General features: G+C 29.1%; 1 protein-coding gene across 1 annotated transcript; it reads left to right on the forward strand.

Moving 5' to 3' along the window:
- Positions 1-25,977: 25,977 nt before the first annotated feature.
- On the forward strand, positions 25,978-60,690 carry LOC122505754 (eukaryotic translation initiation factor 3 subunit A). Its single transcript, XM_043617567.1, has 5 exons — positions 25,978-26,214; positions 56,602-56,900; positions 57,061-57,243; positions 58,235-58,720; positions 59,596-60,690. Exons 1-5 carry the CDS (start codon positions 26,209-26,211, stop codon positions 59,765-59,767), a joined length of 1,146 nt encoding a protein of 381 aa, XP_043473502.1. The 5' UTR covers positions 25,978-26,208; the 3' UTR covers positions 59,768-60,690.
- The last annotated feature ends 2,044 nt before the right edge of the window (positions 60,691-62,734 follow it).

Here is a 62,734-nt window from a genome sequence, read left to right on the forward strand (position 1 = left end):
AAAATTTGGTAAAAACGAAAATAAAAATTTATTTCTTCCAAATTTAACAATTCTAATCATCTGAAATTTTCCAGAGTTCTAGTAGGGACTGAACTCTACTTAATCCTGAAGAATAGAGAATTTTATTTCAATTTTTTAGTAGTAGCACCCTCACCCGAACGCCATCAGACAATCAAAATTTGGTAAAAACTAAAATAAAAATTTATTTATTACAAATTTAACAATTCTAATCATTTGAAATTTTCCAGAGTTCTAGTAGGGACTGAACCCTACTCAATCTTGAAGAATAGAGACTTTTATTTCATTTTTTAAGTAGTAGCAGGTCCACCCGTACGCCATCAGACAATCAAAATTTGGTAAAAACGAAAATAAAAATTTATTTCTTACAAATTTAACAATTCTAAGCATCTGAAATTTTCCAGAGTTCAAGTAGGGACTGAGCCCTACTCAATCTTGAAGAATAGAGAATTTTATTTCAATTTTTAAGTAGTAGCACCATCACCCGAACGCCATCAGACAATCAAAATTTGGTAAAAACGAAAATAAAAATTTATTTCTTCCAAATTTAACAATTCTAATCATCTGAAATTTTCCAGAGTTCTAGTAGGGACTGAACTCTACTTAATCCTGAAGAATAGAGAATTTTATTTCAATTTTTTAGTAGTAGCACCCTCACCCGAACGCCATCAGACAATCAAAATTTGGTAAAAACGAAAATAAAAATTTATTTCTTACAAATTTAACAATTCTAAGCATCTGAAATTTTCCAGAGTTCAAGTAGGGACTGAGCCCTACTCAATCTTGAAGAATAAAGAATTTTATTTCAATTTTTAAGTAGTAGCACCATCACCCGAACGCCATCAGACAATCAAAATTTGGTAAAAACGAAAATGAAAATTTATTTCTTCCAAATTAAGTAATTCTAATCATCTGAAAATCACCAGAATTCAAGTAGGGACTGAGCCCTACTCAATCCTGAAGAATAGAGAATTATATTTCAATTTTTTAGTAGTAGCACCCTCACCCGAACGCCATCAGACAATCAAAATTTGGTAAAAACTAAAATAAAAATTTATTTCTTACTAATTTAACGATTCTAATCATCTGAAATTTTCCAGAGTTCTAGTAGGGACTGATTTCTACTCAATCCTAAAAATTAGAGAATTTTATTTCAAATTTTTAGTAGTAGCACCCTCACCCGAACGCCATCAGACAATCAAAATTTGGTAAAAACGAAAATAAAAATTTTTTTCTTACATATTTAACAATTCTAATCATCTGAAATTTTCCAGACTTCAAATAGGGACTGAGCCCTACTCAATCCTGAAGAATAGAGAATTTTATTTCAATTTTTCAGTAGTAGCACCCTCACCCGAACGCCATCAGACAATCAAAATTTGGTAAAAACGAAAATAAAAATTTATTTCTTACAAATTTAACAATTCTAATCATCTAAAATTTTCCAGAGTTTAAGTAGGGACTGAGCACTACTCAATCTTGAAGAATAGAGAATTTTATTTCAATTTTTATGTAGTAGCACCATCACCCGAACGCCATCAGACAATCAAAATTTGGTAAAAACGAAAATAAAAATTTATTTCTTCAAAATTTATTAATTCTAATCATCTGAAAATCACTAAAATTCAAGCAGGGAATGAGCACTACTCAATCTTGAAGAATAGAGAATTTTATTTCAATTTTTAAGTAGTAGCACCATCACCCGAACGCCATCAGACAATCAAAATTTGGTAAAAACGAAAATAAAAATTTATTTCATACAAATTTAACAATTCTAATCATCTGAAAATCACCAGAATTCAAGTTGGGACTGAGCCCTACTCAATCTTGAAGAATAGAGAATTTTATTTCAATTTTTAAGTAGTAGCACCATCACCCGAACGCCATCAGACAATCCAAATTTGGTAAAAACGAAAATAAAAATTTATTTCTTACAAATTTAACAATTCTAATCATCTGAAATTTTCCAGAGTTCTAGTAGGGACTGAACCATACTCAATCTTGAAGAATAGAGAATTTTATTTCAATTTTTAATTAGTAGCACTATCACCCGAACGCCATCAGACAATCCAAATTTGGTAAAAACGAAAATAAAAATTTATTTCATACAAATTTAACAATTCTAATCATCTGAAAATCACCAGAATTCAAGTAGGGACTGAGCCCTACTCAATCTTGAAGAATAGAGAATTTTATTTCAATTTTTAAGTAGTAGCACCATCACCCGAACGCCATCAGACAATCCAAATTTGGTAAAAACGAAAATAAAAATTTATTTCTTACAAATTTAACAATTCTAATCATCTGAAATTTTCCAGAGTTCTAGTAGGGACTGAACCATACTTAATCTTGAAGAATAGAGAATTTTATTTCAATTTTTAATTAGTAGCACCATCACCCGAACGCCATCAGAGAATCCAAATTTGGTAAAAACGAAAATAAAAATTTATTTCTTACAAATTTAACAATTCTAATCATCTAAAATTTTCCAGAGTTGAAGTAGGGACTGAGCACTACTCAATCTTGAAGAATAGAGAATTTTATTTCAATTTTTATGTAGTAGCACCATCACCCGAACGCCATCAGACAATCAAAATTTGGTAAAAACGAAAATAAAAATTTATTTCTTCAAAATTTATTAATTCTAATCATCTGAAAATCACTAAAATTCAAGCAGGGAATGAGCACTACTCAATCTTGAAGAATAGAGAATTTTATTTCAATTTTTAAGTAGTAGCACCATCACCCGAACGCCATCAGACAATCAAAATTTGATAAAAACGAAAATAAAAATTTATTTCATACAAATTTAACAATTCTAATCATCTGAAAATCACCAGAATTCAAGTTGGGACTGAGCCCTACTCAATCTTGAAGAATAGAGAATTTTATTTCAATTTTTAAGTAGTAGCACCATCACCCGAACGCCATCAGACAATTAAAATTTGGTAAAAACGAAAATAAAAATTTATTTCTTCCAAATTTAACAATTCTAATCATCTGAAATTTTCCAGAGTTGAAGTAGGGACTGAGCACTACTCAATCTTGAAGAATAGAGAATTTTATTTCAATTTTTAAGTAGTAGCACCATCACCCGAACGCCATCACACAATCAAAATTTATTAAAAACGAAAATAAAAATTTATTTCTTACAAATTTAACAATTCTAATCATCTGAAATTTTCCAGAGTTCTAGTAGGGACTGAACCCTACTCAAACCTGAAGAATAGAGAATTTTATTTCAATTTTTAAGTAGAAGCAGGTCCACCCGTACGCCATCAGACAATCAAAATTTGGTAAAAACGAAAATAAAAATTTATTTCTTCAAAATTTAGTAATTCTAATCATCTGAAAATCACCAAAATTTAAGCAGGGAATGAGCACTACTTAATCTTGAAGAATAGAGAATTTTATTTTAATTTTTAAGTAGTAGCACCCTCACCCTTAAAGTAATAATCTAGAATTATAATTTGATTCGATTTTGGATTATAAAATGTATTATCGTGAATAGGTACGAGAAATAATTCTAAAACCTTAAAAGGTTGTAAATAGATTATAAAGGGTATTAATCAGATTATATTCAGTATGATCTTATTTTCTATATTCCTAATTGTATAATCCATTTTTCTTTGTGTACAATTCTTCTTAAGAAATCAATTATTTTCACAATTAATACATGTTTATGGGAATTCAATTATTTAAAAAAATATGGATAAAATTCTTCGTCAGAATATAATTATTTTCAATTTTTTAATGAAATGTCTCAATGGAATGTAATTGTTTTCAAAAAGATTAAAAAAATTCTGAGAAATTCAATATTTTAAAAAAATTTGAATAAAATTCTTCCCATGAATTCAATTCTTTTAAAAAATAAAGTTTTTTAGCAGAAATTCAATTATTTAAAAAAAATTTAATAAAATTTTTGGTCAGATTACAATTATTTTCAATTTTTTATTGAAATTTCTCGTTAGAATTTAATTATTGTCAACAAGTTTCAAAAAATTTGAATAAAATTCTTCTCAAGAATTCAATTCTTTTCAAAAATATAATTTTTCGCAGGAATTCAATTATTTTTTAAAAAAATTTAATTTAATTCTTCGTCAGATTAAAATTATTTTCAATTTTGTAATGAAATATCTCAATGGAATTTAATTATTTTTAAAAAGTTTTAAAAAATTGTGAGAAATTCAATTATTCAAAAAAAATTTGAATAAAATTTTTCCCAAAAATTCAATTCTTTTCAAAAATAAAATTTTTCGCAGGAATTCAATTATTTAAAAAAAATTTTTTTAAAATCCTTCGTCAGATTACAATTATTTTCAATTCCTTAATAAAATTTCTCTATGGAATTTAATTATTTTCAAAAAGTTAAAAAAAATTCTGAGAAATTTAATTATTATTTAAAAAAATGTGAATAAAATTCTTCTCAAGAAATTAATTATTTCTGTAAATAATATTATTTTTCTTCGGAATTCAATTATTTTTACAAATAAAATTCTTCACAGGAATTTAATTCTTTTAAAAAAATTTTTAATAAAATTCGTTAAAAAATTCAATTATTTTCATAAATAACAAAACTTATCGTAGAATTTCAATTATTTTTTATACAATTTTAAATCAAACGATAGAAAATTGCATTTATTTTTAAAATTATTTTTAAAATTCAACGAAAAAATTTAATAAAATTCTTCATAAAAATTCAACTATAAGAAATATATTTAATTATTTAATAAATTATTTTTTCTTGTATTTAAATAATGAATTTCTCATAGAATTTTCTATTAAAAATTGATTGAAAAATGAATTTCAGGTAAAATTTTTAATTATAATTAAATATTAAAAGCATTACAGCCTAAATTTTTAGAAATAATTAAATTTTGAAGAGGGTTCAAATTAAAATCTTTGAAAATTTAAATTTATAGTTACAATATTTTTATGATATAAATTATAAAGTAATGACTTTATCACTCTGTCATCTTAAATTTATTACAAAACATAGATTTCTTCATGTTTTATAAAAAAAATTCTCAGAAGTTATTGAATTTCAGAAAGCTTTGAATTTGAAAATCTTAAATCCTATAGAAAAATTTTAATGATTAAATATTTATTTAAAGAAGCGAAGTTATTGATGAAATCGAATAATTTTACAATTAAAGAAATTCGTAAATAAATGTAATAGAACATTTTTTGGAGTATCTAATAATTTTTGGAGTGAAGCAGAATATTCTTCAGGGTCAGGGAAAAAGTAAAAATCAGTCAGGAAAAAGTCTGAAAATCAGGGAAAACTCAGAGAAAAACAGAATTAAATTTTTTTGTCAACCTTGCCCTCGCTTTATATTTATTTTATCGAACCCTATCCGAAGAGCTGGGGCAATTAACAATCGTTACAACTGTTCATTCAGCCATCGTGAATTTGACGAATTGTGTTATTTACAATTATTGAGGCATTTATTTACAGATACAGACATAAGATGTTTGTATGTTTTCCTAACTGATCGTTCAGACAACGTTAATTTGACTATCGGCACCCAAATGAATTTATCTCTAATAAGTTGCTTCTTAATATTTCTTGGGTAAAATTAAAAACATTGTGCAATTCATTTTTTTTAATTTTAAAGTCTTTTGAACCTTTATTAAAAAGTGTTTGACCCCTATTGCACCTGAGTTGCCGTGCAAGGTTTTACTGTACATAAAGTGTCAAGTATGTGGGTAAAGGTTTATGTACTCTTTTTATTCAGTTCATCTTTAAGGACCGTCTAGACGCAAGAGAAAAGGTTAAAAAGGGTGAACATAGAGCGAGAAATCAAAGCCCCATCGACCAGGTGAACTTTTCTATAGGTATGCGCATACATGTGTTAGAAGCATTTCATGTACAAGGCATCTCAATGTACCAACCACTCAGTTTGCGAACAGGCTAAAACTCAGTCAATCCTGAAATTGAGACTTCAAAGGAAACCAGTTCGCTCGACTGATAAATCCTTGAACTTTGTAAAAGGATCTTAAATTTTCCGACTATAGCGCGTCTCTATTCGCTTATGACTTTACTACTCCAACCCTTGCTGAGCCACTTTGAAAAATCATTTTCTTCATAATAATACAAAGGGTGAGAAAAATCCAAGCTGAATAAAAAAGTTTTCCACCAACTTTTATTCTATTGCTGGCACATCTTCTGTCATTTTATGTTCTTCATAAAATTTATTACATTTCTTTGATAGAAAATTTAAAAAAAAGAAGTTTTCCATTAACTGCATACGCAAATAACACAAAACTTTAGGTGACATTACAAAATTTTTAACTTTTTATCGTTTTGCGAATTAAACAAAAAGACATAAATTTCTGACTGTTTTATAAAGAATGATGATAGGCAAACAAGACATTGGCTTTTTGCTTAGTTGTATTTATTCAAAGCGAAGCCAGGGGGCTTGTGAGCTGACAACTTAGCCAAAGTAACTTTTCCCAGTATTCTGGAAACTTCAATTAACTCTGAAATCCCACTAATTATGATAAATGTTCTTTTCGGACTATACACGAACATCGTGCGCAATGTGGAGAAAAAAAAACTTTAAAACCCTTTACTGCTTGAAATTCAGAACAAGAAAATTTTTTTCATAATTATCAAAAAAAAAAAAAAAAAAATTAAATACAAAATAAAAGAACTGATCTTTAATTTTCATTTTTTACTTGATTTGAAAACCCTATCAACGGTAAATAATTATTATATAAAGTTAATGAATATTGCTGCACTTTTGTTCAATTTTGAAAAACTTTCTAAAATCAATATCTATTATAGATAATTTTGGTACCATTGATTATTAATATTTGTTTCCGTGCATCAAAATTGGGTTTCAGAAATGTTGAGAAGGTGAACAAATAGCGCACTTTCATGAAGTTTCTGGGTAATCATGAAATGTTGGCAAATACTAATCTCACGCTCAATTACTTAAATATGAATTTGATATTTAACATCTAACTTTATGGGGCGTTTGTAATCACCGCTGTTAGATATAAAAATAAATAATTAATTAAATATGTTTGAGAAATAGAACATCAGAAGTAATTAACAATTACTTAAAAGTACATACATGTCTAGAGTTCTAATTTAAAAATATAAATTTTTTTCATCAAATACTTTATGAGTGATTAAGGTGACGGTTTTGAGAAAACATGAAGCCCGATGATCAGCATGCCGTAAGTATAGTTTACTTTCAACTGCAAAAATGAAATTGATTTACAATTAGCATAAGATATGATAGTTCCTAATCGAAGCGTTTAAAAAAATCGTTTTGTCTAGATGAGATAATCGATGTTTCGTGTTTTACATTCACAGCTAAAATAATATTCACGCCATCTCTACTACTTTTAAAACCTATAGAGATGTTAGAACAGATAAAGAAACCTGAAATACAAGGCCTAATTCGACTTTAAGAACAGTTTTCTGCATCCAAATTCTGGTATCTTGACCCTTGTCTTCCTCGCCGTCCACTTTTAGGAAATTAGTCGAGGAATTAAACTCCCTTGGTACAAAATCCAAACAAAAGAAACAAAAGAACAAAAATGTGGACCAAGGCGGTTATTCATCGACAATACTCCTGAATGATGACAAAAATTCCGGAATTATAATAAAGTTAATAATATTCAGGGTATTATTATGGGTGGTAACAATTTTTGGGTTGGGTACAAGAAAAAGGTAACAATTTCAAAACTAATTCAAGCTAATTTGGGTGACATAGTAGTTTCCGGTTGGTAGGAGATAGCGAATTCGGGGGAAACATTGCGAACGCGGCAACTCTCGAAGAATTCTCCTTCATACATACGAAGACGAACGTCGTTTTTATCTTTTAGTGAACATTATGAAAACTTATTTTGAAATTAATATTATTGTTAATTATAAAAATTGTACAACGTCATAACCTTTAGTTTATAATTAGGACTACAATTAGTTTATGTTTAATTTTCAGACACTGCCTTTCATCAGCAATGTTTCTGTGTCGATGCAAAATGCAATTGGCGATTAACGAACTTTAGTTAAACACTTTAAACTACCTAACACTCTCTCAGGTCAATCGCCTAAGTGTGGTTATATTCCATTTGAGAGAGCAGACTATCAAGTTAGATTTCATATACCTCGCGTTTAGTTATACAGTTAAGTTGACGTTGGAAACTAGCTCGTTAAGTTTATTAAAAACTGTCACCGACTTGGCAATTGATATTGGTTCGACAATTAATATTTTGATGAAGAAATTAGCACAACCTTTGCGACTTTACTAATTATCAACTTAATCATTAAAAAATGTGATAACCAACATTTATTTATAGATTATTATTTAGATAAAATAATAATTATTATTATTAAAATAATTATGATTTAAATCTGGTATACCTACTTCAAACAAGCATTCATTAATTGCCTAAAAGAATATTGCGTTAAAATTTCACAGTTAACCCTTTACCATCTTCACTTCTGCAAGTTTTCTCTGTTACTGAGGGTTTTATTGGCTTTTTTTTGTGCGCAGAGTTTCCTTTGAAATTCTCTACTGTAAAATGAATATCTCTCCCAACGGACGGGCGACTAGATTAAAATAGTAATCGTAAAGATTAATCCAGTAATTTACCAAAACCTTATCACAAGATTCAACGCAAGAGTAGAATACGAGTCACCAAGCTAATTAATAAGAAAACTTCATCTCTTTATTACCAAACCACTTTGCACTTCGACCAAGTCACTTTCTTACATTTGTATGCCTTAATATTTTTAAAAGCATTTACTTAATAGTTATTAATTATTATATAAAAATTATTGTCTGAAAAAAATAAAACTTCTTTAGTAATGTTTTTAACAAGAAAAATTGTTAATTACTTTAAACTAATATAATAGAATTTTTGAATGAATAAAAAACGAGAAAATTAATAGGATTTGCATACAATTTGGTCGGAAATCATATATGACATTCGTTTTTCAATTAGAGTATTTTCTCTTTGACACAAATTTAAATGAATATTAATTTCAGTAAAAAATGACATCACTACCATGAATCTACACGGTCGTGAATGAAATTGAATTTCTGATGAAGAAAATCCATGGAAATTTAATAACTAATTTCTTTTCTGATGAGTTTTACACGCAAAAGTTTTTGTTTGTTTATTTTGTCTCTTTATTAGTGCAGTAACAATACTCCATACTCTTTTTGCATTGGGACTTTTGGGAATTCTGCTAACAGGTACTTTTCATTCATCACTCCCAATATAAATTATTCAGTTAATTTTAAAACAAAATAAGTTGTTTAATTGTGAGATGAGGGAGTTTTGGGAAACATCAGAGTTGGGAGAGATAATAAGAAATTATGATAATTCATTAAATATGAAAGATTGTGTTTGGATCGAGATATGGAGGACAGATGTAAATCTAAAAGTTTAATTATGCTGCAACATCTAGAGGTGCAATCAATTAAAATTTTTTATTTTAATATTAGATTCAAAATTATATTTTGTCGGAATTGTGAGATGTTGGGCTAAACCATGATAAGTAGTCCCTCTCTCGTTTTGTTATCAGATATTTGTTATATTTTAATTTAGCTAATTTTATCAGATCATCCAAAAACAATCAAATAAGAGATCTCATTGTTCCACGACAATCAACTTCCTTTTGTTGACATCACCTACGGTACAATTTGTCAAGTAGTCCTACTCATGTTTCGTTATCATGTTTTTGTCCCATTTTAATTTAGCTGATTTTACTGGATCATCGGTGAAGCCTTGTATCTGCTTCACAACAGCACTTGCGATTCCAGATCAGGATAGGAACCATCAGTTCCAACAGCTGTACTAATCTTTATCCAATAAATAGATTTGCGAATTTATCACTCGGTAAATGAATAGAGAATGGGAGATGTTTATCAATCTTTCCAAGTCAGGTAGTGTACTTACTAATAATTGTTAGTACAAAAACTTTATCTTCTGTTTACTAACAATTGTGAGTACAAAAATTTTTTACTGGTCCAAAACTATTGCTAGAACAATTCCAATTAAAATCTAGGTCATCAAAATTAATTTAATTCACAATTCATCAAAAGTAACCATAGCCGATAATCAGCAGAAGATGAAAAATTATCTTTTGAGCAACTGTATCTTCTGTTTACTAACAATAGTGAGTACAAAAATTGTTTTCTGCTCCCAAACTATTGCTAGAACAATTACAATTAATATCTGGGTCATCAAAATTAATTTAATTCACAATTCATCAAAAGTAACCACAGCCAAACATCAGCAGAAGATGAAAAATTATTTTTAGCGAACTTTATCCTCTGTTAACTAACCATTGTTAGTACAAAAATTGTTTACTGGTCCAAAATTATTGCTAGAACAGTTACAATTAATATATGGGTCATCAAAATTAATTTAATTCACAGTTCATAAAAAGTAACCACAGCCAAACATCAGCAGAAGATGAAAAATTATTTTTAGCGAACTTTATCCTCTGTTAACTAACCATTGTTAGTACAAAAATTGTTTACTGGTCCAAAATTATTGCTAGAACCATTCCAATTAATATCTGGGTCCTCAAAATTATTTTAATTCATAATTCATAAAATGTAACCGCAGCCAATAATCCGCAGAAGATGAAAAATTATTTGTTGAGCGAACTTTATCTTCTGTTTACTAACAATTGTGAGTTTAAAAATTGTTTGCTGGTCCCAAACCTTTGCTAGAATAATTCCAATTAATATTTAGGTCATCAAAATTAATTTAATTCACAATTCATAAAATGTAACCACAGCCGATAATCAGCAGAAGATGAAAATTATTATTTGAGAAACTTTATCTTCTGTTTACTAACAATTGTGAGTTTAAAAATTGTTTGCTGATCCCAAACCATTGCTAGAACAATTCCAATTAATATTTAGGTCATCAAAATTAATTTAATTCACAATTCATAAAAAGTAACCACAACCGATAATCAGCAGAAGATGAAAAATTATTTTTGAGTGAACTTTATCTTCTGTTTACTAATAATTGTTAGTACAAAAATTTTTTACTGGTCCCAAACTATTGCTAGAACAATTCCAATTAATATTTAGGTCATCAAAATTAATTTAATTCACAATTCATAAAAAGTAACCACAGCCGATAATCAGCAGAAAATGAAAAATTGTTTGCTGGTCCCAAACTATTGCTAGAACAATTCCAATTAATATTTAGGTCATCAAGATTAATTTAATTCACAATTCATAAAAAGTAACCACAACCGATAATCAGCAGAAGATGAAAAATTATTTTTGAGTGAACTTTATCTTCTGTTTACTAATAATTGTTAGTACAAAAATTTTTTACTGGTCCCAAACTATTGCTAGAACAATTCCAATTAATATTTAGGTCATCAAAATTAATTTAATTCACAATTCATAAAAAGTAACCACAGCCGATAATCAGCAGAAAATGAAAAATTGTTTGCTGGTCCCAAACTATTGCTAGAACAATTCCAATTAATATTTAGGTCATCAAGATTAATTTAATTCACAATTCATAAAAAGTAACCACAACCGATAATCAGCAAAAGATGAAAAATTATGTTTTGAGCGAACTTTATCTTCTGTTTACTAACAATTGTGAGTTTAAAAATTGTTTTCTGGTTAACATGAGAATTAATTATTCTAGACCTAAAATTGTCATAATGTTGGAATTTATGAATAAATTTTAATTTTTTAAATGTAAGGTAGAAAAAAAAGTTAAAATTCAGAGAAGGGTAATGTTTTTCCGTGGTTATCGTGCAAGTACATGTGTATAGTTAACATTGCAGTGCAGAAAATCTTTTACATTTTCATTGAGAAGTCAAATTGTGAAAAGACATATGTACAGAGCGGATGTATGCCTTTCAAAACTCGAAGAACGTAAAATATGAAAGGAGAGAAAGAACGAATGGAAAACATGTACCGTATGCATGAAATCACAATTCAGTCCTTGGAAAATTTTCTCTTCAAATTCAAATAGGATTCGAAAAAGGAATCCTCCGCGAACGTTTATATTAACATAAAATAATATTTTACACCAAAAGGGAAAAAAGTTTGCAGATAGAATCATAGAGAAAAAGTGAAATAATAATGTTTATTTCAATGGATTTAAATGGCTGTCTATTGTCTCAATATATTTCCGAGGGTACATTATTATTTTTGTATACGGATAATAATTTATTTTTATTTTCGTTGTTAATTAAAAGATTGTATGTTAAAAAATATTTATTGTTCTTTACAAATATTAAATTTAAAACTTCTTTCGATATAATGTAACAGATGGTTAGAAACTTTTTTCAACTTCAATAAAAAAAAAATATATGATACATTATACTTCAAAAACTGATCTTCTATTTTCACCATTTTTCTTGTTTCCTTCTTTTTCCATTCGATACTTTATACTTTCTAAGAATGTGAAAACAACTATTCTAAAATTTAAAATTTCCCACACGAAACAGAAGCTGGAAAAGTTTTAAGTTACTTTAAGGAACATTTCACACTTTTCTGTGGACTACTTTTTCCTTAATATTACTTCTGTGGTCGTAACAGTTACCGTTTTGATGTCCTTGGAAAATCGTCTAAGCGAGTGGTCGCGATATGAGGATCTTAAGTGTATTCGCAATAAAACTATAGTGTCACAGTAAAGCTTAAATTTACTGCGAAAAAATCTTTTTTAAGATTATATGCATATAAAAGGATTGTTAAATTTTTAATCAGTGATGCTAAAAATTCCTAGTTAGAAAGTTTTTTTAAATAATTTAAAAATTTAAACACAGTCGTAAAACTTATTTAATGCACAACATTGTAAAATGTTTCCTACTTATAATTAAAAAGACAAAATCAACATTGGAGTAAATTTCAGTTTTTTAAATTTAACAGCAGATTTTAATTTGATGCTAAAGGGCTATAATAATAAACCGCGTTGTGAAAAATAATGCAGTGCTACCTTAGACTATTAGGTTCGCCAACATGCGTTTTATGAAGTCGTATATCACATAATTACTCAGAAGCACGTATTTCATAAAGCAATTTGTTATCCCCCTGAGACTAAAAACAACACAGCTTGTAATCTTGTAAATACTTATAAATAAGGCGATTTTCGACATTAAATTACTACACAACTTTCTAGCAATTCAAAATTTAATGTTAAATATCAAAACATTAATATTTTATTAATACTTTAAATTAGAAATTAAACTTTTGTCTGGGAAATTTCTGTAACATATAATTTATGCTAGAAAAAAGATAACTAGCGTTATACAAAAAAAAATAATAATGTACAAAAAATATATAGTTAAACATTCATAATAAATGAATTGAGCAAAGAATTATTCCGTGAAGCAAGAGAGTTCAAAGTTTCTGTTAAAAAAAAATTCCTACTTAGTTCCGACAGATTCATTTCTTCCTGCCCATTTTGATGTACTGAAATTACTCAAGTTTGAAAGTTTACTGACCTGTTGGAAAATTTATTGAAGATCCTTGGCAATTTACCTAAAAGCTACTCTAGTAATAGTTTTACATTTATTTTTGAAAGATTTATTTTACATTCGTAATGTGCTGACAACAATTTTTTTTAATAAATCATAAAACAGGTCAATCTTTTTAGGCTACGTTTTGCTGATAATAAAAGGGATAAAATTAATTAATTAAATTGAAGAAATTAATTTTTTTTTGTTTTCCTTAATTGATTGTAACTGTAGTCGGAAAAAGTTTTTAACATTTTAGTTATATCAAAGAAAGAGAGTGATAAACTTGAAAAAGAAATACGGAAAAAGAATGAGAGGAGAGAACACGTGCTGAAATCGCGAGAGAGGATGTAAGTACAATCAGGAAGACAAAGGCCATTGTCTGGAGCTTAGTGTATACAGATGGAGGGTCGAGGAGTTGCTCCCAATCTCATGTATCCACAAATGTCTGTCGCGGACTGTGGAGTGCTCAACGAAATGGGTCAGGATTTCGTTCTTACATTTCTCGTCTTTTCTTATCCGAATCTTATCTGCAGGATTAAAGTAATAAAGCATCCGAATCGTCACCAAAATTTTTCTTTTCACACAAACCTTATATGATATTTATCATTATAGCAGACTTTATCCTGATATCAACATAGCAATTTGTTAAAATTAATATTCATAATATCTAAAAAGAAATGTATGATAATTTAGGAACAAGGGAATTATGCATAAGCTTACAGTATTACTGCTTGAAGTGGTATTTAAGAAATTTTCTAAAATAATTGCAGATTTAATTTGGCAGATGCTTATATTTCTCAACGACTCTTCAGTGTTGGAAAATAATACACTGGAGAACAATATTGTAATATTAAAGTGAAAACTCAACTCAAAAGTAGTAGAGATGGATTGGTTAATGAGCCTTATGGAAATGTCGAGTTTTTATAGAACGCATCAAACGGTATGTTTTTTTTCGTTCACTTGAATTGGAACATTCTTCCCTCCCAAGCAGGGGTCGATTCTGTAACTTTTCCACTTCCCACTCTCACTTCACACTCCCACTTTCCACCTTTCACTTTCCACTCTCACTTTCCACTTGCACTTTACCCTCTCACTTTCCACTCGCACTTCACACTTCCACTTTCCACACTAACTTTCCATTCACACTTCACACTCCCACTTTCCACTCTCATTTTTCACTTCACACATTCCACTCCCACTTCACACTCCCACAATTCACTATCACTTCCCACCGTTCACTTTTCACTGCTCACATTCACTTTTCACCTTCTACTCCCACTTTCACTTCCCACTTCCTACTTTTACTTTACACCTTCACTTTCCACTGCCCACATTCACTTTCCGCCTTATACTTACACTTTCCACTTACCACTCTCACTTCCCACCTTCCACTACCACTTTGCACTCTCACTTCTCACCTTCCACTCCCACTCTTACTTCCCACATTTGCTTCTCACTTTTCCCTCCTAATGGTGGGATAGTGAAAATTAGGAATGAGAAGTGAGAGTGTAAAGTGGAAGTGGTAGGTGAAAGTGAGAATGGTAAGTGGAAAGTGGGAGTGTGAAGTGAGAGTGGAAGGTGAGAAGTAGGAACTTGTCATTTAAAAAAGAAACTTTCAAATGAGAATTAAATTAATTTCCCTTCCGGGGTCGATTCTGTAACTTTCCCACTCCCACTCCCACCTTCCACTTTCCAGTCTTACTTCCCACACCCACTTCTCACTTCTATTTCCCACTTTTACTTCTCACCTTCCACTTTTCACACCCACTTTCTACTCCTACCTTCCACGTCCTTCCTTCCATTTTCACTTTCTACTTTCTACTCCAACCTTACACTTTCACTTCCTACTTTCTACTCCTACCTTCCACTTCCCACTCCTACTTTCCACATTCTGTAACTTTTCCACTCTCACTTCCCACACCCAGTTTGACTTCCCACATTCCGCTTTCAACTCTCATTTACCACATTCCACTTTCACTTTCTATTTTTAACTCTCACACCCTACTCTCACTTTACACTCCAATTTTACACTTTCACGTCCCACTTTCAGTCTCACACACCACTTCCACTTTTAAATGAAAATACCTGATTAACGATTAAGAGTGCAAAGTAGAAAGTGAGAGAAGTAAGTGTGAGTGTAAAGAAGGTGTGGAAGATAGAGCGTATAAGTGAAAAGAAGATGTAAAAAATAGAAGTTAGGAAGTAAAAGTGGAAGATAATAAGTGAGAGTGGGAAGTGCAAAAATACATAATGTGGGAAGTAGGAGTAGAAAGTGGAAGGTAGGAGTAGAAAGTAGGTGTAACAAGTAGAAGGTGGGAAGTAAAAGTGGGAAGTAGAAGTGAGAGTGGGAAGTGAAAGTCAAAAGTGAGAAGTGGGAGTGAGAGTGGAAGGTAGGAAGTGGGTAGTGAGAGTGAAAAGTAAAAGGTGGGAAGTGGGTGTGGGAGTAAAAGGTGGGAGGTAAAGTGGGAAATAGAATTGAGAGTGAGAAGTGGGAGTAGGAAGTGAGAGTGAACTGAGAGTGGAAAGTGGGAATAAGTAGTGAGAGTGGAAGGTGGGAAGTGAGAGTAGAAAGTGGAAGGCGGGAAGTGAGAGTGGAAAATGAGAGTGGAAGGTGGGAAGCGGGAAAGTTACAGAATCGACCCCTGGTCTCTTAATGCCAGCAATCGAAGTCTATCAAAACACAATCTGGGATACCTTGAATTTCTTATGAACGAAATTTATTATAAATGCAGTTCAGTGTTAACGCAATATTTATTTCATAAAGGGAGAGTAAAAAATAGTATCCAGGTGACATATAGCCCTACTTCCCGTCGAGGAAAAAGAGCGTTATTTACTTTAAAATCAAAACGCAACATATATATACTAAACATAAATAAATTAAAAAAGTAAAACGACTGAAAAATTAAAACAATATTTAACCTACAATGTAATTTATAATTAAATTTTGAATTAATCAATTTCCATGATTAATAGATATCTCCCTATTCATGGGCTTTAAAACTTGTTTCGCATACGGTACGAAGCGACAATAGGACATGATAATTTGCACGTTTCGATGAGCGGATTGACATGCAGACTGCAGTAATAGTAGTGGGTGCAATATATTATCCAACTTAGCTTGATTAACGTCTCGAAATGCTATGCGTTATTGCAGCGTTGAACGCATTCTGCAGCTCTGGGGCTCTAATGGTTTCAACCCAACCCACTCTCTTCTTTACCTTGCTTGTAATTTCAGTGCAGTGTCTGTCATCGACCCTAACAAACCTCATTGCCTTCGTGTCCTTGCGGACAACATGAATATGACGTCTGTTTATTGCATATTTCATCGTAACTTGAAATTCACCATACGCAGTTGAAATTTAATATTATTTTCCTCATAAATTAACTTCCCTTGAAAGCAAGCTTAGTCAAAAATATATTAATTTTATCTATTTACTTAAAGCAACTAAGTATAACCCTGACAAATAAAAGCGATACTTAAGTAAAACAAGTGTTAACAATGTAAAAAATAATATTTAGCCAATTATTATTGAAGTTACTTTGAAAGTTTTAACTTATTTAAATTATTTTAACAATTCTTTGATGCTTGGAAATTTAATTAAGATATCATTAATTTTATTTGAACAGTGGATTTTTATTTTAAAACAAAAACCACAATTTTATAAGTGCGGAAACAAAGGTAATTTAAGAGGATTCCCCGAGCGGAGTTCTGAAAGAAACCATATTAAAGGAGAAAATGCCTTAGAGAGAATTAATAGAGGACAAGCCTTTGGTCTCTAAGGCACAATGCTAAGACGAACCAAGTTCTTGTTATCCAATTATCGTTTAGGAAACCACTGATGAGACATAGTGCATTGCAAAGATAATTGTAAGATACAATGTAAATTTTATCTTACTCAGAATATGTAAAACTGCTTTATCCATAATATGTAAAATTAAATTTTTTTACTTTAATATTAAATTTAAATTAAATTTTGTTTGAAATGTGAGATGTTGGGTTGACCCACGACAATCAACTGCCTTTTTTTTGACATGACCCACGATACAATTTGGCAAGTAGTTCCTCTCTCGTTTCTTCATTATGTATTTGTCCCATTTTAATTTACCTAATTGTCTTGTTCATGGAAATTGGCATGTATAAACCACCCTTATCAAGGAAACTAAAAATATCTTTGGTATTATATGTGAACACCTTGTCTTTTTGATATAAAAACCTCGAATTTGTCGCCTTTAAGTCAGTCAAGATCCGCCACTGAAATTATACTCGTCGTCTTTGTAAAAGTTCTACAAGTGCTGTTAAGCGTTTTTTAAACAACGAAGAGCCAACCCTCATCCAACGTTTAACTAACGCTCAGGAAGCGTTACCTAACGCTCAGACAACCTTCATCCAACGATTAGGAAGCGTTAACCAATGCTCAAACAACCCTCATCCAAAGCTCAGGGGGCTTTCAATCAACGATTACCTAACCTTGAGGAAGGTCGTGTCAACGGTCAACCAGCAGTGGGCCAACATCACCAATCAAATAGTTTTCTTGCATCCGGAAATCAATTGTCCTAAAATCTACACAAGGAATAAACTCTGTGGAAACCAATAGGACGGACCAAGTTCGAGTTGTCAATTCCAAAGATTCTTGTCAAGGTTCATTTTGTACTTGAGATAATAAAGTGTCAACATTCAGTTTTTAAGCTGTTATTTAATGGAGCCTGTTCCCTTAGTTCGAAACCGTCGGTTTCGTAAATAAATAAAATAATAAGTTCTGATCTCCTTCCGGGACATAACACAAATAAGAGAACATTTAATGATACCGATTATTAGAGGCTGCTGTCGGCTGAAAATTGTAATACGTTATAAATCCACCTTTTAGAGTAAAAGAAAAGTTCGTTACACAATAAAACTGTTTGCTGTATCTCGAATCTTGGAATAATTAAACAAATTGTAAATTAAAAGCAGGTTTTATTATTATCAAAGTTAAAATAGTCTTCTTACAATAGAATCATTTTTATTGGAAAATGGTAAAGGATATTAAATAAATATTTGCTTTTGTCAATATCGAGAATGAAACTGCTGAAGTGACATTTTATTTGCTAAGGGTAAAATAAGAATAGTCGATAGATATTTGATTGCATATTGCACTCACATTGACATCGAATTCGAAACGAACTCTCGACAGACTGACGTTTTACAGTTTATTAAATACATTTTTCAAAACCTAGGAGGAGGTTCGCATGTATAGAATAGATTCTCATAAATCAAATGAAAATATTTCTGAGTATTGTAAGAAATATTTTTCTTGTCTCACTGATAAATAAAATATAAAAAAAGATTTTTTCAGCATAGCAAGAAAGTGAAATAAAATAAGTACAATTCTCTTAGAGGGTAATTATATTTACAAACAATTGTTCCTTAGTGAATATTTCAAGTTTTTAAATAAATATTTTCTCAACGTTTATTTATTCTTTTAATTTTTCTTTTTATTCTCTTCCTTACTTTTCCTCAAGGAAACCGCGGGAATATTTGTCTTTTAAGTTTTATTAAAGACGTTATTCGTTACAACACCAGTGACAGAAAAAGAATGTGTGACATGTTTTATATTTGAAAAAAAAAGAAATGATAACCATTTGTCGTCGAAAAAATATGTGCACTGTACATAACTTTTCTCCCGCACATATTATATACAACTCTATGTACTAAAATGAGAAGTTTCGATTTGATGACACTAGTTTCTTGGGAAACTTTTGCAATTTATGGAAATATTAGTACAATAATTTCTGTGAAATGCGTGTGTTACACTTGAATATATTAACATAATTAATAAACGGAAGTTCGTGAAGTGCAAGTCTACTTGGATTTTTTTTTTCATCTCAAAAGTAAGAATGGCTTGTAGAAAAAAAAATGGGTATTGACCAATCCTCCCACCGGATAATGACAAGCAAAAGTTTTACCGTTACAATGCACATATCTTTAAGACTGACAACATTGTGTGAGATGCACCTAGACCGATAACGATATACAAAGAAAATAATATTTTCGCAGCATTGAACACGAAGGAAAATTGCAAACTTAATGTACTTCGAATTACAACATTCATTCTCACTTAACCAAAAGATTTTTCTTAAAATTATCCTGACGATACTAGAAATATATTTATTTTTAATGACACGTATTATGAAATTAATTGCAACCAATCGAAGAATGTTAAATGTAAAAATGGATGAACACAAATCATCAAACATTAAATTTTTGTATATTTAAGCTTTTTTAAATTAGTAGGTTAAGCTACATTTACCTAAGTTTTTAACAACAATTGACGCAAACTGGTAGTGAATCTAACAAAGGATGAATAAAAAAAATCAATTGAATCACAGATACTATTAGCTTCTCTACTTAGTCTAATTATTAAGGGGTTACACCACCCTGAACGCATGAAAATCGGATGGATTTTTAGGAATTTTTTTGACGAAACTATTTGAGGTGGGAATTTTTCCCATTTATTGCTAATTTAATACATATCTTAAGCTTTATAAAGCATTAAATAAAAAATTGTTTTTAATTAAAAACGGCGGAGATATAAGCATTGGCGTGGATCAGTTTTTCCGGAGCACTCCTATAGCATTCTCAATAGTTATTCCAAGATCAACTACACAGGTCACCCTATCTATCTCATCATTATTAATTTCATATCTACAATTAAGCATAGTTTTAATTTTTGAAAAAGAAATTACTGAAAATTTTCTTGTGTTGAGTGTCATATTATTAACTGAACGTTGGATAGTCGACTTTGTTTTGTATTTTTAATAATTACAAAAATTTCTCCAAATTCATACAAAAGTCGAATGAAAATTTAAACTCTATGAATTATGCAATTAAATTAAATAGTCATTATATAAAAATACTAAAAAATTGAGAGCAATTCTGATAGTCCCAATTTCGGTAGCATGATGCATTACCCAAAAGTATATTATGCACTTCCTTTAAACTTCCGTACGTACACAATATTAAGAGGGAAATAAATAATTATAAAATGTTTTGTTGAATATTTTATTTTTGAATATTGTGATAAGTATATCCGGTTTTATTTATATTTATTATAATAAAGCGTAATATCTAACCTAAAAAATCATAGTCGCGTGTGATCTAATTTACACTGTCCTAAAATTACAATAATATACTTATGTCATAAGAAATGTACTTTTCATATGGTAATTGATAATTTGCCTAAAAAGAATTCAATAACTTTCCTTAACTTCCGGTGAGACGATAATTTGTCTCGTTACGATGTTCTCATGATCATGGCAAACGAAAGGCGTGTTTACGTAGCCACTGGACGGTGTGGAATTTATTCCTAGCCGCGTGAACCGTGACTCCTCTTTTTATATTGAACAGGGCCGTGTTCATTTTTAGTCGCTACTTTCAATAAAAAAGTGTAGAAATGTTAATGAATTTCTTTGATAATTAATTTATTTTCCCTCTTTTGAAATTCTTCCCTTAATTTCATTTTTATATTCTTTATCTTTAATTAAGTAATTTTAAACTTTTATAATAAAATATTTCATTTTCACAATTTCGTTTTTAAAGAATTTAATATTTTTGAGAAACATTCAATTATTAATTTACTTTGCTTATTAGGGGAAAATAAATTTTATTTAAGTATATAAAATATCTTCTTCTTTATTAATTCTATGTTTATTAATTTTTATGTGAAGCATTTCAAAAAAACAACGTTTATTAAAATTTGGTTCACGCTCTGTAGTCAAAGCGCGTCAAATTTCAAAATGGCGGATTCAATATGGCGGAAAAATTAAAAAACAATAGCATTTGCTTAAAACTTGTTACTCGGGGGTTTTTGGGGTCGCTGATTACGAATATGAAGTCAGATTTAAAAAATTCAAAATGGCGGATCCAATATGGCGAACGGAAAAATAAAAAATAAATTTAATTAAAATTAATTTTGTTTTTTGCATTGTATAAAACACAAAAATGTTTTCCTAAAGTTTCGAATTCATTTAAAAAAAATATCGAAAGGCGAATATAGCTTTAAGTCGAACCTGAAGCATAACTTGCTATGCAGGAGGAAAAAATTCTTCGCAGACTGCAACAGTGTGACATATTGGACTTTGGCGAGTCGTTGGAGGATTTATAGTGTGACTCTGGAATCGATAATGCTGAGTGGGTTTAAAAAAAGTTTTTTATCAAGGTCTTATATTCTTTTGGAAAAACTTAAAAAGGCGTTTATCTAAAAAAACGCTATTTTCAAAGTCGCTGAACGTGATATCTCAAAAAATAGCGATTCGAACTTTCTGAAATTTCAGTTTAAAAAAAAACTGAAATTTTAGAAAGTTCGAATCGTTATTTTTTGAGATATCATGTTTTTTTGGGGGGAGATTTAGAATATGGGATTTTATTGCATAATTTGTGTTTTATTTGCTTTTGTCATTATTTCGTCAAATATTCATTTTATTAGTTTATTGCACAAGGAAAATTATTTCTTATTTTCCTTGTGTCAAATATAAAAAAGATGAATTGTTATTTAAAAACTAGGTCATATGTTTAAATTAGGGAAATGTAATGTTAAAAATTTTACGTACACACCTGATTGACATGGAGAACACCCTTTTTCTATATCAAAGCTTTCTGCTTCCTGTCTATAGTCTCATTCAGTTAGTCGCACGTTTATAAATTTTGTTAATATTATTCAACACTATATCCGTAAATGTCGGAAATTTTTCTCCATGTCACGAAATGACGAAAGGCAATTTTTAAAATAATGTACTATTTAAAATTGTTCAATCTCTTTATTTGAAAACTTAGGATAAGTTAGAATTTTCAAAAAAAGATTTTTCTTGAATTTTTTAGCATTTTATGAAAGTCTCGAAAATTTTCGCTGAATATTTAAATAAAATAGAAAAAACCTCGTTACATTTTTAGATTTCAGCCAATAACAGCTACTATTCTCAAAAATTACAATCAAATTCAAAAAATATTCGAAATTCAATTATTTTCAATATCTAGTACTTTCATAAAATTTCGCAAAAGAATTCAATTATTTAAAAAAATATTTATAAAATTCTTCAAAAATTCAATTATTTTCATAAACAATAAAATTTTCACAGGAATTCAATTAGTTTAGAATAACATTTTCAAAAGAATTTAAAAATTTCACAATAATCCAATTACTTTCACTAATAATAACGTTTTTCATGGAAATTCAATTATTTAAAAAAAATTTTGATAAAATTCTAAGCAGAAATTCAATTATTTTCATAAATAATAAATCTCATTGAAGAATTTCAATTACTTTTAATACCAACTATTTTATATTAATTAACAGAAAAATTCAATTATTTTTACAAATTAAATTTTCCACAAGAATTCAATTATTTAAAATAAAATTTTCATAATATTTATTATATTTTGAAAAAATTAATTATTTTAAACAATGTTTATTAAATTCTTACGAAGAATTTAATTATTTTCAAAAATAACAAAATTTTTCAAAGAAATTCAATTCTTTTTAAACATTTTAATAAAATTTTTCGCAATAATTCAATTATTTTCATAAATAATAAAATTCTCCTTAGGAATTCAATTATTTTTAAATATTTTATTAAAATTGTTATTTTAAATATAGGTACAAATTAAATTAAATTATTTCGAAACAATTCAATTATTCTTTTAGATTTTAGAGTTCAATTATTTACATAAAAATTTCTTCGACAGAATTAAATTATGTCGATAAATAACAAAATTATTCCCGAAAATTCAATTATTTTGAGGCATTTTAATAAGATTCTTTGCAAAATTCAATTATTTTGAGGCATTTTAAAACAATTTTTTGCAAAATTCAATTATTTTCATAAATAATAATGTTCATCACAAGAATTTAATTATTTTTAAAAGTAATAAATTTCTTCTTGGAAATTTAATTATTTTAAAAAATTCTAACAAAATTGTTCGCAAGAATTCAATTATTTTCATGAATAATAAAATGCTTTTTAGAAATTCAATTATTATTTTCAAAAAAATTTAATAAAATACCACACACCTACATTCAATTATTGTCAAAAATTTTAATATAATTCTTTGTAAAATTTAGTTATTTTTAAAAACTTTTCAAAATTCAATTATTTTCAATATCTTGTATTTTAATAAAATATCGAAAAAGAATTCAATTATTTAAAATTTTTTTATAAAATTCTTCCAAAATACTATTATTTTAATAAATAATAAAATGTCCACAGGAATTCATTTAATTTTGAATAGCATTTTCAAAAAAATTTTCAAATTTTACAATAATTCAATTACTTTCACTAATAATAGGAACATTTTTCATGGAAATTCAATTATTTAAAAATTTTTTTAAAGAAATTATAAGGAAGAATTCCATTATTTTTAATACTATTTTTAAATTAATTAATAGAAAATTCAATTATTTTCACAAATGCAATTTTCCACAAGAATTCAATTATATAAAATAAAATTTTTATATTATTTATTATATTTCGAAAAAATTAAGTATTTAGAACATGTAGAAATCCTTTTCAAATCATTCTAATAAAATTTTTTGCAATAATTTAATTATTTTCATTAATAATAAAATTTTTCTCAGGAATATAATTATTTTTGAAAGTTTTAATTAACTTTTTATAAAATTCTTTGCAAAATTTAATTTTTTTCATAAATAGCAATATATTCATCTTAAAATTCAATTATTTTAAAATTATTTAAAAAAATTCTAATAAAATTTTTCGCAATAATTCAATTATTTTTATGCTAATAATTTTCAGGCATTTTCATTATCTAAAAATGCTTTTTAGAAATTCAATTATTGGCAAAAATTTTAATAGAATTCTTTGTAAAATTTAATTATTTTTAAAAACTTTTCGCAATTCAATTCTTGAATAATAAAAATTTCTCAGGAATTTAATTATTCAAATTAGAATTTGCATAAAATTATTCGAAAGAAATCAATTATTTAAAAAATTTTATAAAATTCTTCGCATGAATTAAATTATTTTTACAAATATTTAAATTCTTTATAATGAATAATTAAATTCGTTGCATGAATTCAATTTATTAGCAGGATAAGAAAAAAGTAAATATTTTTAATGAAAATTAGGAAAAAGTCAGGAAAATAAATAGAATGGAATTTTTGTCAGTTTTGTGAAGTGTCTAAAAAGAGTTTTTTTTATTGTCATGTTTAATTTTTCGATATCTACTTTTTTTTGCTACTTTTTTTAATTTAAAAACTATTTTTTACTACTTTTTTAAAATTAATTATCGTGTGCAAAGTCTGAGTTTACAAAAATACTATTTAGAGTATAAACTTTATTATTAGAATGCATACACCGTAAAACGCCGTATATCGCTATTACGCCTCAAGATTAAATCATTCTTGGATCTCAATTCCCTTAGTTGAACTGTTTTTTTTTCCTCAACTCTTTATTTCATTTTGGTATCCCCTTTTAACTATCTACTTCCATACACTTATCTAACATATAAAACACAATCTTTAGGGAATTCGTATTTTTATTTCACTTTTATCATGCGAATCAAATCTTTACTTGAATGAATCTCTGTTCCGCGCGCGCTCTTTTTCCTGCGCTAGCAAAAAAAAAGAAAAAAAAAATTAAAAGCGTTTGTCTTTGTTCCGAGAAAATAAAAATAAAGTAACCAACGTCTTCTCTCGACTATACTGAATTAAAAAAATATGTTAATTATGGTAGCTAAAAAGGGTATTTTTTTGTTTTTTGATAAATTTAATTTATAAAAATTGAATACATAATCTCGAATTGCAAAGAAAAACATTTAATTTTTATTTAAATTGGATAGATTTTTTAAAATCAATTTTTTCAAGATTCTAAATTGAGACCCTGAATGAAAGCAAGAAAAGAACAAAATTTCAGCAAATGGATAAAAAATATTTGTTAAGATTGTCAAAAAAATTTTGAAAAACAGCAAAAAAAGTAGATTTGCAAAAGAAAAACTTTTTAACATTCAAATTTTTATTTAAATTGAATAGTTTTTTTTTTTAAAATCGATTTTTTCAAGATCCTAAATTGAGACCCTGAAAGAGAGCAAGAAAAGAACAACATTTCATCAAAGAAAAAAGAAAAATATTTGTTAAGATTGTAAAAAATGAAAAAAACAACAGAAAAAGTAGATTTATTCACGAGAATGCTGATTACTTAATTATTTTCGTATATTCTTTATTTTCCGATTTTTTTTTTTTTTTTTTTTTTTTTTTTTTTTTTTGTTGGCGATCAAGACAACAAAGGGAGTAGTAGCACTCGGCGGCGAACCGATAAATGTCTCAGATAACGATATTCCCCGGAGTCAGAGGAACCCAGCAGGTGTAGGATGGGTTCACGGCTCGGTTCACCCGTGAACCCCTAAAGAGATAGGGGGACGAGGAGGCGGGGGAGTGTGAATCCAATCGCCACAAGTGGGGGACAGGACAAGGTCAACGAAACTTATAAAACTACTCGCACAAAGTTTAAATCAAACTAAACCGTGGGTGTCAGTCGTGTGTGCGTGTTTTAGCACTTGGACGGTAATAAAAAAAAAAAAAAAAAATTGGTACGCTAATTTTATTTTTTTTCCTCAAAAAAAAAAAGAACAAAAAAATCGAATGTTTCTTATGAAACTATAGTGAAAATTGTGAATTTGTGATTCGAAGCGATTTTTCAATTGGGCGAAATTTTTGGCTGTTGCTCAAATGATGGTGAGTCTTTTATATAGGTTTTATTGAAATTAGACAATTTTTTTAAATAGTCGATTTAAAAAACACTTTTTTCTTTGAAAAATTAATTTTTTTTACAGAATACTATTTAATAACTATACACAGAAAAAATGATAATCTAATTTTAAGAAGCGCCTACTTAAATAGGAGCCAAGAATATTCCCTACTTGAATTAAGTGGGGCACTTAATTAATAAACTAATTTTAAGAAGTGGAAAATATTCTTGGCTCCTATTTAAGTAGGCGCTTCTTAAAATTAGTTTATTAATTAAGTGCCCCACTTAATTCAAGTAGGGAATATTCTTGCCTCCTATTTAAGTAGAAGCTTCTTAAAATTAAATTATTGTTTTTTCTGTGTAGAACATTAACATTCTTTATACTAACTTTTACTATTTACCATTAGGTAAATAGTAAAATAGTTTCTCGATTTAATATTCGTTTGTACGAGGCTATGATGATGTACCAAAAAAAATGTTACTGATATATTGTTTCTTATTGTTTCATAAAAAAATAAAATCTTGTATTTAAAAATGCAAAATGTCGGATCTAATATGTCGGGCTATATAATTAAAAGTAAATCTAATTTTTTTGAAACCTTTTACACAGGGGTTTTTGGATTTTTTTTTATCGAATTTTATAACAGCAGATTTGATATATTTTCAAATACTTTACACCCTAATGCCTAATGACTATTTTAAAAAACTAGTTTTAAATTCGTATTCAACAACCGCGAAAACCTTTGAGTAAAATATTACAAGAAAATTTAATTCATTTTTAATTACTTGGTCCGCCATATTGAATCCGTCATTTTGAATTTTTGCGAAACTGTTTGGAATTAATCTTCAATAGTGTTGCAGATTAAATTAACACCAAAAAAAGATTAAAATAATCAATTTTGGTGTTATTTTTTACAATGAATGAAATTTTAGTTCATTAAATTTTTTTTATAACTATATAAAACATGAAGATATCGATAACTGCGAGTCTTCGACTCGGAGTGTCAGATTTCTTCATATTTTATAATAATTAAAGATGACCAAGTAATAAAATCATTATTTTATATTTTAAAAAAATCTTTTTCAAAATTATTTTTATTATTTCAATTCAATTATTATTTTCAAAAAATTTTAACTACAATATTCTACTTTATATCAATTATTTTTAATAATTTTCTCGAAAAAGTTCTTTGGCAATTTTCCAATCCATTTGTTTACAATATTAAATTTTACGAAATTTCAATTATTCCTAAATTCTTTAATTAAATGCATATTAGAAAATAAAAATTTCAAATCATTTAAAAAAAAATTAATTTCAACATTCAATTATTTCTAAAAATTCACGCTATATTGCTTTTAATATTCAATTAAATCATAATTCAATCTAAAATTTTAACTGAAATTCATTTTTATGAAATGAAAATCAATTTTTATTAGAAAAATCTACAAGAATTTAATTATTTAAATGTAAAAGTAAATAATTTATTGAATAATTGAATGTTTCTCAAAATTCAATTCTCATAAAGAATTTTATTAACAAATTTTTAAATAATTAAATTTTTTTGGCGAATTTTATTAAAACTTGCATGAACATAATTACTTTTTTCAAGGAATTCAATTATAATTGTATGAAAAATAATTGAATAGCTGCGATGAGTTTTATTATTAGTGAAAATAATTGAATCCTTAAGAAGAATTTTATTACTCTTGAAAATAATTGAATTTCTGCAATAATTTGTAACTTAATATTCTCTGAAATTAAATTTTTTTTTCTAGTATTTTTAACTAATAAATTCTTCAATAAATCCATTATTATTAATAATTTTTAAAAAAAGTTCTTTGAGAATTTTCAAATTCATTCGTTTACAATTCAATTTTACAAAATTTCAATTACATCGGAAATTCTGCAATTAAATATATATATATATATATATATATATATATATATTGAAAAATAAGAACTTGAAATAATTTCAATAAAAATCTTATTATACTTTTAAAAATAATTAATTCTACAGAATTGTTTGGCGAAAATATGAAAAATTAAGAATTTTAATAATTTTAATTTGAAACTTTTTCAAAATATAATTATTTCTGAAAATCTACGTTATTATGCTTTTAATATTTAATTATAATCTAAAATTTTAACTGAAATTCATTTTTAAAATCATTTTTATCAGTAAATTCTACGAGAATTCAATATTATTTAAATACAAAAATAAATAATTTATTAATTTCATGTTTCTTGAAATTAAATTCTCATAAAAAATGTTATCAATAAATTTTTTAAATCATTAAATTCTTTGGACGAATTTTAATAAAATTTTTAAGAATAATTACATTTTTCGAGGAATTCGATTAATATTGCATTAAAAATAATTGAAATTATGCAATGAGTTTTATTATTTATGAAAATAATTGAATTCCTAAAAAGAATTTTATTATTTATAAAAATAATTGAATCCCTGCAAAAATGATATTATTTATGAAAATAATTGAATTATTGCGAAGAAATTTTTGAAAAAAATTTGTAAATAATTGAATTTCTGTAAAAATTTTTATTATTTATGAAAATAATTGAATGTTTGCGTAGAATTTTATTCGAATTTTTTTTTTTAATAATGGAATTCTTTTGGAAAATTTTATTGAAATAGTAGATATTGAAAATCATTGAATTTTAGAAAACTTTTGAAAATAATTGAAATTTTGACAAGAATTTGATTAAAATTTTGTAAAATAATTGTATATCAGAGAAGGATTTTATTATTTATAAAGAGAATTGAAATTTTTTTTAAGTGGGACCACTTAATTTAAATGGAGAATATTCTTGGCTCCTATTCCTGAGACGTCGTAGTAGGTTTCAAATAATTTCCCTTATATGGAAACTGAAGAAGGTGTTGAAAATAAGAGTGACATGAGAAATTGAAGTTTCATGTTTTAAAGGACGTGGTGGGCGTTATAGTGGCAAGGGAAATGATAGAGATTGGAGGCTAGAATGGTCTGAAAGATAAGTCGACCGATGAGTTTCTTTAGCCGTCAGGACTGGAAAATGCAATTACCTTTTCCAGTGGCGAGTCTGATGGAAACTGGATTGAACAAAAATCGCTACTCTTTCTAATTGGGTACGCGATCCTTTTCGTGAACTGTCTAATGCAGAAATCGACTGGAAGAAATAGTATCCTGAATTGCAATCATTAATTAATTAATTAGTGAAGTCAACCCTAACTATAATCACGAAACGCGAACGATTCTTCCTTACAATTCTTTTTTAATATTTCATTTAGCCTTAGAAAGATTTTTTCTGATTTTCAACTGGGGTAATTTACTACCCCAGTTAAAAATCAGAAAAAATCTTTTCATTTCTAATTTGAAAACATTCCACTAAATTTTAATGTCAAAATTAAAATAGTATTTTCAGAATATGTTACAAAGTTCAATAAACTTATTTCCGAAAACCATTTCCGCTTATATTTCCACATAGATTAACCCATTTTTCAATTCAGAAAATTTCTGGAAATTACATCCGGAAATGTTGCCCAACATAACTTTTCAAAGCTTTTGAATCAAATATTAAAGCAAAAAGGGAATTATTTTCTCAGTAAAAAAAAATATTGGAACTTTCTTCAATTTATATAACCCTTTTCATTAGAGAATCCGCAATGTCCAAGAAAAATTTTCTTTTAATTGTTTGAGAAAACTTTGCTTGAAAATTTCAACGTTAATTTCGTACCACATTTATTGGCGGTCGACCGAAACGAAAAGAAGTCGAGAAGACCAGTCAGTAAAGAGAGAGAGAGAGAAAGAAAGAGAGGAAAAAAAAGAAATGAAAAGGAAAGAGGAGAAAAAAAAACAAGAAGAAAAAGTAACACAAGGAGTAGAAAGAAAAGTGGCGGAAGAAAGCTTTAAAAGACGTCAGGCACGCCGGTGCAAAGTTAAAAGTAGGTCACTGAGCTTTTTACTTGTTTGAAATTTTTTTTATTCCCTCCCCCCCCCCTTTTTGCAGCTTGTTAAAATAATTGTTTTCTCAGGAGTTTTAATTTGATGTTTTGTTCCAGAGACACTCGACTCAGGAAATGTAAATTATTTATATTCATCTATATTACAACAGGTGTATAATATAGATTGAATTTGTCATGCAAATAATTGTTTGAATAAAACATTTTTCTTTTCATTTGAGAATTGATTCGTTTGTTTTGGACGCAATTAGTGAATATTTTCATAAAAAAAGAAAAATTTTGATTATCAGAAATAATTTTCAATAATCAATTAAAAATGAATGTTTTTCAACAAAAAAACAGTCGCTGCACAGAAAAAACGATAATTTAATTTTAAGAAGCGCCTACTTAAATAGGAGAAAAGAATATTCCCTACTAAAATTAAGTGGGACACTTAATTAATAAATTAATTTTAAGAAGCGCCTACTTAAATAGGTGTTAAGGATATTCCCTACTAAAATTAAGTGGGGCACTTAATTAATAAACTAATTTTAAGAAGCGCCTACTTAAATAGGTGCCAAGCATATTCCCTACTTAAATTAAGTGGCTCCACTTGAATTAAGTAAGAAATATTCTTACAATAAATATTGATATTCTAATTGTAAGAATATTTCCCACTTAATTTAAGTAGGGAATATTCTTGGCTCCTATTTAAGTAGGAGCTTCTTAAAATTAGATTATCGTTTTTACTGTGTAAATCAGGAATAGAATATAGAAAAATATATGGAAATTAGCCTAAAAATTATTTAAAAGAAAAATATATTGTTTTAAAAAAAAAGATGTACTTTTGAAAAGTGATAGTTTCAAAAAGGGGGACAAAAGAAATTTCTGGCAAAAGACTTTAAAAGAATATTTCAACTTGTCTCATGATATAAATTTTTATTTAAAAAGCCCATCTTAAACTTTTCATTCACTTGGCGTATAAACTAAAGCAAGGGCTTCTATAAAATACTTGGGAAAAGTACTTTTACGAGTGAAGAGAAGTAAAAAGGAGAGGGTGAGGGAGAAAGGGAGTGAAGGTGGGTTAAGGTGGTCGTGATAGAGGGGGGGGGGGGGTGAGGAAGTAGGTACGAAATACGAATCGAGTAGAGATGGGAAATGAGAGGAAAGAAGTTCCGGCTTCGTTGCGATTCCATCGGCACGAAATTACTCCCGGAAACTCCATGGTCGAGACTTCGAGCCCGTATCGCACTGCAAAGTAAACCCAATCGATCTTTGAGAACTCTCGACAAAACACCGCAGTCTTTTTCAACTTTCCCCTTGTTTCGTCCCTCCCCATGTATCTTTAATCCATCCCACCCCTTCTTGATGAGGGTATTTTTTATCAAAAAAAAAAAAAAATAAAATTTTATAGAAAAAAAAATTTAATGTAAATATTTCACCACTTGTGAAAAAGAATGTGACGAATTCAAGTCCACTATGAAATATATTAGCAATTTAAAACGATATGTGAAAACTCTGCCTCTTCGTGTAAACTGATCACGAATCTAAAGTCAGATTTTCAAAAATCAAAATGGCGGATTCAATATGGCGGTTCAAATATTTATTTTGGGCCTTCATGTTTTTATTGTTTTTACAAGGATTTTCAAGAATAAATTATGGAAAATATTTTTTTAAATTATTGTGTTGCATTGATACTTTGACTAAAAAAAAATTTTTTTGCATCAAAATTAAAATAAATAAATAAATAATACAATGCTGTTATTTTAACGAAATGCCACTTTTGCGAATCGCCATTATTACGAATTTGCGAAAAGTCATTTTTTCGAATTGTCATTTTTGCGAATTGTCATTTATGCGAATCGACATTTTTACGAATTGTCACTTTTGCAAAAAGTCATTTTTGCGAAATATCATTTTTACGAATCGTCATGTTTACGAATTGTTATTGTTCCAAAATGTCATTTATTCAAATTGTCATTTTTGCGAATTGTCATTTATGCGAATTGACATTTTTACGAAGTGTCACTTTTGGGAAAAGTCATTTTTTCGAATTGTCATTTTTACGAAATGTAATTTTTGCGAATTGACATTTTTCTGAATTGTCATTTTTGCGAAAATTTCTATAGTAAATCTATATATATATATATATATATATATATATATATATATATATATATATATATATATATATATATATATATATATATATATATATATATATATGCATTCAAGTTTACTTTATCAATTTTCGCAAAAATGACAATTCGAAACAGTGACATTTCGTAAAAATGAGAATTCGAAAAAATGTCAGTTCGCATAAATGACAATTCGCAAAAATGACAATTCGAAAAAAATGACTTTTCACAAAAAGTGGCAATTCGTAAAAATGTCGATTCGCAAAAATGACATTTCGTAAAAATGACAATTCTAAAAAATGACATTTCGGAACAATAACGATTCGTAAAAGTGACAATTCGTAAACATGACGATTCATAAAAATGACATTTCGCAAAAATGACAATTCGAAAAAAATGACTTTTCGCAAAAGTGACAATTCGTAATAATGGCGATTCGCAAAAATGACATTTCGTAAAAATGACAATTTGAAAAAATGACATTTCGGAACAATAACGATTCGTAAAAATGACAATTCGTAAAAATGTCGATTCGTAAAAATGACATTTCGCAAAAATGACAATTCGAAAAAAATGACTTTTCGCAAAAGTGACAATTCGTAATAATGGCGATTCGCAAAAATGACATTTCGTAAAAATGACAATTCTAAAAAATGACATTTCGGAACAATAACGATTCGTAAAAAGGACAATTCGTAAAAATGTCGATTCGTAAAAATGACATTTCGCAAAAATGACAATTCGAAAAAAATGACTTTTCGCAAAAGTGACAATTCGTAATAATGGCGATTCGCAAAAATGACATTTCGTAAAAATGACAATTCTAAAAAATGACATTTCGGAACAATAACGATTCGTAAAAAGGACAATTCGTAAACATGACGATTCGTAAAAATGACATTTCGCAAAAATGACAATTCGAAAAAAATGACTTTTCGCAAAAGTGGCAATTCGTAAAAATGGCGATTCGCAAAAATGACATTTCGTAAAAATGACAATTCGAAAAAACGCCATTTCGTAACAATAACTATTCGTAAAAATGACAATACGTAAAAATGTCGATTCGCAAAAGTGACATTTCGTTAAAATAACAGTTCAGATAAATACAATTCGGTAAAATGACAGTTCGGTCAAATGACATTTGAGTAATAATCATGCGCCTCTTATTCTATTCCATATTTCTACCAAGAAATAATTTCTATTTCTATAGAGGAAAAAATAAAAAAATTCTTTTTAAATTCATTCATAAAAAAAGTAATATACAGTATACGGGGAGAATAAAAAAAAACTTGTTAAAATGATACTTCTTGTGTTAAAAAAAAAACATTCGGACGGATGTTGGAAGACAATTTTGCGTTTCTATGGATTCCCTCTCTCGTTATTTCACTTAATAACCAATAACGAATAGTTCTAATTATAGAGTTTGCACTGAGAGCGTATTGTTCATGAATTGGCGTTGATTTCATATCGCGATGGTTCGAATCTCGTTTCTGCTGTTGATTGCTGCTGCACTGCGTTTCAATCCCGTTTCGGATAATTCTATCTCCTCCGCTTGTCGGTGTGTTGAGTATATATATTTCGTTTTGCCCCGGAAGTTCAGTGAATTAGCACTGCCGGAAACTCAATATCTTGAAATAATGCGCTCATTCTCCGCCGTAGAAACCCAAGATCGTTAACGAATTCGATTTATAGGTCATTTATTGAGCGAAATTATAGTCCAAATTATCGTCTCTCAATATAATTGATCGTCGATTGTCGGAACTTAGGTAAAATTAACAGCACTTCCATTGTTAGCATTAGTTATAAATTTAATTATTAATTTCATCTCAGGATTATTATAATTAGTCGATTCAATTACAGGCATTTGATAGATTTCATCAAAATTGTTAATTAATACCATTGAACCAATTCTATTTTGATTGGTTTTGAATGTTTTTTACAGAGAGAGAAAAAATTTTTTTTTCTTCATTTGGGAAAATGTTTAATAGTAGGGGAGTGTGTCTAATGAGACGGTTTTTGTTTTTGTCCCATAAATTGTAAACGGGTAAACGAAATTGTAAATAAAATATACCGTTCGAAAGGTAACTTAAATACGCAACTTTTACTCAAAGAAAGTATAGTGTTCAGATGGACTCAAAAAAAGTTATGATCAATTTTCCGAGCACATCGATTTTGTCATAAAAAAAAATGTGTCCAGTTGTGAGACACTTATTAAAAATTGATAAAATTTAAAAAGTTTGACATAAAACGTTATGTTTAGTTATATTTAAATATATTGATAATATATATTGTTATATACTAAATAATAATGTTTATTAGCCTGTCTCACAACTGGAGGTGTCTCACAACTGGACACACTCCCCTATTTTAGAAATAAAGTTAAAAAGTAAATTCATTACCACAATAAGAAGTTTCCTGGTGTAATTATATTACATAATTGTGATAAAAACTTTATCTCGTTGGAGAGATAAAGAGGTACCTTTAATTTATTTTTCCGTTTTAAATTTTTAAACGGAAATCCCTATTTCCGACCACATCCGGAAATTCGTTATTTAGGGCATATAAATTAATTTACACATTGTTTGTGCTCTTAGCGGGTAAAAAAAGTAAACTGAAAATTCTAAATTTATGATTTCGATATAGTGTATTAAATAGAATTATTAATAAGCGTGGAATAGGAGTGTATACATTTAGTGTAGATGGCGTCGACGCGTGCTTCCCTTTTCGAGATTTAACGGGTCACGCTATTTGCCCACTTTGTCCATTGGGTCCTGTATTTGGTAATTATACGTTGCCAACTATCCACTAGTTACTATTCTCCATTACCCTCGGACGTTCTATTTTCACATTTTGCCGGACGATAATTACGACACAGTCGGAATTTCCGTTTGCCATCTCTCTCTCCCTCTTTCCCTACCCAAAAAATAATAAAAATATATCGAGTACTATCGCCTCCTAGCGGAAAATTCTAAAACTCGAAATTGTCTCGAATTTCGAGGGCAATTAAAACTAAATTAATGTTTCTGACATTTAGATTATTTCACGAATTAGATTTTCCGAGTACTTCCAATTTAAAGGCTCTCCTTTTCCTCGCTATATACTAAGCGTTTAATTAATGCTCAACAGCAATTAAAATTAAATTACACTTTCATTTGTATTTCTAAGAACTTAGTTTCTTACTCCAGATGTATTGAATTTTCAATACAATTCTCAAAAATGGACAAAATAAATTCTTTCAATGATGAAAAAAAAGTTCATAAATCATCATAAAAAAATGCTCTTAAATATTTATAGTAATCAAAAAATGTTTTTAACATTCAAAACCACTTTGAAAATTCATGGGGTTTTTGAAGTTGATTTGTAAATGGAACGTGCTGCAAATAAAGTTCGGTTCAAGTTATCATGTATTAATATTATTTTAATTAATTTTTTTATGATTAACGTGAAATTTTATTTTAAATTACATTGTTAATATTCACATCGATGATTTGTAATCATCGATACCAAAAAGCTTAAAATATGAGGTGACACAGAATTTTTGCATCATTTTTTAAAACAAAATTAATAAATATATTTACTTATTTCCAAATGATATAATATTTATTAATTTCTTTTAAAAAATGATGCAAAAATTTTAAGTCACCACATATTTTAAGCTTTTTGGTATCTGATTACGAATATGATGTTCGATTCTAAAAATTCAAAATGGCGGATCCAATATGGCGGTATAGGGGAGTTTTAAGGATCGTGGATTACAAGCGAATTGCAGTTTTACTTTTTTACGTATTTTTGTGCGTAGATATCATCAAAAGTCGAACCAGTGAAAGTATTTCAAAATACGGACCGTACGGACCAAAATTGAAAAATTACGAAACTGTAAATTAAAGTTTACTGTAATTAAAGTTTTATAATAATTAAAGATGTCCGAGTGATAAAATAATTATTTTATATTATAAGAATATTGTTACTCTAACATCTTTAAAATTATTTTCATCAATTCAATTTAATTATTATTTTCAAGAATTTTTAACTAAAATTCTTCTTCTAATCAATTATTTTTAATAATTTTCGAAAAAATTACTTTGACAATTTTCAAATTCATTTGTTTACAATATTCAATTTTACAAAATTTTAATTATTCGTAAATTCTTCTTCAATTAAATATATATTAGAAAATAAAAATTTCAAATAATATAAAAAAATTCAATTAAACTTTTTAAAAAAAATTAATTTCAAAATTCAATTATTTCTAAAAATTCACGCTATATTGCTTTTAATATTCAATTATTATTTAAAATTTTAACTGAAATTCATTTTTAAATAAATTTTTATTAGAAAATTCGACTAAAATTCAATTACTTAAATATAAAAATAAATAATTTATTGAATAATTAAATGCTTCTTAAAATTGAATTCTCATAAAGAATTTTATCAACAAATTTTTTAAAAATTGAATTATTTCGACGAATTTTAATAAAAAATTTTAAAAACCATTACATTTTTTTCGAATTTGATTAAAATTGTATTACAAATAATTGAAATTCTGCGGTAAGTTTTATTATTTTATGAAAATAATTGAATTATTAAAAAAAAATTTTATTATTTATGAATTTTCATAAATAATAAAATTGAATTATTACGAAGAAATTTAGAATTTTTTAAAAATAATTAAATTCTTTTGACGTATTTTAATGGAATTTGTAAAAATAATTACATTTTTTGTGGAATTCCATTAATATTATATTACAAATAATTGAAATTCTGCGATGAGTTTTATTATTTATGAAAATCATTGAATTATTGCGAAGAAATTTAGAAAATTTTTTTAATTAATTGAATTCTTTTGATATATTTTTAAAAAATTTCTAAGAATAATTACATTTTATTGTAAATCATTGAATTTTTATTTAAATCATTGAATTATTGCGAAGAAATTTAGAAATTTTTTTTAATTAATTGAATTCTTTTGATATATTTTTAAAAAATTTCTAAGAATAATTACATTTTACGAAAATTTTGATTAAAATTGTATTAAAAATAATTGAAAGTCAGGGATGAGATTTATTATTTGTGAAAATAATTAAATCCCTAAAAAGAATTTTATTATTTTTTAACGTAATTAAATTTATGCGAAGAATTTTATTACTCTTGAAAATAATTGAATATCTGCAATAACAATTACAATTCAATTTCAGAAAATTTCAATTATTCAGAAATTCTTTAATTAAATATACACTAGAAAATAAGAACTTCAATGAAATAATTTCAAGTAGAATCAAAATAAACTTTTTCAAAAAAAAGAATTCTTCTACTGAATTATTAGTTGAAAGTATGAAAAATTAAAATTTTCAAAGATTTTAATATGAAAGCTTTTAAAAATTCAATTATTTCTAAAAATTCTTTTAATATTCATTTATAATCTAAAATTTTAAGTGAAATTCAGTTGTAAATCAATTTTTTATTAGAAAAATCTACTAGAATTCAGTTATTTAAATAAAAAAATAATTTATTGAATTATTGAATGTTTCTGAAAATTGAATTCTCAAAAAGAATTTTATCACAAAATTTTTAAATAATTGAATTCTTTCGACAAATTTTAATAAAGTTTTTAAGTATAATTACACTTTTCGACAAATTCCATTAAAATTGCATTAAAAATAATTGAAATTCTGCACTGAATTTTATTATTTATGAAAATAATTGAATTTCAAAAAAAAATTTGATTTACGAAAATAATTGAATTATTTAGAAGAAATATAAAAAAAAATTTGTAAATAATTGAATTCCAGGGAAATTTTTATTATTTTATGAAAAAAAATTTAATGTTTGCGTAGAATTTTATTAAATTTTTTTTTAATAATTCAATTCTTTTGGAAAATTTAATTGAAATAGTAGATATTGAAAATTATTGAATTGAGGAAAATTTTTTTGAAAATAATCGAAATTTTGCCAAGAATATTATTAAAATTTTTAAATTTCTGAGAAGAATTTTATTATTTTTAGAAATAATTGGAATTTTGACAAGAATTTTTTTTTTAATTTTTGAACATAATTGAATTTTTGCGAAAAATTTTAAAACTTTTGAAAATAATTAAATTTCTGCAATCTCTAAAATTGAGAAAATACTTTTACTTCTCTTAGAATTTCAAATTTTTTATCTAGTGTTATTCAATTTTGCATTTTTAAGTGTAAATTTCAAGAAAAATGTAGTGAAAATAATTGAACTTGATCTTTGCAGTGAGAAATATATTTATTACTTTTTTTTAGAAAATGATCCAAAAATTTTCGGTTACCACATATTTTAATCTTTTTGTTATCGTTGATTACGAACATGATGTTTGATTTTAAAAATTCAAAATGGCGGATCCAATATGGCCGACGAATTTTTAAAAAATTCTCTAATTCGCTTGAAATTTATTACTTGGGGGTTTTCGTGGTCTGATTACGAATCTGAAGTCAGTTTTTCAAAATTCCAAATGGTGGACGATTTTTTAAAAGCGATTTTAATAAATTTTTCTTTAAATTGTCTCATTTTTTATGAGAATTGTAAAAGGGCAATTAATAGAGAGAGAGAAATATGGGATATTAATCAACTATGTAAATAAATTCGTAATTTCATTATTTTTGATAGTAAAAAACAGAAAAAGGGGTTTTTTTTTAATGAATTTTTTGCTCGACCACAAAGATATAAATAGAATGAATAAAAAATTTCTTTTGCTTAGAGCATTTCTACAACAATGAAATGGATAACAAGGTACATTCTTTAACAAGTCAAGTAGTAAGTTTCTTGGCAGATTTTATTAAAAAAAAAATGCATATATATATATCTATATAAGCTGGAGGTATTTTGACAAAAAAAGGAAGTTCATTGTGGTGTGAATAATGTGCAGGTGAGCCGCGACGAGAGGACCAGGGGTCAGCATTGGCCTCTGGCTACCCATTGTACAATCCGCACTTTCGTGTCGTCACTTCCGCTCTTATTATTTCGCCTGGCTGTGTCAACCATAGTACTCAGGCTTTTCTCCCTATAGTGAACTAATAAAGTGCCTTGAACTCACACGAGTGGAAAAAAAAACGTGAGAGATATGGTCATTTTTATAATGAACACACTCTATTGCGCTTTTGAATTTATCATCTCGTATTTGCAAATAATAATAAATATTGAAAAAAGTATGAATTTTTTTTTTGTTTCGATAATTTATTATTCATTTTTACAATCTTTTTTCTATTTTTGAAAATAAATACTAATTTAATAGTGACGAAATGAAATTTAAATTGAAAATAGTATGTTCTTTGTCTGATAACGAAATGACGCCATGCGCGAGTTAATATTTTCAAAAAAAGGACCTAGAATATAAATATCCTAATTTTATAGCCATTAAGTTGTTGATATTTTATATGAAATTTCAGTTTCCATTTACAATGAAATAATTTTGGTAGATAATACCATAATAACGGCAATCGACTTTGAAATTAATTTTAGAATTGTTTTCAACAGTGATTACAGAGTTTATCCTGTAATGGTTTATACAATTCAATATGGAAGTGAGAACTGAGTATTAATTCCTACAAATCGACCACCAAATTTAAATACGAAAATTCTTGAAATTAACCCGGGGTTACTGTAATTAAACTTTTCCTAAAATTTTGATATTGGAACTAAACTTATTCACTCTGTAATCAAAAAAGAAAAAAAAACCAATTACCTACTGTCAAAAATGTACATAAAAATTAATGCCAAAAACTGTTTTATTAATCCATTAAAAATGTACATAATTTCCGAAAATATTAATTTTTTATTCAGTAATAAAGCAACGAACGTATAACATTTTGATTAAATAATGTTAATTATTAGCATTATGTAATTTTGAATTTTTAACAAAGAATGTTTTATTAAATGCAATTAAAAATTTAATTACGTTACGTGTAGTGAACTTGCATATTTGCATATTTTTATGAAAATTTGATGATGAATTTTTTGTTGCTTCTGTAGAAAAATTATTGGCAATAAAGAAATATTGAAATGTTTCCATTTTTTTTTTGCAATTCTTTTTACACCTTCTTTTATTCTCTTTCAGTAAATACAATTTTTTGTTTTGTTTTAAAAACGCTATTTTACTCTCCAAGTTTAATTGGTGCATGGAAAATTAATTTATAGCTATTATTTTAATATTTCCTCTTTTAATACAAGAGAAATTGTGAAATCGATGAAATATAATTTGAAATGAACTATTTTTATACTTGTTATTCTTTTTTTGGTATTTAATCTACATAGATCATCAATTGTCCTCGTTTTTTTTTGTTGCTTTCTCTCCACGGTCGCTATTTTCCATTTGAATAAATGTTTGTTTTAATTGAAATCGAACTTGTCTCCCTTTGTGAAAAACTGCATTTGTAGGACAATGATTTCACTTTTCTAAAAATTATCGTTATTATTTACTTTTTGGCGATGTATCAACTTTTTATTTTTTAAATAATTTATCATTCGTTATAATAGTGGATATTAATTTTAAATGATGAGAAAAATACAAAATACGGAAAAAGCTTTATTCAAGGGAAATTCTGAACTATTGTATCTAATTTTAGTGATTCTGTCGTTAAAATATTTCTGTTTCTAAAATTTTATTTTCTAATCACTAAAACTGCAATTCTTTTTTTAATTTGTTAACGATTCCCTCTCTATAAATGTAATTTCAATCTAAAATACTTTTAAAAAAAACTACTCATCCAGCATTAAAAAAAAGTAGAAAAAGGATTTTTAGCATGAAGTCTCAATCACTCAGCCGTTACTACTTGAATAGGCTTTTTAAAATCCATTTCCCAATGTAAATTTTTAACTCGAGGTTTGAGTAGATAATTGATTTCCCTTCCTAGGTCAATGGATCAGAAGAGAGAGGAAGGAAATTACATCCTATAGATAACCGAAAAACGTTTAAATGTAAATAATAAAAGTAGTCGTAAAAGAAATGTACTGAAGTGCAAAGGCGAACATAAGGGTGTAAAAGTATTCGAAAAGCTCTCTTATTCACTGAATTTAGAATTTCTCTCCAACCAAACATCGACAAAAACCTGGAACATTAATTTAAAAACTGTTTATCAAAATTAATTATTAGGAATTAAATCGAAGAACATGGGAACATAAAGGACCTTATTGGACCTAAGAAACAAAAGGAATTAAAAAAATTAACAGGAATTGAAAATATTTATTTTGATATTTGAAGGAAATGCGCAAGCTCATTGGAAATGAAAGAAGAAATATGACCTGGCATTTTCAACGATAAAGTACAAACAAGTCGGAAGGAACTTTTATTACACGAATCACAACGAGTCGTAAGCTTCGCGTTATTTAGAAAGCCGTCCAAGTGCTGCAGTTATCGTTTGGTTTATGGATTAAGAAAACTCTCAAGTTTACTGGAGAAATTATTGTCCTGTGAAAAACTTTCAGGTTCAGTCCACTGGTTCTTGATGAGCAAAGCCCTTTAAGAATGGTCAAGATTATTTCCATCTACTAGTCTTATCCACTTTAATCCTCCTTTATCTTTTTCATAAAACTGATTAAATTCCTTGGACTTTTGAGTTTAGCTATCAATCTATCGATATTAATTTATTAGTTTTAAATCATTCCTTTCTTCTACCAACGATTTTAGATATAAATTTTCTTAGAAAAAACTATTTTTCCATCTCTTTGTACCACTTTATTTCTTAGACAAATTAGGTCCCTTTAATTAAATTCAATAGCTTGGAATTTCACCTGAAAACCCTTTTGGTATACAATTCCCATGCAGGGCATAAATCCCTGCAAAGGAATCGTGTTGTTTATTGAAAAACCAATTGTTAGTTTTTGATGATAATAATTAGAATAGCTCGGAATTTTACCTGAAAACCCTTTTGGTATACAATTCCCATGCAGGGCATAAATCCCTGCAAAGGAATCGTGTCGTATATTGAAAAACCAATTGTTAGTTTTTGATGATAATAATTAGAATAGCTCGGAATTTCACCTGAAAACCCTTTTGGTATACAATTCCCATGCAGGTCATTAAATCCCTGCAAATAAATCTTTTATTAAAAACTAATTGTTAGTTTTGGATGATAATAATTAGAATAGCTCAGAACTTCTCCTGAAAAAACCTTTGTCTCGTATTGGACCTCTTTTCGAAAATGGAGACATCTTTCGGTACCCGACGAAGTAACCGAAAGTAATGACATCGAGGAGTTTTATTTTGTGGCAATTGTTTGTTTTTCGCTCTGTGAAAAGAGTGCTCATAATGACCGTTGAAATGGAGGAAAGAGGATGGAATTATGAAGACTATAGTTCTCTGAAAGTGGTGTAAGAAGAGGAGAATGAGAGAAAGCTTAGGTGGTCCATTTTATCGTATCGCCACTGGAAATAAAGAAGGAAAAAGAGAGGATTGAATTCAGAAACCACAGTAGCTCGAATCAATACTATTTCTTCTTTTACCGTTTGTCTCGCCTCTACTCGAAGAGTACCTTTTCGATTGTTTTATGTCTTCAATCCTCTGTCAAGGTTGGGCACCGACTGGAAATTGTATTTTTTTTCCTCTTTTCATTTCGAAATCGAAGAAGAATTAGATGAATCGATTATCCACCCTCAATTTCAAACTAAAAGCGACACTTTACCGCTGCATTCACACTTATTTTCTCACTTGAGCAAAAAATTCCTTTAGAAAATAATTTTATTTTAGTAGTCGCTCCAGTTCGTTGACTCTAGAAATAATTTTATTTTTTTAAACCATTTTTTTACGTAAACTTGAAAATTATTAATAAGGTGGTCTAATTCTGTAGATATTAAAAACATTTTTTGATAATGCAAGAGAAAAGCAGACAGCAGAGAAAAAAGCTTCTTTTGCAACCATGAAAAGCGTGTTCTAAATATAATCATCTAAAATAGAAGAAAAGAATTTTTTTCAAAGAGAGGATGAAAGAGATCGAGTTGTTACTTTTGAGTGAAAGGGGATAGATGGACCCGTAGAATGTGCGCGACAATTTTCCCCGTTGGCTTATGCAAATTTTATATGCGCCCACACTTCAATGTTAGAGGAATATTCCCGCTCTGACAGCATTTTTCGCTAATACGCCAAGCATCTGCATGAAAATACAGCCTCTGATCCTGAGTAGTGGTTTTTTAAAAATTTAATGCACTATGAATAAAAATCTCCGTCTAAAAAAAGAGTGTATTCAAAAACGAAGACTAATGGAGAGAAAAAAGCTTCTTTTATCTCGAAAACAGAATTTTCCTCTTTTGAGAATTATAGTGATAAATGTTTTATATAAAACAATGATATACCTATTTTGTATTTTCTTATTCAAGGAAATTAAAAGATTTTTTTTAACAAATACTATTTATTACATTAAAATGAGAGCTGCTTTTCACATAAAAAATTCAAGAATTGTTGTAAGCGGGAAATTATAACTCAATATTTTTGCTAGTTTTTGATCAATTGAGCAGATCGCTAATAAATTAGCTTTTGACCTGTTAATCACTCAAATTAAATTTCCACAAAGTCACGCGCCCTGTTGAATGCGTTGAGAAGGTTGCTGAGAAATTAGCTTTTCACCTCATTATCCGAAACCTTAAGGGTAACAAAAACAAATTATAAGTCTTAAATTTTCCTATGAGCCATATTAATATATTAAAAAGCAACTTCAACATGACAGTTTCAAAGATTTATTACATCTTAAACCCAATCTATCAAACAATTAATTAACATTTCGAAACTAATGCATTTCGAATTTATTATTTAGTTAATTTTTCAGAGAAATAAATAGAAAGAAGAGACAACACCTTGGGTACTAAAAGGGGAAATCACAACAGATTCTCCTAACACGCATTTATCTGAACTGTAAGAGTAGATGTGCGCTTCCGAGGAGGGATTTTAATTATATTAGGGATTCCGAGGCGGTACACTATTGTCACATTCGCTTCTCCATCTAATCGACGTGGCTCTAGTTTCTACCTCACTCTCTGAATCTTTGCCTCTGCATCACGGTCCTAAAGATTAACATCCAAAGATTCTTGGGTTCTTTGGAACGAGTTGAGTTTCTTTTGACACTTACAAATTTTCCTTGGATTGTTTGTACCTTCTCCTCTGTAGCATATACAATTCTAACAGGTCGATGTTGACAAAAAATTAAGACCTATTCTAAATGTGTTGTATAATATCATGATCATGCATATAGTTTTAATATTTTTAATAATTGCTTTCAAGGTCATCCATGACAATATCTGCAAATTGTGGTGAAATCGGAGAACCCATAGGGGTGCCGTAAATTTGTTTGTATATTTTTTCATTAAAAACATAAATAGTAGTATCGGAAAGAAACTTAATATAATTAGTTAGATCAACAAATGGAATTTTACCAGAATTTTGAATAAAAGTACGTTGATCAGAAAGTAGAGTGTTGGTTTTAGATATATAATCCGATTTTTTAATTGTGGCGACTTTCTTGAGATTTTAAATTTATTTTTAATATTAATAAAACACGTGGGTAGGACTCGAGAATGAAGGACACAATACGAGAAAAATTTACACCAGTTACCGGCAATGTTGAGACGGGCGGCTGAGCAAGCAGTTGCAAGTGAAGACGAACGAGGTTGAATAACAATGGTGAACTTACCGGTGTTGATTCCACGTTGGATCACACGAATTCGAGTTCAGGTCAGCCACGTCTCGAAAGAATGCAATTTGGTGTTGTACACAATAAAAATTCAAAATAACACTTATTATAATATATTTTAAGAAACTGAAACTTTTGGTTATATACAATGGTTAGGATTTCGTGTCACAGCACGACTTGAGTCGAAGACCTCGCAAATCTTTCTTGGTCTCTTTCGTCGTATTTCGGCGGGACTATTTTCTTGTCATCTGCTAGAGGAAACATAGACGACACCTATATTTCAAACGCGGGAATAATTTGAAATAGTAATTAGTAAATTAAATAAATGGAGATTGACCGCGTAACGATTTAGTTCGTTACATAATACAAACAGAAACGTTGCCTTTATTGGAATTTGTGAAAAATGTTCAGAATTGTTTTTAAGAAAATTATTGGTAGATATTAATTTTTAAGCAAAAATTGTATCTTCATTAGTGACATGATGCTTTTTATTTAAATTTCTAATAACTGTTTGTGACTCTATTTCTGATTTTATTTTTTGATTCGGTATTTATTTCTAGATTTGAAATTGAATGTTCAAGATTTTTAATCACTGTAATTACATTTTGTTTGGATATTTGTTGAGAAAAGTTAGAAACCTCATCAATAACCTCTTAAGGAATTTCAGTACCTCAATAAGAAGTGGCGTTTAGAAAATGATTCTGCTAACTGATGTTTACAATAAGTCCAATGCTTTAATGAAGACGTAGTCTCAGATCCATATTGTTGTCGAATGGAATTAAAGGAGTATCTTGAAGTAGCTGATGAACTTAAAAAAATAGAGTACATAATTAATCCAGAACTGAATTTTATATGATTTAATCGTAACCGCAAATTTTAAAGTACTGCCATCATTTGACAAAGTGTCATCTTCAGGAAGATTGAATAAAACAATATTGTTTTTTCTTTCAATCCGATCAGCAAGTATTAATACAGATATTAGTTACTGAATTAAAATCAACCTTTGTAGAACAGTTTGCCTCAGATTACTTAAGTCTGCCTTCGAAAGCATACTATCCAAGTTGACAAAAATCTGTGAAGATTGGGAATTAGTTGAAGGAGACAATGACCAAGGTTTACAGCATCCAGCGAAGGACCCATCAGGCAAAGTAGAATATTGTAGTGTACCACTAGCATGTGTTACGTATGACTTCGTAACATTTTATATTGTCATAATCTTTATAAAAATAAACTATTAAAATTATATAAAATCAAGTAATACCAAAAGAATTTGTAACACAATAACTTGTGTGTTATCACTGCCTAGTGGTAAAAATCCACTGAGCAACCACCAAAGAAAATAAACTGTATTGAGAATTTCCCTACCAAATTGTCTTTCTATAAAAACAATTGACATGGTTAAATCTGGGCATTTGCCCTCGTAACTTGGCGTAACACAACACATATATATATATATACGAACAATACATTCTAATATAATTTGTATCAAAAAAATAAAGAAATAAAGTGTTGCTAACTGAAGTAAAATCAATATCTTGTAAAATTCTATAATTGCCCTCATTAAAACATTTCTTAAAAATAAATATATTTTATTTTATTTATCCTGGAAAAAAGCAATATCGTTACCTGAAGAAAAACAATTTTATGTCATGTTCTTTGAATGGAGAGCGATGGAATTGTTCTAATACCAATTGTAATAATATTCTATTTTTTGTTTCTAAATAATTATCAAGAAGTGAAAGAGAAAGAAAAAAAGACACGCTTAGCGAGCCAAAATTCACCTAGTAATCTTTTAAAAGAATTTTTAAATTAAAATTCTTTTGTAAATTTTTCAAATAAAAGAATTCCCGTCACGTATTATTAAAAAAAAATGCTTCTCTTATATTCGACTAAAAATCATTGACATTTTTTTCAACAAAAAAGAAATTTTTACAGACTAAAGTTTTTGTAATTTAATAAAAGAATTTTTTTATCAGTAACATTTTTTTTTGTAGGTGAAAATGTCAATTAGTCTTTACTGTAATTTATTAAATTTCCGTTTTTTCCGTTTCCGCTCTTTAATATAATTCAAAGAATTAGCTTTTCGAACAAAATGGAAAAGAATTTTTTAATTTTATTTTGGAAATTTTGAATGATAAAAAGGGAAAGTATTATATATATACATGCCAATATATTGTACAGGAAACTGACTCACGTTTGAAGCAATTGTACATTATTATTTGTCAGTTTAGCTGTGCCAAGTGCGCAGGCTTATTTACATGACAAAGGAGCAAAAAGGGTGAGAAATGTAAAAGCGCAGTTAGCGAGTCCGGATGTGCTCATAAGGCCTTGATTTTATTCTAAATATTCACTGACGCGATGCACATTCTGTATATCTATATAAACCTGTATATCAGTAGCTTTTCGTATAGATAATTATTTAGCGGAAGTTTTGCAACGAAAAGAATCATTAATTTCTTAAGTCTTCTTAATTGATAAATAAAAAGCTATTAAAAGGATAGTCTTTTGATAATGGGACGTATTATTATTTTTGCCAAAAGTATTACATGCATTACTACTTCTAAATTTTACCCAAATACCAACTTGTAACTTATCTGAAGAAAATACCTGTTTTAAGATACCGATAATTATTTTTTAATTCGTGGTAAGAGGCTCCTAAATCTTCAAAAGTATTATTTAGGGTAGGAAATAATTCATATTGAATCATGTAGATAGTTTTTACAATTTCAATTTTTTAATTAGACATTTCTGTAAATTGTAAAAGTAAATGTAAATCCATTCAGGATATTAAGATCTAACGATAGGATTTTAATAACTGTTGAACACAATAAAATTCATTTAATAAGTTTTGATATTATAATGTAATTATATATGATTTGATAAATCGCGATTACTAATTGCGGTAAGAAAATGAAATATTATCAGCCCTGGAGTCTCATTACAATAATAATAATATAAAAGAAACGAAAAATTATTTATCAGATCTGAAAGTTAGTAATTAATAATTACGTCTGTCTTGCATGGAACGCGTATATCAAATTAATGTCTGTCAATCTTGATAAAGAGGAACTGTTCAGGAAGGTAACATTTTAATGCACACATATAGCATATGGAAATATTTAATAGTTGTTGAAAATATGAATGTCGAGACTGGTAATTTTGCAGGTGTCGGGGAATTCTATTATTATCAGGTGTCCAAGAATTGAAATGGAACAAAATACGTCCATAAATTAATAATAATAATTTGATGAGAAAATTAGATAACTAAAATGTAAAATTTGCACTGAAAATCTGTATCAACAATTTATAATTTCATAAATTCTGCTATTATCATTTTCATAGATTATTATTTGATTTATTCAAGCTTGGACAGTATTTTAATATCTTAATTAATATTTCAGCAGCATTTTACATTTTCTTTAGTTTAACATTTAAAAGTTACTAGTTGTTTTGCAAGACGCTGCCCCGTCGGATTTTGTAATTGGCGTGAAACCTGTAGTTCACAATGTTTATCAGTAAATTTTGAAGAAAATTCTGGAAAATTTCCTCATCTCCCTAATACCTTTAGTTCCTGTATACAAAACCAGAGAAATAAAAGATGGACGCACTTATCTACGTGTTTCGTGAGTTCGCACGCGGTAAACCGGAGAGGGCACCGCCTATCAATTGTCACACACAAGGGAGTTCGAATTTCGCTTTGAAATTTTGTGATTCTACTCTTCAATAATTATACTATCGATTTGGGCAATTAAAAAAATTGATTTTTTGAACTACCTGATGTGGTTTCCAATTATCCACATTTAGTAAAAAAGATAATTAAATTATATGTTAATAACCCGGTGGAAAGTGGATTCGTAGAAATTCAGACTATTATTTAAATAAAATAACACCATTTTCTTAAAAATTACGACATTTATTTAATCGAGCAACAGAATATCAACATCACGATTAAAGGGGGACTGAAAAACTTGAGAATAATTTTGGAGCAAGTAAAGAAGACGCATGATAAAGCCAAGGAGGAACAGCACTATTATTAAACTTTAGTGTGGTCAGAGGAAGGACGTCGTTACCAAAGACAAATGAGGAACCATTGGAACGCAGTCGTCCTAAAAATCATCATAGAGTCGCTCAAAATAAGTAGAAGCTCAGGTACTTCAGAGGTCACCTAGAGCGACAGCGATGATCGCAAAAGACGCTGAACGCTCTACGTATGTGGACATACAAGACCCAGAAAGAGGAGAGACCTTCTCATTCAGATAAATATCTCCTTAGTTAAGGAGAAGTTGACCAACAAGGTGACCAAGACCGTTGGGGAACTCGGCAAGATACAGACGGCGGATTGAAAGGTTACCCTGAAGATTCGCGACCTAGATTGCATGCTTCAGGTGCTGAGAAGTCGATCAGAAATTCACAGACTGTAAAGGAAGTCCAAGCTGCTTTCCTTGTAAGGAAAAGTACGGCGATAAGGTAAAGGTATTTGCGACAGAGATGAAGTGCCACTCTTGAAGGCAAACAGTTCCTTACAACAGTTCCAAGAGTGGACAAAATGTCTCCAAAAGAAGGTTTACGGATTTTAGTAGGCCGTTGTTGGCAGCTGGTCTCCAGCTTTATTAGTTATAATCCCCATATAACCTTGGAGTGCTGAATACCACAAAGATGCTACAAAGAAGGGAGACCTTCTCACTAAAATTTGGAGGAGGCTCGAAAAAGGAGGTTTTCACCAAAAAGGTTTACTAAAGCGGTTGGAAGCATGGGTAAGGTGCAGTCAATAGATCGAAGAGTTACGCTCGACATCCGCGACCTGGATTGTCTTACTCAAGAAGCTGATGTCCAACAGGTGTTAGCGAAAGCGCTCGGAAAGCCAGGGAGCAGGAGGATAAAGGTCTTAAGACCCAACAATAGAGGGATGAAGCTCGCGGTTGGTGTCAACAATCTAGAAGAAGCGGACAGGCTAGAGAAATTAGGCCACGTAAAACTTGGTTTTTTGTGTTGCCTAATTCAGAAAAGGACAATGTTCGTCTGGTGTCATCGATGCTTAGAATACGGTCATATTGGAACGAATAGTCAAAAGGAGGATAGATCGACTGCGTGCTTTAAGTACAGTAAAGCCGGTCCTAAGTTCTTTGACTGTAAGAAGATTCCTAGCTGCTTCTTATGCAAGAAGAAATACGGTGATAAGGTAAATACCAACCATATTTCCAGTACTGGCAGTTTACAAAGTCTTTCGAACAGCCTTGCGGAGGCGAAAAAGACACTTGCAAGCACTAAAAGTAAATACGATGGCAAATTTTTTTTTTATACCAACCCCACATAACTATGGATTGAGGAATCCAAGGTATCTGTAAGCAGATTTCCCAAAAGTCCCTATGCACAAAAAATGGTATCTGTAACCTTTCGCAAAAATCCCTTAGCACAAAAAAGGTAAAAAAACCATTAGAGCAAGAGTCTTTGTGTAACATAAAAGATAAAAGTGCAATTCATATAACAATTCCAGCAATGTTTAGACGAACTAAAGGATTTTCCATATCTCTAAAATGAAGCTCTACTCCATTAAAAAATATTAGAATGTATTCCTCAATTTTTTTAATATCCCTATCGAAGTGTCTAAAAGAATAATTGATAATTACTGTAAATCGTGGAAGAAGGACAAGTATAACAAAGAAGATGTTATATCTTACTCGAAGAGGGTTTTATCTACATAGACTAAAATTTATGGAGTTTTAAAATAGGTTTTTTATAACTCAGTCATAAAAACGGCGTTTTTTGGTACTCCGGAGATAAGTAGAAAACTGCCTTTTCTTGAACGGACTGTTAGGAATCCACTTATTTGTGCGGAGGAGTGTGAACAAGAAAAATAATGTAACGCTTGCGACTCATTGAATGCCGCTTATTGAGAACGAGCACAGAAGACAGATCGAGTCAATGTTTTTAACGACTGTAGTAGCTATAGTAGCACAAAACGCGTTTACACACTTTCGCGCATGCCTTGATTTCTCGCATTTCTCGTAATTTCATTGCATTAATCAGTTAATATTTAATTTCGTGAATTAAATATTTTATTAATTAATATCGAGGATACAACAATAATAGGTTAAATTGAACATTTTAAACTTTCGTTTGTAATATTTGGCGCTAGATTGGAAGGTAAGTGTTTTACTAAAATTCAATGTTACTCAATTGACATAGATTATAACCTAAAATTATTAATCTAAACTTTATATCCATTAATTACATGCTTATTTTATAATTAAAAATGTGAGTAATTGCTGAATAAAGATATTTTATTTTTACTTGGGATTTTTTATTGTATTTTTATTGTTTAATGCTTTTTAGAATTTTTAGGTTATGATATGAAATATTCATTGCAAAAAATTTTAAAACAGAATTGTTTTATAATTAAAATAAGTATTATAATTAATTAATAATTAATAATAATAATTAATCTTCAACAAAATATGGTCTTTTTTAGAAAATGTCGGATGATGAGGAAAATTGCACTCCGCCTGAAATGCGCGAAGCAGCAAAGGAAATTTCGAAGGATTTATTGCCAAAAGATTCCAAAGAAGCCTACGAAGAGACATACGAAAAATTTGTGCAATGGAAAAGCGCGAACAAAGCTATTACTTCCGAAAACTGCTTAAAAGTGTACTTTAAGACACTCATGGAAAAATATAAACCGACTACGATTTGGTCCATCCATTCCAAACTAAAAAAAACAATCCAAATTCACGAAAATATTTCCATCGAGAACTTTAAGGAACTGGCAGCACTAATTGGTCAAAACTCACGCGGTTATCATGCCAAAAAATCAAAAATTTTCACGTCGGAACAAATCAATCAGTTTTTGGAAACTGCACCGGATGAAATTTATCTTGCTTATAAGGTAAATACTATTTTAGTTTAAAAAAATATAAAATATGTTTTAAAATTTCGTTCAGAAAATTATATATATACACTACCATTTTTTATTGGTTTTTAGGTTGTCGTCGTTTTTGGTGTGAGTGGATGTTGTCGCAAAGGAGAAATTTATGCAGTAAAAGTCGATCACGTTAAGAAGCAAGGAGAACTTTTTGAAGTTGTCGTGCCCGACACTAAAAACAAAGTTCCTCGCAAGTTTATTATTGATTCGAGATTTGTACCACTTGTAGAAAAGTATCAAGCGCTGCGTCCTCCAAAGGCAAAGAGGGACAATTTTTTTGTACAGTATCATAAAGGCAAGTGCAGCAACCAAGTAATTGGTATCAATACCATCGGTAACATGCCGAAAAAAATCGCTGAGTTCCTGAAGTTGGAAAATCCGGAGAATTTCACAGGGCACTCGTTTCGTAGGACTTCCGCTACCGTTTATGCTGACACCGGAGCTACGACCTTAGACTTACAGCGACTCGGAGGATGGAAATCCGCTACAGTAGCACAAAGCTACGTTGACGAATCGATTAAGCACAAAGAAGCGACGGCGGAAAAGATAACTAAATCCATTTTAGGATCGACAAAAAAAACCTCAGAATGTGACTCCGAAAAAGCTCCCAAAAATTAAAAAGGATGATTCTTTGGAAACATTTGACCATGTGAAAGAGTCAATGGAAAAATCTTTCGTTCTCAACAATTGCAACGTAACTATAAATTATAATAAGTAATAAAAAATTGTATAATGTTTAAAAAAAAATTTAAGACTGTTATTTACTTAAAGTAAGTTATAATTACATGCCGTTGCAGTATTTAAAGTTAAAAAGTTTTATAAATAAAAATAAAATATTTAATAAACAATATAAATATTTAATAAATAATATCTACTTTATTATTGAAATTATTATTATTTATTATTACCGTTTAAAACGGTAAACTAGTCAAAACATTTCCTCAACATAACCTCACTTTTTTTTTTATCAAATATCAGAATAATTAAAATTTTAAGATGGCTATTTGAGAACGGGGGGCTTAACTCTTTTAAGTTGGTTTTTTTGTGGTCGGGGGCTCCGCCCCCGAACCCCCCGGCCGGGGCTCCGCCCCTGGACCCCGTCGGGGGGAGACCCCCCGAACCCCCCCGCGCGACAAAACGTTTTTGTACGTTTGAATGTATATCGGTAAACTAGTTTGGTGACAAATCTGGGTGTCTCGTTTTTAACGCATTTTTTTATGACTTTATTATAAAAAGTATCGTTCGTAACTTGCGTGAACTGCTTTTTGAATCTCGCGCAAGTTTTTGAAACTCGTTTCCGGCTCGGCGCCTTCGGCGCCTCGCCTACAACTCGTTTCAAAAACGTTGCGCTCGTTTCAAAAACGCCATCAGTTCACACTTGTTACGAAATGTACTAAACATTAACTCCTCATCAAAGTTGTATGTATCATTACCATCGACATCTGTATGTAATTGATTTGTATCTCGATTATAAATTACGTTATAATTTTTAAAACTATTGTTCGCAGAATCGTTTGGTAATTTTGATGAAACGTCTTGACGATTACGATTGAAATTTCTTAATGGACAAATTATTTTGTTAGAATTAATAGTACCATTCTAAAAGAATAACAGCTTTGTGTACTGCTAAGGATGAATTTATTTATTACTTAATGAAATGTTAAACAATTAAATAAATCAACCCATAGTGAACGTCAATACTCTAAGGAAACAAATAATTTATTTAAATGTAGTGGATTCCTTTTACTTCTTCATTATTATTTCAATCAATCGGCTGAGAGTCTGTATTTTGGAAAGGAATATGGTATTATGAATTTAATAATAGGATAATCTTATTTCAAATAAAATGAGAAGTTAAATAATTTTTAATGGCACAATTTTATTATGTACTAAAAACAATCTTTTATAATAATAAATATTGTGTGTGTTTTTTTGTGTTTGGTATTTTCTCAATAATACTCACTTTGGCTGTATTTTAGAGTCTGGAATCTTCTGTTAGGATTTATTTTAGTTTTATCAGTATCTTTTTTTAACTTTCTTAATATTCTTCACAATATGACAAAATACTATGTCAATTATTCTTTTATTAAATTGCTCAATGAAATACTCAAATTACGAGTTTATTATAATAACTTCAACGTAAATTCTCTATACAAATATTCATGAGTCTCTTCTTGAGACTAAAGGCAACTACTGCCTAACTTAAGCTTCTATGGTCAATGTACTTTGTTTCGCCAATATTCACGGGCAACTGCCTCGATTTCCCTTTGTCGATTCTTTTTATTGAACGACTTTTTGGTTGGAAGGACCTACTTATTATCACAACATTGAGTTATTACTTAATGATTACCGGCCACGGTAATCATTAAATTACTAAGATAAAAACAGCAACATAACAATAGCCATAAATGGCTATTTGGTTCCATATTTAAATATTAAATATTAAGCGTTAATTAGAGAGCTTATATAATTACCTTTGTGGATTTCATTATGAGGAATATTTTGTTAAATCTAAAAGAAATTTTTTATTTTATAAATTAACAATAAATGTTAGTTTAGCTAATCAGTATACAATGTTATCGAAATATAATTTTGTTAATTAACAATAAATATTTGTTTGATCATAAATACATAATATTGTTAAAATGTAATTTCAAAATAGGAAATATTTACTTCCAATGCAGATGTTAATGCTTGAATAAATGCACAAAGTAAAACGCAGATGTAAATCATTTTCTATTCCAAAAAATTGCAACCTTTATTTGTAGTTTTTCCATCTGCAAAATTCTTGCTGTTTGGATGTCCTTTCGTGAAAAGCTCCGCCACCACGACAAGGTTTACCGAACATATCCATGATGTCAGTCATATCTGGCAGTGGACAAACATCCACTTACACTTATTTTATAAAAGGCTTGAATTAAATAATCTTTAAACAATTTTTAGGAAATTATTTGAATTCATTACAAAATTTGTGAGTTGTAAAAATAATCAATTTTTACGTCACAATAGACAGCGCAATTTTTTTTAAAAATTTTATTGTAGACACCCTTTGAACAAATGTTTTTCAATTAGTGTCGTTAAGATTTTTTTTTCTGATTTTATTATAAAGTACTGAAAAATGATTTCCATTTCATATCGCATTAAATTAACTATTCATGAATAATGTTGAAGATATAAAACATCTATTGGAGTTTATAACAAGTGAGAGGAAGCTTTTACAGTTTTATTATTTTTCTCCAGTAGAGTGAAAAATTCGTGCTCTTCTGTGTCTGCGAACGACTGTAGGGTAGTATTTCTTCCCCTCTTCTCCTCCTCTTTCCATTCCCGCCATACTCCCAACTCCCGCTTTTTTTGTGGTTGATGCAATAAATCTTTTACTGTATGGTGTTTCGTATAGTGCGATCCTCGTGTCGCTTATTCCAGCAGTGGTTTTTGGAGAACAAGTTACATCCCACTCGTGCAACCGACAACAAAAGAACATTTCTTCTTATAACACTTTACAACCCCTAAAAAAATCAAGATTTTTCATATTTTGAACAAAAGCAAAATGTTCTATTTTCGTGAAATAGTATAGTACTGTAAAAATTTTCTGATATTTACAATTTTTAATAAAGAATTTTTGTCAATGCAATTTTTTTCCATCGTTCTATATTTACAGCAAACAATTGTTTTTATGTGAATTTTGTTCATTGAAAAGAAAATTGTTTTATGCTTTTAAAAAACATTTACTCCTAAATCTCATTTTCGTAAAATGTTTAAAGCAATATTTTGTTTTAAAGCTCGTGAAAAAATTGATATTGTGAGTGGAAAATTGAAAGGTATTTTCAATAGCAAAATATACAGAGAGTATAAACAATGTTTAGTTTCTATGTAGAGGGAAATTGATGAAAATATACGAGAGAGAACTTGATTAAAATAATGAATTTAATGGGGATATATTTTATTTAAAGAAAAAAATTTAATTAAGGGGAAAAAATAAGGGCATAAGGAAAAGATAGTTATGAAATAAAAGAGTCTGTCATAAAAAGTAAAATTGAAGGACTCGCTCGATGAGGAATATTTTTCTACGGACGTTCTATATATACCTTTGCGTAACTTGATGCATTATGCATTATTTTCATGCCAGGCTTGAGAATGCAAACTAGAGAAATTATTTCGTTGGTGTAGAGAAGAAAATACACAGTAGTGGTTCATATTGTTGAAAGTAAAACGATGTTGATATTTACTTAGAAATGGAACCAAATGAAAATGTTATTGTTTGTAAACAGAATTTTAATTTTATTATTATAACGTTTAATATCAATTTTTAAAAATGATTCTTTGGAAATTGGCAGCATGGAAACGATCAAGTTAAATTGTATTCTGCTAATCGAAGTCGTGTTTGAAATTTAGTTGATGTGCACCTAACACAAATTTATTGTTTTTATATTCATTAATACGCGTAATTTGCAGGGCAACTCTTACAATTAAATTTATAAGCAACATTCCTTTCTTGACATTTTTCGGTTTTGTTTTTAACCAGTTTTACAATTGATTTAAGATTTTTATTAACAATTGGAATGGAATGAATAATTAAAAAATTTTCTTGACTGCGGTACACATATTGATCCTGTTGAATGCTCACTGCTTTGGGGTATGATCATAACAAATTTTTACTGGAGCATCTAAAATCAATCGAATAAGAATATTTCATTAGTTTCTCTCGTATCTTATAATAAACTAAAATCCCTTTTCTTTTTTCAGTTTTACAACACGGTTGCAGTGCTGCTGCTTCTTTCACAAAGTGCATCAGCAACTGAATCAACAACACATGTAATCACTCCAACAGCTTCGCCGTCGGTAGCCAGTACGCTTGGCGCACTCTATCGTCAAGCACGTTCGGACCAGTATAATTACGCCAGTAGATATAGCAATGACAATGCCCCACAGACTTCCGGCATTGTTGGCATTAGGTCGGATGGAATTGAACATCGCGATGCTGCTTACTATGAATCTCGTTGTATCACCTGCGACCCCAACAAATCTGCCACAGCGGATCGAGGGTCAGTAACCTTAAGCAGATTATACTGATTTCAGACATTCATTTATGTAACCCAATATTCGTCTTTTGTAACATTCAATTCCTTTTGTAGAAATTCTTATAATTATAATTTTATGTTAGCTTCGAGTTAAAAATGATTTTAAAATTTTTGCAAATTACAGGAACTATAATTGGAGATTGAGGCAAAGACCTAAAAACGATTATTACGAAGATGAACCAGAGGATCGAAGATATCGAGATCGTTACGACTATTATGACAGAGCAAGAACTCAAAATACGGATTACGATCGTTATGATCCATATCAAAGGAATGATTTGCTGCGGCCGCTTTACTATAATGATAGGTAAACAATACATTTTATAACGATTGTTAAATGATAAATGCAAAATTATGCAAAGATTAATAAATCATCTTTGCTTATTCGTCACAAATCGAAATTAATTAGCACCAACGCGGCAGTCAGACGCCAGTTAGTTTTATATGGAAAAACTAACAGAAATAATACTCTTTGCAATGTTAGCAATCACAAAGTGATGATTCTGATGAAAACATAAAGATATTCTTGTCCGCCTTAATTTTTCTCGATTGTTAATACATTATCGATGAATTTTAAACCCAATAAAAGATATTCATTTTGCATTGTTTGTATAGGTATATTACGATAAATCACTTCATTGGGAACATACCACAGAGGTTGTGTAATAATTCTTAACGTTCTAAATTATAATCATTGAATTACAACGATGCTTGAATTGCTCGCTGTTATCCATAGTTGAATTCCAAAAGTCCAAATTGGTTTCATTATACACTAATACAATAAAGGTTTGCTTTAAATAATGGGATCTTCTCTCCAATATCGATTGCAGTTTTTGTAGTTTAATTACAAGTTGCTTAAGTTTATTCCAAATGTTATTTTTCCACGTTAAGAGTATATCAAAGAGTATTCCAAGATATTTATCATCATACCTCGTTTATTAATCCGCAATTGTTAGTAACTGTACAGTGAGGGTTGATAAACCGACCTTCCCATTTTGCAACAATTATCATTCTTCTGATTTTAACATTTTTTTGAGGTTATTGCTATCGATCCTAAATGGGAATACTATCTAGGGACATTATAAAAAATTTGTGGAACAATACTGCATCGTAGACTTTATACTTCTAGACCTCGATTAACTTTGTTCATAATTCGGTGTACCTGTTTAACTACAGAATACTTTTATCAAAAGCCAAATTGATAATCTGTTACTAATTCACTTATGTGTCACGATGGTACTAATAACATTTATCACAGAAAAATCAAAATGACTTAATTTCTATTTTTATTCACCTAGGTATGACACACCAAATGATCGTTATGGATATTACGATCGAGGATCAGGATCAGGATCAGATCGTCCATACGACCCACGTCTTTTTTATGAACGCCCCTATGAACGTCCTTCTTACGAACGCAATTACGAACGTGGAAATGGCTACGACAATTTAGATACACGTTATCCGTCTGATGATCGAAACGATCGTTACAATATTAGACGACCAACAGACGATGCTTACGATAGCAGATATGATAGATATTATCGTTATTATATGAGTAAATACGATCGCAATGATCCTTACGAGAGGAGTGGATGGCGAAGACCATATGATGACCGATACGATAGATATGGAGGTAGAGATCCAGCGAATTCCCGAGGCTACTACTCTTCCGGAAGTTGGTCACCAGGATACGATAGAGGATATGCCAGTGGTTGGAACTACTCCGGAAGCCGAGATAGCTGGCGAGATAGTAACCGAGATCGTGATCGTGACCGAGAAGGGTTAGTATCTAGCAAAATCATTATATACACTAAATAATTTTAGAAATTGCGAATTTAACATTTATCAGACATTTTATAGATAAGAATTGTTATATTTAAATTAAAAGAAATATATCAATTGATAATTTGTACAAATCGTGGAAATTATTGTAGTCACTAATTAAAAGGAGTCTATACAAGTGCTAAAGTCTTTCTCACAAAATGTCGTTGATTGCGATTTACTGACAGTAATTAAGCGCTTCAAATACGAGCTTCGGGATTACGAGCTACTGCTTGCGAGAACCAAAGACCATTAGAAGTAATTAATGGCCACAAAAAGAGTAATTAAAAGGTCCCAAAACACAGCAAGTTCAATTTTCTATCCTTTTCGTAATCATTTAATTTTACAACAATCCAATTTTGTCGCTTTTGAGTTCGATCTTTTTTTATTCTTATCTTTCAATATTAAGATGTCCTAAAGTTCTAATTTCTGGATAGAAAAAAGCTGTAAAACAGATTGTCAATCGGTGACTAATTATCTTAAGTGTAACTTCTGATTGAAACGAATCGTATAAAAATAACGAAACACAATTTTCTATTCTCAAAAAGAAAAAAGTAATCTATTAATTCTTGAAGACTTGAGAATATCTTAATGAATAAACTTTACAATGGAATTATTCACACAATGGTTTTCTCTTTAACTATTGCGAATAAAGGCCGTAATTCATTAGGACTTTAAAGCGTGAAATTTCAAGTGATGGGGAGTAAGAGAGAGAGAGAGAGAGAGAGCTTCTCGCATTCCTGTCTTCACAGTTGGCCAATGTAATTTCAATAACCTCTTGAAGTGAATATAACGTTTTAACGACCACTTGACAATTTAACGTCCCTTGTTTCAGGTTCTATCGACCCAGAGATTATTTTTATGACAGCACTGCAGCACCAGGAGGATCTCGAGGTACCAGCTATATCTATGATCGACCAGAATCATCAACGAAACCAGATTCAAGTGATCGTGACAAACCGACAAGTTCGCCACTAACGCAAGATAACAAAAATTACAAAGATTAAAATGAACTTGTTGCACTAGTTACTTCAAGAGCAATTTTTTTTTCTTGTCTGTAAAAATTTTTCCAAATTCCAAATGTAGTACAATTTAATATTTTCACTATGAGTGCATGCATAATTACATTTTCTTTTCGTTATAAAGTTTTAAATAATACTGACAAGCTCAACGAAAAAAAAGACAATTATTTATCACTGCCGTACTTAATTTTTCATACTCTCCACGAGAAAAAACAGTATTAACCCAAAAAAGGGAAAATTCAGTAATAATTCCAGAAATAGAGATAATAAATAAAACTCTCAAATAAGTTCAAGATTTATTTTTTAATATCATTTCATAAATTTCAGGTCCGTCAATTTTTAAAACTGTGAAATATAAGTGTTCGCTTCAATAGATACGACAGGTGACGGATTACAATTTTTTTTTTACATTTTATTTACTGGAAAATGGGAAAATAGCATCGAGAGTTAAAATTTAAAACAAATTTTTTATCATATTAAATGCCGAAATGCACAAAGTTAGTTTTTATTTTTTGAATACTCGCTTATTTGTATAATAAATCGATTCTCCGTGATTTGGAGATTCTGCCTGACCAAAACCTCGCTTATCTACTGAAGCGGACTATACATAGATTTGGTCAGACGGTATCATTCTCTGATCTCTACGCGTTTATTTTCATTAACTCAGTTATTCATGACACATTTGCGCAATTACTGTAATTTATAATATTAATCGTAGAAACTAGTAATTTAGTTTTATACACTCGATTCAATTACGTTAAGCGTTAGTTTATAATTGATAATAAATAAATAAGGTTAATTTCACATTTGTCTGATGACTTCAAAATGTTTTTGTAAAATCAACATTTTTATAATAATATTTCACATATACATATTGTAGCATTTACATTTTCTATGTAATTTTACTATATTTTACTTGTAATATAATTGCAGTTTTTTTTTTAATTTTGTAATAAGTGTGAAAAATAAATTTTAAAAAAAGAATTTTATGTACTTTTTATTAACTCTACTTTAGAATATAAAATTTTATATATTCCGATATACTGTATCGATGAAAGTTGATTAACAATTGACAGTAAATTATGATGATCATTTGGTTGTTATAAAAAATAAGATAGAATGATTTAGTGAACCCTGAATTATTAATACTAACGACACTAAACTAACACGACTTTTCCTACCACAGGTTGCAACTTCTTAACCATAGGAGCATGTCACTTAACCAAATTAGAGCTTTCTTTGTCAAACAAAGTCGCTTTTCGTTCAACAAACCCGGACAACTTACTAAAACTAATTTATCAAGATTCCTTAATATGGAGGAACATTTCACTTGGATTTTTGTCAAGTATAGGAAAATTAACAAGAATTTATGCTAAAGAAACTAATAATTTATTTAAAAACTAACAAGAAAGAAAAGATTGGACAATAATTGACAATTTATTGTTAAAATAGTTCAATTTATTAAGGTGGTTATACAATAGTAAATCTTACCAAATACTTACAATTGTACTGGTTCAAAATCACAGAAATACCTAATACTACTTTTAAATATTTTATTTAACAGGCAAGAATTTTAAAATTAGTTAGAAACCGGATTAGAATGATCCGTAACAATCGAAAACAGTATTCGGACCCAAAAGTTTTACATCAAGACCCTGATTATTTTCCTCAATAGACACCATGTTATCGACGTTGATCCAGATCCAGATCGCAGATCTCCAAAGTAGTTGGCCGATCCACAATCTGCACCTTACCCATGTCACCAATCACCCTATTCACCTCATTGGTGAAGGTCTACTTATCAGAAGAACCTCTAAGTTTGATAAAGAGGTCCCCCTTTTTGGTTGGTACAGCTTCCATACAAATTGTATTGCTTTTTTCTGGGTTTACTTCCTTACGAATCGTCCCCAGAACTGTTGCGAACTTCGAATCTTCAGCCACCTTAACGATCATTGATGATCTCTTCTTTCTTTCTGTGTTCTTTCTGGCCTTCCTTCTTTCTGTGTTTTGTCCTTCGGCTTTTTTGGAGGTCCTTCATTCTTCGTCTTCTTTGAGTTTTTATTCAACTCAGGACTGTTCCTCTTCCGTTTCTGACCTTCCAAGACGACATTTCTTAACACTACAGCGTTTAAACGGTCGCGTCTAACTCTTCGATCTTGTCTTGATTCCTCTGACCGCACTAATTGTTGGTAGAACCTCTCATCTACTTTTTTTGCAGCTGCGTGCTTTTCCTTAATCTCCTGTATGAGCGTTGTTATGCTTTTTAATCCGTCCTTAATCGTCATATTGACGTTTTTCTGGACATCACAGGGCTTCAGCATCTTACTGGCCTCTTTCGACATTCTTTGAATGCAAGCTGCTTCTTCCTCGCGCAGCCTTATAGCTTGATCTCGGTCTTTATTGCAGCAAGCAATGTCATTAGCCGAATCATTACTGAAGACAGAAATGCAGCTGGCTTGTCTTGTAACGCTGCTCGTACTTCCTCGTCTATCTACTCTTTCCAAGACAATTCTTGGTACCACCAACGCGTTGTTACCCTAATGAATCCTTGGGCCACTGGCCACCGTCCCCACACCAGGCGCTTGACGATCAGAACCAGTGAGGGATTTATCCGAAGCATTACCCCGCAGGTACTCTTCCATGTTTTTACAATCGCTCATACTTGATGTTTGCCCCGTATCGAGAGACTATCGGGCCTTAACAGGGTACTGCCATCTGGCTAAGATGGACCCTAAACCGCCTCCTTTAGTTACATAGACGTTATAGCATTGCAGATGCATTGATGCGACGTCCATGATATCCAAGGGCACGTGAACGTTGTTCGTTCGGACGTGGAGGTCGATGTATCTCTCCAAGATAGCAGGAAGTTTCCGCGGAGGGAATGTATCCTGGTATCTCTTCACAGAGTTTACCCTCCTGGATGCTATATTTATCTAGTTTTATTTTACCCGG

The sequence above is a fragment of the Leptopilina heterotoma genome, unplaced genomic scaffold (assembly GCF_015476425.1).
Source record: "Leptopilina heterotoma isolate Lh14 unplaced genomic scaffold, ASM1547642v1 Lhet_369, whole genome shotgun sequence".
Classification (NCBI taxonomy): domain Eukaryota; kingdom Metazoa; phylum Arthropoda; class Insecta; order Hymenoptera; family Figitidae; genus Leptopilina; species Leptopilina heterotoma.

Coding starts and splice junctions, on each gene's coding strand:
- LOC122505754 (XM_043617567.1), top strand. Junction 57,244..58,234: donor CCGCTTTACTATAATGATAG/GTAAACAATACA, acceptor TTATTCACCTAG/GTATGACACACCAAATGATC. Junction 58,721..59,595: donor CGTGATCGTGACCGAGAAGG/GTTAGTATCTAG, acceptor CCCTTGTTTCAG/GTTCTATCGACCCAGAGATT.